At 38.3% G+C, this 72,089-nt stretch overlaps 4 protein-coding genes and 1 long non-coding RNA gene across 5 annotated transcripts; 3 read left to right on the plus strand and 2 right to left on the minus strand.

The window, feature by feature from the left end:
* The first annotated feature begins 24,428 nt into the window (after window positions 1–24,428).
* LOC133833071 (uncharacterized) lies at window positions 24,429–25,370 on the plus strand. The gene has a single exon (XM_062263329.1). It carries the CDS (start codon window positions 24,429–24,431, stop codon window positions 25,368–25,370), a length of 942 nt encoding a protein of 313 aa, XP_062119313.1.
* Window positions 25,371–28,133: 2,763 nt separating this feature from the next.
* LOC133833072 (2S seed storage albumin protein-like) lies at window positions 28,134–28,610 on the plus strand. Its single transcript, XM_062263330.1, has one exon. The coding sequence runs from the start codon at window positions 28,134–28,136 to the stop codon at window positions 28,608–28,610; it is 477 nt and encodes a 158-aa protein (XP_062119314.1).
* Window positions 28,611–29,379: 769 nt separating this feature from the next.
* Window positions 29,380–31,783, minus strand: LOC133831418 (polyubiquitin). Its single transcript, XM_062261698.1, has 2 exons — window positions 31,630–31,783; window positions 29,380–30,972 (listed from the first exon to the last, which is right to left on the minus strand). Exon 2 carries the CDS (start codon window positions 30,970–30,972, stop codon window positions 29,599–29,601), a length of 1,374 nt encoding a protein of 457 aa, XP_062117682.1. The 5' UTR covers window positions 31,630–31,783; the 3' UTR covers window positions 29,380–29,598.
* Window positions 31,784–53,585: 21,802 nt separating this feature from the next.
* On the plus strand, window positions 53,586–61,128 carry LOC133833073 (pyrophosphate--fructose 6-phosphate 1-phosphotransferase subunit beta-like). The gene is made up of 15 exons (XM_062263331.1): window positions 53,586–53,691; window positions 54,920–54,991; window positions 55,083–55,087; window positions 55,252–55,305; window positions 55,397–55,503; window positions 55,764–55,871; window positions 56,539–56,600; window positions 56,724–56,812; window positions 57,320–57,451; window positions 57,569–57,739; window positions 57,829–57,944; window positions 58,490–58,601; window positions 58,773–58,857; window positions 59,039–59,083; window positions 60,812–61,128. The coding sequence occupies exons 1-15, from the start codon at window positions 53,586–53,588 to the stop codon at window positions 61,126–61,128; spliced, it is 1,581 nt and encodes a 526-aa protein (XP_062119315.1).
* A 1,872-nt stretch (window positions 61,129–63,000) lies between these two features.
* On the minus strand, window positions 63,001–64,021 carry LOC133829473 (uncharacterized). Its single transcript, XR_009891799.1, has 3 exons — window positions 63,954–64,021; window positions 63,743–63,809; window positions 63,001–63,631 (listed from the first exon to the last, which is right to left on the minus strand). It is a non-coding gene; the product is annotated as an uncharacterized LOC133829473 (long non-coding RNA).
* Between the last annotated feature and the right edge of the window lie 8,068 nt (window positions 64,022–72,089).

Here is a 72,089-nt window from a genome sequence, read left to right on the forward strand (position 1 = left end):
TTGCTGTTCCTATATAATACCTTAACCAAAGGTATAGTTTTATTCCTCAGGACCTTATCTTTTCATTCTAATATCTGGATTGGTTATTTCTCGTAGGAGAAACCTGCCTCAAGATCCAGATCCTCGTAACTCAAAAAATGAGTCACATCTGCTACATACCTCTAAAGAGCTAAAACATGAAATACGTTATGCACAACCGACAATGACGGTAGTAAGGCCAACCTGTAGGCCACCTAACCAATCCTCTCCAGAATCTCAAATGGACCTACAAACCTAGGGCTCAGCTTGCTCTTCTTCCCAAATCTTCTCAGCCCTTTCCATGGAAAGACTCTAAGGAAAACATAGTCTCTCACCTAGAACTCCACGTTCCTACGTTTAGGATCTGCATAACTTTTATGTCAGCTTTGAGAAGCAAGCATCTGAGCTCTAATATTCTCAATGGCCTCATTGGTCCTCTGAACTGCCTCAGGACCCAAGTATCTTCTTTCTCTTGTCTCATCCCAATGAATGGGAGATCTGCATTTCCTACCATACAGCATCTCATAAGGAGCCACCCCAATGGTCTACTGATAGCTTTTGTTGTAGGAAAACTCTATCAAAGGTAGATATTTACTCCAGGATCCACCAAATTCCAACACACATGCTCGGAGCATGTTTTCTAATATCTGAATCGTCCTCTTAGATAGTTCATCTGTATGAAGATGATAAGTAGAATTGAACTCCAACTGTATTCTCATGACCCTCTGTAAACTTCCTCGGAACATGGAAGTGAAAGTGGGGTCCCGATCTGACACAAACGACCTAGGTGCTCCATGGAGGTGCACAATCTCTCTCACATAGAGATCTGCGTATTGGTCAACTGTATAGGTAGTTCTCACTAGTAAGAAGTGAGCTGACTTGGCATAGCAATCCACAATAACCCATACTGAATCATGTTGAGCCATAGTCCTGGGTAACCCCACCACAAAATCCATCGTGATGTCTTCCCATTTCCACTCTGGGATGTCTAGAGGCTGTAGTAGCCCTGCTGGCCTCTGATGCTTTGCCTTGACCTATTGATATGTTAAGCATTTAGCCACATACTCTACCACATCCTTCTTCATCTCAGGCCACCAATACAGTGATCTCACATCCTGATACATCTTTGTAGCACCTGGATGCAAAGAGTAAAAAGTAGTATGAGATTCATCCAGAATCTTTTGCCTCAAAGCAGTGTCTAACGGAACACATATCTGACCCTTGTATCTCAATAAGCCCATCTCTGACACTGTATAATCTCTGGACACCCCAGCTAAAACATCTTCTCTGACCTTGATCACTTGTGGATCACCCAACTGACCTTCCTTGAATCTCTCCAACGGCGTAGAATGTAGCGTAATGTTGGCCAACTGGCCCACCAGCAACTCTATGCTAGCTCTGGTCATATCCTCTGCCAATTCTATGGATATCAACCTCGCATTGAAAATCTGTCCCGGACCCTTTCGGCTTAAAGCATCTGCTACCACATTGACCTTTCCTGGATGATACAGAATCTCACAATCATAATCTTTTACTAACTCCAGCCAACGCCTTTGTCTCATGTTTAAGTCTTTATGTGTGAAGAAGTACTTCAGGCTCTTATGGTCAGTATAAATCCCACACTTCTCCCCAAAAAGGTAATGTCTCCATACCTTTAATGCAAAGACCACAACTCCCAACTCTAAATCATGAGTAGGGTATCTACGTTCATACTCTCTCAGTTGATGTGACGCATATGCAATCACCTTCCTTGACTGCATCATAACACAACCCAAACCTTGATGTGAGGCATCACAGTAAATCACAAATTTCTCTTGATCTATTGGAAGACTCATAACTGGAGCTGTAATTAACCTCTACTTCAGTTCCAGGAAACTATTCTCACACTTTTCTGACCACACAAACTTCTGATTCTTGCGTGTCAGTTAAGTCAATGAAGTGGCAATCTTGGAGAACCCTTCCACGAAACTTCTATAATAACCTTCCAATCCAAGGAAACTTCTAACCTCTAAAGCATTCTTTGTCCTTAGCCAATCTTTGACCACCTCAATCTTGGATGGGTCCACCTTAATCCACTCCTTACTGACAATGTGCCCAAGGAAAGTTACCTAAGATAACCAGAACTCACACTTCTTGAATTTTTCACACAATCTGTGTTCCCTAAGTCTCTGTAGAACCAACCTCAGATGTTGTTCATGTTTTAACTCTGATTGAGAATAAACCAGAATATCATCAATGAAGATGATCACAAACTGGTCTAAATAATCCTTGAACACCTTGTTCATCAAATCCATAAAAGCATTCAGGGCATTTGACAATCCAAAGGACATAACGAAGAACTCATAATGCCCATATCTAGTGCAAAAAGAAGTCTTCGGTATATCTCCCTCCTTTACCGTCAGCTGATGATAACCAGAACGAAGGTCTATCTTTGAGAATACTCTTTTACCTTGCAACTAATCAAACAGATCATCTATTCTTGGCAGAGGATACTTTTTCTTGATTGTTAACTTATTTAGTTCTCTGTAATCAATACACATCCTTAGAGAACCATCTTTCTTCTTCACAAACAGAACTGGTGCACCCCACGGTGAGAAACTAGGTCTGATAAAACCTAAGTCTAACAGCTCTTGTAGCTGTACATTCAGTTCTTTTAATTTTGCTGGGACCATTCTGTAAGGTGCTCTAGACACTGGCTCTGTCCTTGGTGCCAGTCCAATCACAAATTCAATCTCTCTGTGTACCCTAATAAATCTTCTGGAAACACATCTAGAAACGTACACACTAATTTGGTCTCTTCTGGTCCCACTGGCATGGCCTGAGTGGTGTCAACCACACTGGCTAAGAATCCTATGCAACCTCTTTGCAATAGATCTCTAGCTCTCTAAACAGATATCATAGATATACAAGGTCCATGCACAGTGCCAACAAATACAAAAGGATCTTCACCTTCAGGCTCAAAGATTACCATCTTCCTTCTGCAATCTATGGTTGCCCCATACTTCACTAACCAATCCATACCCAGAATCATGTCACAGTCAATCATAACCAACTCTATCAAATCAACCGATAACTCTCTGCCCTCTACTGTCACTAACAAAGATCTGACCCATCTTCTGGATACTACTAGCTCTCCAGTGGGTAATAAGGTTCCAAACCCCACGGCATAATAATCACATGGTCTACACAATCTATCAATAATTCTACTAGCAACAAAAGAATATGTAGCACCATAATCATTCAAAACTGTATAAGGGGTTCTAGCACTAAAAAGCTTACCTATAACTACTGAAGGTGAAGCCTCAGCTTCTACCTGAGTCAAGGCGAACACTCGAGTTGGGGCCGAGCTGTCTGCCTTCCTTGGCTCTTCCTTTCTTGCATTTAGGTATTCTTTCTTGAAATGTCCCACTACTCCACATAAGAAGCAGGTGTTTGCCCTACACTCTCCCATATGGCGCCTCTTGCACCTAGGGCACTCTGGATAAGTCCTCCAGGCCTCACTACCACCCTGGTAGCCCATTGAAATACTACATGGTCGCCTATCAGGGCATGGGGATGGGAAGGTGTCAGGAGTCTTCCTCTTCTGATCACTGGAGCCTTTGCCCCTATCTGAACCTATAAATGGAGGTCCCACCCTCCTGGTGTCTCTTCTGGCTGCATTATCACACCAAATCTTTTTTTCTGCGCTCTCAGCTCTGAGCACCTTCTCAACCACCTGTGCATAAGTAGTAACTCCAGCCACAGTGGTAATTCAAACATCACAGGCTATTCTAGGCTGTAGCCGCTAGAGAAACCTTGTCCTTCTGGTCCCATCAGTGGGCACTAGCTCTATTGCAAATTTGGTCAGCCTGTCAAACTTTAAAGCTTACTCAGTTACTAACAAACTCCCCTGAAGTAATTTGCTGAACTCTTCAGCTTTTGCAACTCTAATGGCATCATTGTAGTACTTTTCATTGAACAGAACCTGAAACTCTTCCCAACTCAGGGCATTTACATTTCTGGTATGGGATATCACTTCCCACCAAATTCGGGCATCCTCCCGAAACATGTATGTGGCACAAGCCACCCTCTCATTAACAGACACCCTCATAAAGTCAAGGATGGTGTTAACCATGCTCATCAACTTCTTAGCTTTAGCTGGATATGCACTACCCTCAAAGACTAGTGGGTGTTGTTTCCTGAACCTTTCATAAAGAAGTTCCCATTTACTTTCAGCCTCTGGCAACTGCTCAATTGTTTGCACCGCTACAGGTGGTGCCTCTGGTAAAATGTTCCCTACAAGAACCTGTTGTTGTCTCAGGAGGTGGATTTCTTCTTCCTGCCTCATAACTCTGGCTTGCAAATCAGCAAACAACTGCTGCCAGTTATTAGGAGCTGGCTGAGGGATCTAACTCTGGTCATTTTCCTGACCCTGTCTGTCATTCTGGCCTTGATCATTCTGGCCAGCTGAGGAGTCTACCTATCTTGGAATCATATTAACAACTTATACCTTGCTGCAATAATCAATACGGCAGTTAGGTAGTGATAACTAAACCTCTTGCCGCCTCACGGTCCAAGACCAAGCAGATATTCATCCATATTCCACAATCATATCAATAAACATGTCAATTCATGATCATAATATTTAGAATTTAGCACTTATCAATTAACCATTAACAATTAATGATGCTAATAAGCACATTCTTGCAATATCAGTGTTAATAAGCACGTTCTTGCTTATCATGAAGCAATAAAGGGCCAGCCTTATTAATGTTTCATATGCATGTAGGTAAAACATTTATATTAGCAGTTAAACACATAACCACATAAATAGCTACCAAACCATGAGTCGAGCTTGTCTTTAGTGGCAAGTGTACATGCCCAGCCAGTCTACAGGAACCCTAAACCTTGGCACGCTCTGATACCAAGTTGTAACGCCCTGGTTACTCCAAGACCGTTACTGTGGACTTTAAGTAGTGCTTAACTCGCTAAATGTGTCATTAGGTTATAAACGTGCTTCTATGTGTTATTAATAGGCCAGGGTAAAAATCTTGGTCAAAAGGAATGGATATATTTTAATTTAAAACGTTAAAATGTACATGGGCCCATAAAATTATTTACAAAGTTATTTTCAATCCAAAATGGTCATTACAGCATAAAAGTTAAAATCCATCGACCTAAGCGGCAAAAATAGGGTTAAACCCTAGTTCCCCTAAGAAACACCTTGGTCGTGGTGGTCAAACGGTCGCATATGTACACATCGTCACCTAAGCTCTCCACTCAAGGCTGGGTGAGCTTTTCTTTCCCTTTACCTGCACCACATAGCACTTGTGAGCCAAGGCTCAGCAAGAGAAACTTATTACTGTATGTGTATAATATCAATAAATGATCATGTAACCATTATGGGGCTTCCAGCCCTATTCATATAGGTGATTAGTGAGTCACACCCTGGATAGGTGACTAATGAGTCACACTCTGGATAGGTGACTAATGAGTCACACTCTGGGGCTCTACACCCTAAGCCATGTGACATTTTAGTCACCTGAGCCTTTTTGGCCCTGGCTCTAAGTAACTAGCCTTTAGACTAGACCAGCGTTTTAGTTTTCTTCGACCTATAGGTCGGTCAAGCATTTAATGCTCATGTTTATTAGATCTAATCATTTCGGTCTATGTTAACACATTATTGTTGATCTTGACTCTTAGGCTAATACCATACGACCAGCTCAGTATTACTGCTGATCATGACTGATAAGTCAAGACTCACAACCATTACTAACACCAATGTCGTTTCTGACTAATAAGTCAATGTCATTCACAAATAAGCAAAGTTGCTAGGCATTTATAATGCAATCATTGTCCATATATAGAGCACTCAACATGCCTCATCAATAACCATACATGTCACATATTGGGTGCACTTTTCTTACCTCTAGTTTGAGCGTGAAATAATAAAAGAACGACCCTTGAGAATGATCGGTCCTTAAGTCCCTTAGCGGTCACCTAGTCATAACCAATTATGAAATCCCATCACCCCACTCTCGGGACCTCGAATCGTACTAAAACGGTTAGTAGATTCGATCCCGAGCTTAGATAAATGAAAACCCGAGCCTAAAACTCAACGAAAACCCTTCCTGGCACAAACAGGGCAGGCGGGTCACGACCTGCCCCCAAGGGTCGCGGTGCGCCCCTAAGACAGAGAGCTCCTGTCTGGGGTGCTAGGGGCGGGTCTCGACTTGACCCTGTGGGTCGTGACGCGCCTGCTTGATAGCAACCAAGGGAGGCTCTGGAATGGATTCAAGTTGCAACTTGCATGAACTTGGTCACGACTTGACCCCACGAACCTAGCTCCCCTGCCTATTTCTCAATTCAAAACCAGCCAAAACCTCACCAAACCAATCAAAAAATCAAGATCAAATATCAACACAGCATATCTACTAGTTTAACAACAAAACCTACGCCTTAAACCACTCAAAACATCAACACAAACCCAATTCCATGATCAAAACCTCAAGCCTTAAACTAACCTTAAAAACAGAGTAAAAACCAGGAATTTAAACTAAAATCCTTACCTCAAACTTGAATGGAACCCTTTCCAAAGGCAGAACACAACCCAAAACTCTTCAGCCTTAATTCCCAAGCTTAAATCCTCAAGTTTAGCTTCAAAAATCTCAACTTGAGAGAGAGAAAGAGATGATCGGGAGATTGAGAGAGAAGGACTATGTTTTACTAACCTTCTACAACCCACTAAATTTTAAACATATCTAATGTTCAAAAGACCAAAATACCCCTAGGGTCATCAAAACCTTCGCAACTGCCCAAGGGCAAAACTGTCATTTCCTGTCTATCCCGTTAAATATAATTAACGTCCTCCAATTCTCGTTACTCCCAATATTATCAAATCATAATTAAATCGTATCCCATTACCCGTTTATTCCCAGTAATGTACTAAGCATCAAATTACCCCAGGCTCACCCTAAGCCCGGTAATTAACCCCGCTATGACCAAACCGCTAACTTGCAACCAAGGATCGTCTCATGCTGAATAGCTCGAACATGTCCACATAACAATGTGGCCTCACCCATAAATTACAAACATGCACATAAACATACAATTATGCTCTTAATAGATCAAAATTATGAAAATGCCATTCTATTAAGAAGTGGACCCACATGCATGCAATTATCATCATATAATAATATAATTCACATAATCATGCATATAATCACATAATTTCATATTAAATCATTTATGGCCCTCCTGGCCCCCTAATCCAAGCATTAAGCCACATTAGGGAATTTTGGACATTACAGAAGAGTAGCTCCAATAGAAATAAGATCTTGGTCAATTCTAGCCAATTGGACTTCAACTTTGAAAGCATCAGTCAAGCGATTGTCTTTGAGAGACATATTAAAGTTAGGGAATAGTGTAGTTATTATTGTTCCTGCATTTAATGTAGTCTCTATGGTTGCAATGCTTGCATGTTTGTAATGCCCTGATTTCTCTGATGTGTTTAAAGGCATGAATAGTAGGCCGGGAGGGCCATACTTGCTTAATTATGTTATTAATTGATAAAATGCATGTATATGTTGATTATATGATAATATGATGTGAAATGCATGCATGTGAGTCCATATTTCTAATTACAGGGGTGTGATGGTAATTTGGCCCATTGAGGGTAAATTGTTTATTTGTACGCATGTTGGTGATATATTTTGAGATCACATTATGATGTGGGTATGTTCGAGCCATTCGGCATGAGACGATCATAGGATGTTAAATATCGGTTTGGTCATAACAGGCTTAAGCTCGGGGCTCGGGGTGAGTCTTGGGGTGTTTTAATGATTAGAGTGTTACCAGGCATTAAAGGGTAACGGGGCGTGAATTATTGGTGTTTGAGAATATTGAGATTAGCGGGAATTGGGAAGCATTAATTATGATTAACAGGATAAGTGGAAAGTACCAATTTTATCCTTGAAATGATTTTAGAAGCCTTAAATGGCCTAGGGGCATTTAGGTCATTTGGTTTGGATATATGTGAAGTTTTAGATGGCTGTAGAAACAGAACAAAAGCAGAGCAAGAACTTCCTTTCCCGTATATCCACTTCCTCCTTTTCTTCTTTGAAGATTTTGAGCTCAAAGTGAGGGTTCAAGCTAGGAAATCAAGGGGTTGAGATTGTAGACTTGGTTCAACCATTGAAGAGGGTTTGATTTCAAATTTGAGGTGAGTTTCAGCCATAACTTTCTGGTTTATCTTTGTTTTAGTTTTGAGTTTTCAGCTTGTAATCATTTGGTGGATAGTTGGAATTAAAGGGAGTTAGGTTGATGTTTTACTTTGGTTTTGATGAGGGTGAGTCATAGGTGAAGTTTGGGGGTTAAATTGGGTGTTAGGTTGGTGTTTTGGATTGGTTTGAAGGGCTGGTTCTAAGGGAAAACGCAGGGGAAGTCGAACTGGTACGTGCTGATTTCTGGGCTGTTTTGCATATTGAGCCGCGGCATGGCATAGGTGAGCCGCAGCCCATGGTGCTTGTCAGGATGGGGCAGCCTCTGTTTGGGGGCGCACCGCGGCGCAGCTGGGGAGGGCCGCAGCCCAACAGGGCAATTTTGGCCAGAAAAATGTTTTTAGCTTGGGGATTCAAGCCTTAGGCCTCGGGGTCAAACCTACTACCCGGTTGAGTAGTGTTTGATGTCTCGAAGGTTAGGTTTTGGTTTGGGAACCTTTTATTATTCATTTTATTAATGGAATCCCATAATTGGTTATGACCAGGTGGCCGCTAAAAGACCAAAAGGTTGATCGTTCTCAGGGGTCGTTCTTTAATTTGTTCTAGCTCGAACCAGAGGTAAGAAAACTGCACCCCACACGTGACATGCATGGTTATTCATGAGGCATGTGGTTGAATGAATATGGACATGAATTGATTGTGGAATACTTAGCATATGTTGCTCACTTGTGCATGGTACTGACTTGTTAGTCAGATTTGGCAAAGGTGCTAGTATCAACTGTGAAGCTGTGACTTATTAGTCAGGTTCGGCAGTGGTACTAGGCACTGGTCACATTGCGCTGACTCATTAGTCAGAACGGCCTTAGCGTGTTAATGCAAGCCAACAAAGATTAGATCTAATCAACGTTCTGCATTGAATGACTCAAAGAGCATTAATGCCGGACCGACCACAAGGTCGATGATTGATATAAGCGCTTGGAGGCTAGTGGCTTACCTAGCAGCCACTCTCCCACTTGAAACAGTGACATGCTTGTCAGTCGCTCAGTATGGTTTACCAGAACCTGTTGAAGGCTAATGGCCTACTTAGCAGCCACTCTTCCATTTGAATTAGTGACCTGCCTGTCAGTCACTCAGTATGGTTTATCAGAACCTCAAGTGATATTCACTCATTTGTTTGAAAGCTTTAAGCTCAGTGTGTTTATAATGATAATCATTTGGTGATGTTTACATATAATGCTATGTTTTCTTGTTGGGCCTTGGCTCATGGGTGCTATGTGGTGCAGGTAAAGGAAAAGAAAAGCTCACCTAGCCTTGAGTGGAGAGCTTAGGTGGTGATGTGTACATATGCGGCCGCTTGACCACCACAGCCAAGGAGTTCTCAGAGGAACTAGTGGGTTTACCCTATTTTTGCCGCTTAGGTCGGCGGGTTTATAATTTTGGAACAGTAATGACCTTTTTGAGTTGTAAATAACTTGTAAATGTTCTTGTGGGCCCATGAACAGTTTTATGTATCAAATAAAACATATCCTTTCCTTTTTACTGGTTTTCACCTTAACCTGTTAATAACACTTAGAACATGTTTTTAACCAAAGGACTCAGGCAATGAGTCAAATTTCCGGTTCACCATTCAGCGTAATTGTTCTGGGGTAACCAGGGCGTTACAATGTTGGTATTTCCTCATTCGCGTGTCTAGGATACCCATTCGACAATCAATTGGAAGGCATTTTCTGTCATGAAAGGAAATAGCTAAAAGTATGGCACCAAAATGAATATGGGTGAATCCTTGCGCAATCCACTGGGGAATAAATTCATGAGGGTTTTGTAAAGTAACGAAATGGACCTCAAGAATAGGTTTCAATTGACACTCACTAAATTTAGAAGCTTGGATATATTCTTTTAGGGCTTTGTAGGAGGGTTTGATAAGGGCTTTAATGCACCGGGTAAAAGGAGTAATAGATTTTGGAAAAATCTGGTATGGGCTAATCAAAGGAAGGTTGTTATTGGTAATCTTGTTTTCTTGTAAAACAAATGATAGTTCATAATGGAAGTCAAGTTTGTTGGCTGTGGACTTGCATAAAAATTGAGAATGAGTAATTGACAAGGGTGATATAATAGGAGCACTAGAGCTTGTAGAACTAGAAGATGATGTTTCGTTTGTCAAGATCAAAAGTAGAGACTCATCGGTAGGATAGGATGAAATATGGCTCTGATACTATATATTCCAATTATTTAAAGCACAAGCATATAAAAACCTAAAACTCTTCAAATACTAAATGTAACGCCCTAACTCCTGGGACCGTTACAATGTGCTTTATAAACAGTGCTAAACTCGCTAGTCGAGCCATTTGGCCAAAATCGTGTAACTAAGTATGATTAGCGGTTTAGGGATTAAAATTTTTGGTTAAGATGTAACGTTTCATTAGAACGTTTATTATATAAATTGGGATCCCAAAAATATAATTTAAAGGTCTATTACAAGAAAATATTTACAACTAGCCGATCTAAGCGGCAAAACAGGGTTTAACCCTAGTTCCTCTTCAAACCTCGGCAGTGGTGGTCGAGCAGCTGCATATGTACATATCATCACCTAAGCTCTCCAACTCAAGGATGGTCCAGCTTTCTTTTGCCTTTACCTGCATCACAAAGCACCCGTGAGCTGAAGGCCGACAAGAAAACTCAATATGCTCATGAACAGTAATAAGATGTCATCAAATCATAAGGCACACGCCTAGCAGATATAGCCCTAATCAAGTAGGCAAATGAGTCCACGTAATGTTGAGTATAACACATCAGCCAATGATCATAATAGTCATCCAGGGCTTTTAGCCCAACATAGAAATGCAATGTTGAGTATAACACATCAACCAATGATCATAATAATCATCAAGGGCTTTTAGCCCAAACAAATAGGTGACAGTCGCAAAAGTCACTGAGTTGGGTATAGCCCCTTTTTAGCCTTGTGACGATAGGGTCACCGGGGCTTAACAGACAAGTGAACTTTTTATTAGTTCAAACAGGATAGGTGCATGGTGACTATTCACCAACATAACCTTCCTCATGACAATAGAGTCATAACCTTGGAACATCGTTCCCTAGCCATGTGACAAACGGTCACCTGGGCCTTAGGCCCTGGCTCTAGTAACTAGTCTTAGACTAGGCAAGCACTTATAAGTTCATCGACCTTAGGGTCGGTCCAGCATTAATGCCTTAGAGCCATTCAACGCTGATATAGAATAGATATAATCTTCATTTGGCCTTGCGTTCATGACGCTATGCCATTTCTGACTCTTAGGTCAGTATCCCTGACTAGTCAGTGCCATATACAAGTAAGCAATGCCACCAAACATATATCACATATCCAATATCCGAATACAAGGCATTCAGCATGCTTACTTAACAAAGACTAGCACAATTAGGATCATGCATAAACACAGAGGCTCAAGCTCTGAACAATATCATACTCAGTATACAAAGCATGTCCTAATCACATGTTTCTCGTGCATTACATTTAAACATCCAACATGCATCAAGAATAACCATGCATGTCACATATACACAGGGTGCAGTTTTCTTACCTTTGGTCCAAGCACAGGTTACCAGTAAACAAGCCACAAGCACAATCCTTACTCCAAGCCTCTAGTGATAACCTAGTCACAACCACAAATGGTGATCCAATGAGTTCAAGTTCTAAAACCAATCCCAAAACCAAGACCTAGCCTCCGAGACATCAAACGCCACCAATCCGGGTAGTAGGAATGATCCCGAGGCCTAAGGTTTGAGTTCCCATGACTAAAAACCCACTTTGGTCACTTTTCCTCTTTCGAGCTGCAGCCCCACTCAAGTCAGGCCCAAAAACTCTTCTCTGACAGCAATTAGAGCCTTAGCTCTACCCAATAGAGCCGCAGCTCAAATAGCCCATCAGCACCAAACCACCAGCTTCTTCAAGCTTGAGCCGCAGCGCCCAAGAACAGAGTTGCGGCTCAACCTCGAACCCAGCCAAAGAAACTCCATTTCTTCATCTAAAAACCTTTCAAAAACATAACCAAACATCTCTAAACTCAAAAATCAAAGTTCCCATACATCCCCATGATCCAAAACAAACAAAACCCAAGTCTCAAATCACCCAAAAACACATCAAAACACAAAATCCAATTCAAGCTTAAAAACTTAGAAATTAAAACTTGAATTACCTCCGATTGAGTTGTTTCCCAACTAAATCCTCCGGCTAAAAAACTTCTAATCTTCCCTAGGATCGCTATGCCTCGATCCTTGCTTGAATCCGAGTCCTAGAACTCAAGTTTCCTTCGAAAATACGACTGGGGAACGAAAGTGGAACTTTGATGGAGAGAGAACGTACAGAACGTTTTTTTTATTTCTTTAAAAGGTTACTTTAAGCTTAAGTAGCCTCAAACAAATCCTAACGCTTGGGGTCCCGAAAACACTCCCGGAGACAAAATAGTCAAAACCTCTAGAATTTCCCCCTGATCTTACTAACTCCTAATTTATCACCAAATATTAATCCCCATTACCCAATAACCCGGTAATGCTCTAAATACCCAATTGACTCACTCCAAGTCAAGAATAAATCCTGTTGTGACTTTCCCACTAGCTTACCTCCTAGGATCGTCTTGTGCTGAGTAACCCTAGCATAACCAAAAAATAATAAAGCACCACACACATATATCACATATATGCCAAATATGCCCAAAATGGCCAAAATATGAAAAACACCCAATTACTAAGAAATGGATTCACATGCATATTTAATACACTTAAACATGCATATTATCATTTAATAACATAATAAAGCAATTATGGCCCTCCCGGCCTCCTAACCAAGGTCTTAAACGTTATTAAGAAATTTGGGGCATTACACTAAAAACATGAATCGGGTGCACTATAGCAGCACCTATATTATATGTAGGTCATCGTACCAAAGAGTTTTCTATTTGAAAATATTCTACTATTTTCTGCTCTGCTGTAGCGATGTTTTATGGGGTTGTTAAACTCTCTTGAATGAAGTTTATTCAACTTAATTAGTAGTAACATGTAATGCCCCAACTCCTAGGACCGTTACGGTGTGCCTTGTAAATAGTGCTAAACTCGCTAATCGAGCCATTTGGCCAAAATCGTGATCTAAGTATGATTAGCGGTTTAGGGATTAAACATTTTGGTTAAGATATAACGTTTCACTAGAACGTTTAACATATACATTGGGATCCCGAAAATACAATTCAGAGTTCATTACAGAAAATATTTACAACAGGCCGTTCTAAGCGGCAAAACAGGGTTCAACCCTAGTTCCACTTAAAACCTCGACCGTGGTGATCGAGCAGCTGCATATGTACACGTCATCACCTAAGCCTTCCAATTCAAGGATGGTCTAGCTTCCTCTTTCCTTTACCTGCACCACATAGCACCCGTGAGCCAAAGCCCAGCAAGAAAACATAACACTTTTCATAAACATTATCAAATGATTATCATAATAATCACACTGAATATAAAGCTTTCAAACCAATGGGTGCACATCACATGATTCTAGCGGGAGAGTGGCTGTTACATAAGCCACTAGCCTCCAAGCTCTCTTTTCTAGCGGGAGAGTGGCTGATAGGTAAGCCACTAGCCTTCAAGCTCTGTTTTCTAGCAAGAGAGTGGCTTATAGGTAAGCCACTAGCCTTCAAGCTCTGTTTTCTAGCAGGGGAGTGGCTGATAGGTAAGCCACTAGCCTTCAAGCTTTGTTTTCTAGCAAGAGAGTGGCTGATAGGTAAGCCACTAGCCTTCAAGCTCTGTTTGTTCATCGACCCTCAGGGTCGGTCAGGCATTAATGCTCCTTGAGTCATTCAATGCTAGTAATTGATTAGATCTAATCTCTGTTGGCTTGCGTGATTCACGCTAAGGCCGTTCTGACAAGTAAGTCAGCACTTCCTGACCTGTGTCCAGTAACACTGCCGAGCCTGACAAATAAGTCACAGCCTCACAGCTGATACTAACACTTTTGTCGATTCTGTATTCAGTCCATACACAAGTAAGCAATGCTATCAATATGTATCATATGCCATTTATCCAAGAATAGGGCATTCAGCATGCTTACTAAACAGTTTCTAGCACAGTCATGATCATGCACAAACTCAGAGACTCAAGCTCTAACCAATCTCATATTCACCGTTCATGGCATGCCCTATCACATGTTTCTCATGCATTACATGCATAACACTTAATTATCCAGCATGCCTCAACAACGGTCATATGCAAATGGGCAAGATTTTCCAAGTATTTATTATGCTAACAATGTTTACATTTAAACGTCCAACATGCATCAATCATAGTCATGCATGTCATACTCAATAGCCAATCAACATGCATCATAATAGCCATGCATGTCATGCTCAATAATCAACCAACATGCATCCATAATAGCCATGCATGTCACATATACACAGGGTGCAGTTTTCTTACCTCAGATTCGAGCTAGTACCAATATAAGAACGATCCTTGAGAACGATCAACCTTTAAGCCCTTAGCGGTCACCTAATCATAACCAAGTATGAAACACCATCAATAACATGATAATCAAAGGTTTCACACCAACATCTAGCCCCCAAGAGATCAATCCAAACTAATCCAAGTAGTAGGGACACTCCCGAGGCCCATAGCTAAGTTCCCAGGGTCAAAACAAGCAAACGAGGCGAAAACAGGGCAAGGGCTGCGGCCCTAGCACCTTGGGCCGTGGCCCCCAGGGTTCTCTGAGGCAAGGGCCGCGGTGCCCTCCATCAAGGGCCGCGGCGCCCAGCAAGGCTCACTTCCAGACACCTGCTTCTTCGAACTAGGGCCGCGGCGCACAAGAACAGGGCCGCGGCCCCCAACCCTGGGCCATTACCAAACGAGTTTTAAACATTCCAAATCTTTCAAAAACATACCCAAACATTCCCCAATCATCAAATCAAAGTTCCTAAGCTTCCCAATACTCCAAAACCCTCAAAACCCAAGGTTCAAACCAACCAAAAACTCAACAATTCACAAAGTCCAATTCTAAGCTTTAAAACTTTAAAAACTTAAAACTTCAAACTTAGATTACCTTCGATTGGGTTGTTTCTTGTCAAATCCTTCGGTCAAGAAGCTTTTAATCTTTCCTAGGATCGCTATGCCTCGACCCTCGCTTGATTCTGACTGCTAGAACTCAAGATTTCCTCAAAAAGGCTCAAACGGTAAAACGGTCTGTTTTGAGAGAGAACGAGAAATTTCTAACGTACGTTCTTATCTGACAAGCTACTTCAAGCTTAAGTAACCTTAAATAAAACCTAGTGCTCGGGGTCCCGAAAACACCCCTGGGGACACTATAGTCGAAACTTCCAGAATTTCACCCTGATCTCAAATATTCCCAATCTATCACCAAATAAATATTTCTATTACCCCAAAATTGACCCCGTTATGACAAAACCGCTAATCCATTATATATGACCATCTCATGCCGCATAACTCGAATATATCTCCATAATAATGAAATCTCATTCACATATTACAATATGCACCCAATTTACAAATATGCCCTCAGCAGGCCAAATTACCAAAATGCCCTTATCATTTTAAATACTCCCATACGCATGCATTTATCATCATATAATAATATAATTCACATTAACATGCATATATTCATTTTATAACATATTAAATCAATTATGGCCCTCCCGGCCTCCTAATCAAGGTCCTAAACCTTATTAGGAAATTTGGGGCATTACATAACATATGATTCCATAAGTATTTCTTGCTTCTTTTATTTAAAACTATTTTACTTATCATATGTCATTTGTCCTATTTTTAATCTCCTTAATTTTTCTTCTGTATCTTGACAATATAGTTATATTCTTAGTGATTAATTAGCGAGCCAAAAAAATTGGAGAGAATTTGAAAAAAAAAATGAAGATCTATGTTAGCCCTAAACAAAAGATATGTAACTAAGTTTACAAGATGTTTTAATCAAATGTTGTTTTATGCTTCACATGAAAGAACGATAACTGTAAAATCTTTTATTGGCATTTTTGATAATAAAGACAAAATTAATTAAAAGGGTATTTTCGAAATTAGTAGTTTCCTCTTTTGTAATATTTTGTGGTGAATTTCGAAAATGGGTAGTTTCTTGGTTTGTTGAATATGTCTTTCTATATTCAGATTTTTATTTATGTGTTGATAAAATAAATATATATATTTTCCTATAAAAGATTATCTTTTTCTTGAATTGGAAATTATTAGTATTTATTTTATTTATTTGATTTGGTTGCCCAGAAATCGTGTGCAGCTTGCAATCATAAAGGATATATTGTTTCCTTATTTATTTAAGGAAACTGGGTTGAAAAACTGTCCAGATTCAATGAATCTGTTTGAACGGATTGCCAGTCTGTTTGAACAGATTCTGACTTTCCTGTTTTGGAAGATTTTCCATTTATGGGTTGTTTGATTTCTGACTTGTTTTCCACGACCTTAAGGGATTCTAAACAATATATAATCATCCTTAGGTCGTTGGTTTTTTATCATCTATCTTGGGTATTATTTTCCAAATATTTTTCGAGTTTTAGAGAGACTTTTTATTATGTGAAGAACTTGAGTCCAGCAAGTTCTTAGTGGTTTATTACAGTGTACTTCTGTATTGTTTTCCTTTGTGTTAATTGTGCAGGTTGAACACACTTGGACATTGGTCATCAAGCTTCGGGAGAAGTCTTGTTCGTGAGTCACTTTTCGGGAGGAAAAGTGCAAGTGTTATGATTTGAAGGGAGTTCAAGATCTTAGCACTTCAGAAATTTGATTAGAAGTTTAGATTACAACAGTTGCGACAAATTCAAGAGGGAGTCTTTATTTGTATAAGTCAATTTGGTTTTGTAATCATTTAGATATTCTTCTAATAAATTTCACTCTCTGGGCGTGACTTCGTGGACTAGTAGCAATCTGCAAAGATTGCTGATACCACGTAAAAATTCGTGTGTTCTTTACCTTATGTTCGTTTTTATCTTCTGGTCACAAACTGTTTAAACATATCTGGTTTCTGTTCAAACAGTCTTGGTATCTGTTTAAACATTTCTGTAACAATTTAACAATTAATTATTTAATTTAAATAATTAAGTTGGTAATCATAAAAAACGGAATTTCAATTGGTATCAGAGCGGTTCACTAAACTCTTAGTGAGATCTTGTGGTTATTTTCCGTTTGATTTGTTTTGTGTGAAATGTCTTTCTTTGCAGAAGGTAGTTTGGTGTCTCGACCTCCATTGCTAAATGACTCAAACTATCCATACTGGAAAGTTAGGATGAGAGCTTTCATAAAAGCTCAAGATAAGAAAGCATGGAGATCAATTTTGTCTGGATGGTCACCTCCTACTGAAAAAGGTGAAGATGGAAGCACAATTGTAAAATCTGAACTTGTTTGGGACACAGAAGAAGAAAAATTATCCAGCTATAATAATAAAGCTCTTCACGCCATATTTAATGGTGTTGGAGAAAGTTTTATAAAACTTGTTTCCACATGTGTCTCGGCTAAAGATGCTTGGACAATTCTTCAAACTCAGTTTGAAGGAACTGTAGATGTTAAAAGGTCTAGATTTATCATGTTACAAACCAGGTTCGATGACCTTAGAATGTCTGATTCTGAAACACTATCTGAATTTTATGAGAGATTATCTGATATTTCTAATGAGTATTTTGCACTTGGTGAAAAACTTGATGATTCTGTTCTTGTTAGAAAAATCGTTCGAGTTCTTCCTGACAGGTTCAATGTTAAGCTCACTGCTATGGAAGAGGAAAAAAATTTCAGTACTATGAAGGTAGAAGAACTGATGGGGTCACTTCGTACCTTCGAGTTAAATCAAAAGATTCGTCAAAAAGACAAGCCAAGCTCTTCCAAAGAAAAGGAGAAAACCATAGCTTTCAAGAGCACTGAAAAGGAAGTCTCAGATGATGAAGATGGTGATAATGAAATGGCAATGCTTGCAAAGAATTTTCGAAAATATATGAATAAAATAGGAAACAAAAAATTCAATGGCAAGATGTCAAAAGGTAACCCTTCTTCTCTTAAACCTTTTCAAACTAATAAAAAGGGTATTCAGTGCAGGGAATGTGAGGGATTTGGTCACATCCAGTCTGAATGTGCAAATACTTTGAAAAAGAACAAAAAAGGTATGATTGCTACTTGGTGTGATAATGACTCTGAAAGTAGTGAAGATGAGGAAGGTAATGTCACTCTCACTTCTATTTTACCTGGTTCTAAATCTGAAAATGAAAAAATTGTTTGCTTGAATAATGTTTCAAAAGATGAAGAAAATTCTGATAGTGATGAATCTGAATTGAATGATGAGTCTTTGAGTGAATCTTACAAAAAAAATGTATGGTTCATGGATGAAAGTGTGTTCTGAAAATCGGTCATTGGTAAGCAAAAATAAAGATTTATCCCTTGAAATTAAACAACTTACTGATTTGAATGAAAATTTGGAAAAAGAAATAATTTCAAAAAATGTTGAAATTAATAAGTTGTCTAAAGATTTGGATACTCTTGAGAAAAATGTTAGAATGCTTAACCCCGGTTCAACTATTTTTGAGAATATACAGAATTCAGGTCAAAGAAGTCATGTGGAACTGGGTGCTTCAAGTTCTCAAAAATCAAAGAAAACTGTCTTTATCTCGGCTGGGATGTTATCATCTGATGTTCCTGTTACATCCTCAGTGAAGTCTGTTGTATCCGGTACTCGGTTTGTTCCAACAGAAAGGACACAGTCAGCAGGTAAATCCAATGGTAAATTCGAAAAATTCATTCCAATCTGCCATTTTTGTGGTAGGAAGGGTCATATTCGTCCTAAATGTTTTACTCTTATGAATTTTGCTAAAAATGAATATTTTGAAAAATTCAATTATTTTGATGATTTCAAAAGAGTAAAAAAGGAAAATGTTCAATCAAAGAAAATATGGATCAAAAAAAATAATTGTTTTGCTGGTTTTACTAGTGAATATGATAGATCTGCTTCTTCATATTTTTGGTATTTTGACAGTGGTTGTTCAAGACATATGACAGGTGACAAGCCTATTCTTACAGACATAAAACCTATGCATTGTGGGTCTGTTACTTTTGGCAATGGAATTGAAGGTAATGTTCTTGGTATGGGTACTCTTAACTTTGAAGGGTTGCCTAGAATCAAAAGAGTGTTACTTGTGGAAGGTCTTAAAGCTAATCTTCTAAGCATAAGTCAAATTTGTGATCAAGGTTATACTGTTAACTTTGATAAAGAGAATTGTTTTGTGTTAAACAAGAATGGTGAGAATGTTCTTGAAGGTTATAGATCTAATGACAATTGCTACACTCTTCTGCCATCTATTATGTGTCAATCTGTTGTGAGTAATAACACTGATATGTGGCATGCTAAACTTGGTCACATAAATTTCAAAACCTTGAAAAAATTGTCACATGCAGGGAGTGTTCGTGGTTTACCTAAGCTAGGTAAAGAATCTGATGGTAAGTGTAAGAGTTGTCAACTTGGTAAGCAATTGAAAATTACACATAAAAGTGTTTCTGACGTAAACACTTCGAAAGTTTTAGAATTGCTTCACATGGATCTTATGGGTCCAATTCAAATTGAGAGTTTAAATGGAAAAAGGTATATTTTTGTTTGTGTGGATGATTTTTCTAGATATACTTGGGTGGATTTCTTGAAAGAAAAATCTGACACTTTTGATGCCTTTAAAACTCTTTGCTTGAAATTAAAAGTTGAAAAAGATTGCAACATTGGAAAAATTGTTCGTATAAGAAGTGATCATGGTAAAGAATTTGAGAATTCTGTCTATGATGATTTTTGTAAGTCTGCAGGTATCTCTCATGAGTTTTCAGCTCCCAAAACTCCTCAACAAAATGGAGTTGTAGAGAGGAAAAACCGCACTCTTCAAGAAATGGCTAGAGTGATGCTAAACAGCAAAAAATTGACTAAACGGTTATGGGCAGAAGCAATTAACACTACTTGCTATATCATAAATCGTGTTTTTCTTCGTCCAGGTACATCTAAAACATCTTATGAAATTTGGAAAGGTAAGAAACCAAGTGTGGCTTACTTTCATGTTTTTGGATGTGTTTGTTACATTTTGAGAGACAGAGAAAATCTTGGTAAATTTGATGCTAAAAGTGATGAAGGTGTTTTTATTGGATACTCCACTAACAGTAGGGCCTATCGTGTGTATAACATGAGAACCCAAACTGTAATGGAGTCAGCTAACGTTGTTATTGATGATTCCAGGGATTTTTCTGAGTTTTCTACTGAGGAAGAAATTGAAAGGTTTATTGATGAACCTACTGAAAAACACGAAGAAGCTTGTGTCAGTGATACTACTGTTGAAACGTCTAGTCCATCTGTTCCAACAAATCTCAAATCCGATGAAACATATTCTAGACAGACAGAAAAGAAATTTCCAGATATTATTTTGGATGAAGTCCAAAAGGAGCCATCAACCAGAGTTAAGTTAAATCATCCAACAGATTTAATTCTTGGAAATCCAAAAGACAGTATGGTAACACGAAGAAGGTTTAGTAATGTTGTTCAATTTGTTTGTTTCTTATCTTTAATTGAGCCTAAAAATGTGAAAGAAGCTTTAACTGATGAAAATTGGATTAAAGCTATGCAGGAGGAATTGGAACAATTTTTTAGAAACAAAGTGTGGATCCTTGTGCCAAGACCGTTGCATACCAATATTATTGGCACAAAATGGATTTTCAAAAATAAATCTGATGAATTTGGTACAATCGTGCGAAATAAAGCAAGATTAGTGGCACAAAGGTACACATAAGTGGAAGGAATAGACTTTGATGAAACATTTGCACCTGTTGCAAGACTTGAGTCAATTAGATTATTATTGTCTATTGCTTGTTTGATTGGTTTCAGGTTGTTCCAAATGGATGTCAAATTCGCATTTCTCAATGGGATCTTGAATGAAGAGGTATATGTTGAACAACCCAAAGGATTTGAAGATCCTCATGCACCTGATCATGTTTACAAATTGGAGAAAGCTCTTTATGGTTTGAAGCAAGCCCCTCGGGCTTGGTATGAGAGACTTACTCAATTTCTTGTTTCTCATGGATACAAAAGGGGTGGAGTAGATAAAACTTTATTTATCAAAAATATTAAATCTAACATAATTATTGCTCAGATTTATGTTGATGATATTGTGTTTGGTTCTACTTCTGACAATGAGGTGCAGGTATTTGTGAAACAAATGAAAGAGGAATTTGAAATGAGCATGGTGGGAAAATTGACTTATTTCTTAGGGTTACAAGTCAAGCAGTTAGATGAAGGCACATTTGTTTCTCAAAGCAAATATGCTAAGAACCTGGTCAAAAAGTTTGGACTTGAAAGTTCAAAGATTGCCAAAACACCAATGGGAACAACTGTAAAGCTATCCAAAGATGAAAATGGTGTCAAAGTGGATCCTACACTGTATAGGAGCATGATTGGTAGTCTTCTTTATCTCACTGCTAGTCGACCTGATTTGAGTTATAGTGTTGGTGTGTGTGCCAGGTACCAAGGAAATCCCATGGAGTCTCATGTTGCAGCTGTCAAAAGAATCATTCGATATGTTCATGGGACTGCTGATTATGGTATTTGGTATTCAAAAGAAACTAACCCTAATCTAGTGTGTTTTAGTGATGCTGATTGGGCAGGTAACACTAATGACAGAAAAAGCACTAGTGGAGGATGTTTCTTCTTGGGAAATAATCTTGTTTCTTGGCACAGCAAGAAACAGAATTCTATTTCTCTCTCAACAGCTGAGGCTGAATACATTGCAGCAGGAAGTTGTTGTGCTCAACTTTTGTGGATGAAGCAAATGATGATGGATTATGGGTTTGATCTTGACATTTTAACTGTTTTTTGTAATGATACAAGTGCAATCAATATTTCAAAAAATCCTGTGCAACATTCTCGTACTAAACATATTGATATTCGTCATCATTTCATAAGAGAATTAGTTGAAAATAAAATTCTTGTCTTGGAATATATTGAAACACATAAACAAATTGCAGATATTTTCACTAAAGCTCTTGATTCGGTTCGCTTTGATTTCCTCCAAAAATCTTTGGGGGTTTGTTCTCTTTAAATTCTCTCGTTATGTTGTCCGCTTGATCTAATGTATGTTATTTTTGGTTAAGAAAATTGTCAATCAATTTGAAAATTGTGTTATATGTCAAGCTGGATAATCTGTCTTGTGTTTATGAATCTTTGGTTGTATATTCTTGAGAGAAAATTAATCAATTCCTCCTAGGCATATTCGAGTAAATTAATCAATGTTTAATGTTTGAGCTTCCTTTTGTGTAGCATTGTTTCAAGCTCCTGTGCAAGAATAGAGCTACCTGCATCAGTGTGTGAAAGCCGTCTTTTGAGTAAGTTGGAACTTTGTAATTCAGAGATATAAAGAGGATACGCTACCATAGAAAAGGGCTACCACTGGTGTAGTGTGACAGCGTCTTCATGGGTTACAATTATTTTAATTGCGAAAAAGACTTATTTGTCATTGGGCAATGTTCCCTTGCATACACTGTCACATACTTATGCTTGAAACAATGTAATAAAAATTGTACACAGTTTATAAAAAAAAATAAAAAAAATAAAAATGTGTGTAAGACTCATACATGTTGATTGATTCACTTAAGAATATGTGCTTGTGACTGAATTGTGCTTTATTTCTCTCGAATATTCTTTCTAATTTTTCATTTTCACAAGTGTTCTTATCTTTGGTTTACACTAACACTTATTTTCATTTGCTTGATTTTATTCTTATCAGGTTGACTCTCTTTAATCAAAGCATTTTTTTTGGGTTGATTTTTTTATTTTTGTGCATATATATATAAAATTAAAAAAAAATGATAATCAAGGAAATTCATGGTGGACCGAATCATTGTGGTGATTATGAGAAATTATGCATTTAATTGTGTGATTTAATATATTCTTTATCTCCAAGGAATTTATTTTTGTCTTCTTTCACATTTTTGGAATATCATGATTTGTATCTTTATTGTCTTGTACTTTATTTAGGATATTTTTTTTTTAAAAAAAAAGAAGAGAAAAAGTCAATAAGGAGATCGTGTGGGGTATTTTTTTTGGTTACCTTTTTTGGTTTGGGAGTTTATGAATAAACTGAAATTTAAAAAAAAAAAAAAAGGGTAAGTTGTATGAAGATCGTGTGTCTTCAAGTTTGTTTCCTTTTCTTGTTTAAATTAAAACATTTTTTTAATAAAAAAGGGAAACCTCTTTTTGGCGTGGGTATTCATTTTGGGTAAGTAATATATTTAAAAAGGCATGCCATTACCCTATTTCCTCTCACCCACGATTTCATTCAGTTATTTCTTCTCCTTCTCATTTTTTTTCTCTCATTCTCTTGTAAGTGCTTTCTGTTTTTCAGAGAAAAAATGGTGAGAACTTGTGGTGCCTCCTCCAAGAAGATCCCTGTTTCTCAATCCCGAAAGGTGCCATCTCCTTCGCCTCCTCCGTCTGTATCAACGGCGCCTCTTTCTGTTCCAACAGCTCCCACATCTGTTGGAAAGTCCTGCAAATCCAAGGCTCGCAAGAAGGTGTTTTCACTCTCTCATGAACATCCTATGGTGTTTCCAGATATCTCTGCTGACATTGTTGCACCACCATCTGAAGTGGTGGTGCCCTCTTGAGCCAAGGACCATTCTCCTCTTCCGTTTGATTCGTCTTTGGAAGCTAGGGCAAAATCGAAATCTGTTTCCTCCTCTTCCAAAGCTGCTGCTGCTAGGTTGCTCAAATTGCCCTTGAAGCCAAGTCAGTCCAAGAAAAATTATGTGACTCCCAAAAGGAAATTGGGGTTGGACGCATCTCTTTCTCCCTTGTCTGCTGCCAAGAAAAAATTGAAGGCTCATCCCCCTTCACTGTCCTCCTCCGAATCTGATCCTGAGGAAGATAAGTCAGAATCTGAAGCAACTCATGATACCACATTGTCTGATGAAACGGTTCCTGACATTGCAGAATCAGAGGCTGAGTCTGATGAGCCATAAAAAGAAGACACTATCCCCTCTGAACAAGAAGCCGAATCTGACTCAAACCACATTGCATCTCCCTTGCCATCCAAAGCTAAAGGGAAGAAACCTATTTCTGGTTCTACACCTTCATCAAAACATTCAGGTGTAAATTTCAAACCTTATTCTTCCATTTTTTGCTATAATGATAATGCACGTGATATGGTTCTATATGCTCAACGGAAATTTATCATTGAAAGAAATTATGTCTTGAGTGATCATCGTCCTTTTGGTGTGCTAACAATGCTTCAAGATCGACAATGGACAGGTTCCTTGGTTAAATTTTCTGGTTTTGTGGATAGAATAGTCAAGGAATTCTATGCCAATCTTACTAATGAAATTATTGAACCTTCATCTCCTCTGTATAATAAAGTGTTTGTTAGGGGCCATTGGTTCTCTTTTTCTCCTCAAGACATTGCTCTTGCTTTGCATCTTCCCCTTGATGTCGAGGATGATGTTGATGGTGCTTCTCTTGACAAGGACATGGTTATCACTGAGTTGGTTGGTCAAAAAATGGTATGGCCATCTCATACAGTCATCTCAGTCTCAAACCTCACCTACACTTATGCTGTTCTTCATAAGTTTGCCACAACAAATTGGAAGCCCACTTCTCACACCGCCACTATTTCTTTTGATATGGCTTCATTTTTGTACAAAGTGGGGACCGGTCTTGGTATAAATTTGGCTTCGGTTATTCATGATCAAATCATTGGGTTTCACAAAGGTAACAGGAAAAACTTGAATCTTCCTTTTCCTCATGTTATTTATAAAGTGTTGAGTATGCAGAAAAAGGATCTCCAACGTGATCAAGAAGACTTGGTGGCACCCACTACTGCTGCTTCCTACAAGGCCTCTGCCCCTCCTACTGAAGCCACTGCTGCTCCGTCCTCCAAGAAAGTCAAGCCCCAATCTCTGAAGATCGCCTCGGATGACATCCCTCATGCCTCCTCCTCTGTTGCCACAGATTCAGGACTTGTTGCAACCGAAATAGCTGCTGTTCGAGCCTCTGTTGATTCTTTGACTGCTCGAGTGATGTCAATTGAAGGACTGCAACGTTCTGTGTTGGAGGCTGTTCAATCTCTGTCCAAAGCTCCAATTGTTTAGTTTTATTTTCGTTTTTGTCCATTAAACATTGCTACTTGTTTTAGTTTTATGGTTCTTTGGCTACTTTGAAAGACACAAAGGGGGAGAGTAGATTTCCAAAACATGTTTGATTGTTTGTTTGTTTAACTCTGGACCTTCTTATTTTGAGGGGGAGTTAAGTCTAGTTTATTTACATGTTTGTTATAAGTTCATGCATGTTTGCAGGGGGAGTTCCTTCTCTTTTCTTATCACTAACATTTGTGTTGCAGGTTTTTGAATTAATTTTTTCTATCAAATTGCCAAAGGGGGAGATTGTAAAATCTTTTATTGGCATTTTTGATAATAAAGACAAAATTAATTAAAAGGGTATTTTCGAAATTAGTAGTTTCCTCTTTTGTAATATTTTGTGGTGAATTTCGAAAATGGGTAGTTTCTTGGTTTGTTGAATATGTCTTTCTATATTAAGATTTTTATTTATGTGTTGATAAAATAAATATATATATTTTCCTATAAAAGATTATATTTTTCTTGAATTGGAAATTATTAGTATTTATTTTATTTATTTGATTTGGTTGCCCAGAAATCGTGTACAGCTTGCAATCATAAAGGATATATTGTTTCCTTATTTATTTAAGGAAACTGGGTTGAAAAACTGTCCAGGTTCAATGAATCTGTTTGAATTGATTGCCAGTCTGTTTGAACAGATTCTGACTTTCCTGTTTTGGAAGATTTTTCATTTATGGGCTGTTTGATTTCTGACTTGTTTTCCACGACCTTAAAGGATTCTAAACAGTATATAATCATCCTTAGGTCGTTGGTTTTTTATCATCTCTCTTGGGTATTATTTTCCAAATATTTTTCAAGTTTTAGAGAGACTTTTTATTATGTGAAGAACTTGAGTCCAGCAAGTTCTTAGTGGTTTATTACAGTGTACTTCTGTATTGTTTTCCTTTGTGTTAATTGTGCAGGTTGAACACACTTGGACATTGGTCATCAAGCTTCGGGAGAAGTCTTGTTCGTGAGTCACTTTTCGGGAGGAAAAGTGCAAGTGTTATGATTTGAAGAGAGTTCAAGATCTTAGCACTTCAGAAATTTGATTAGAAGTTTAGATTACAACAGTTGCGACAAATTCAAGAGGAAGTCTTTATTTGTATAAGTCAATTTGGTTTTGTAATCATTTAGATATTCTTCTAATAAATTTCATTCTCTGGGCGTGGTCTCGTGGACTAGTAGCAATCTGCAAAGATTGCTGATACCACGTAAAAATTCGTGTGTTCTTTACTTTATGTTCGTTTTTATCTTCTGGTCACAAACTGTTTAAACATATCTGGTTTCTGTTCAAACAGTCTTGGTATCTGTTTAAACATTTCTGTAACAGTTTAACAATTAATTATTTAATTTAAATAATTAAGTTGGTAATCATAAAAAACGGAATTTCAATAACCAAGTAAAAGCATAATTTTAAAAAGAAATTGCAGAAGCAACAGAGTTACAAATCCTTCGGCCAAGGTTTTAGGGCCTTAGACCAAAATTTAAAGTTTAACTTTATAAATTAAACAATTGTATAATTTTAAAACTTGCTGATTGTATTGGAAATGAAGAAGATTTTTAATTTAAAAGAAGAGGTTAATATTTGAAAAGAAGTCTTTTTTTATTAGCCTCACTTGCCTTAAGGTGAAGAACAATTCATACAAAATATTTTCTGTTACTTTGCTAAATTTAAATAATATTGTTATCTGTCGCACTAATTCATAATTGTCCAATTGGTTGTAACTAGGAATATAGCAAGCTTGTGATATCAATAAAAAAATATATACATAATTATAAGGAATTATACTATTTTGGACCGTGTGTTTTGTCTCATTATATGTTTGAACTCTGTGTTTTGTAAAATTGTTACAAAAGACCCCTAAACCTGAGTTTGATTAAAAAAATTGAATTAAAATCACAAATAATTCACCGAACTAACAACTTATAACAAAAGCACAATTATTATGTCTGACAACTATATTGTTATATTCTATTTTTTTTGTTCATCAAAATTGAGCTTAAAGATCTATTTGAATCATATTTTATAAAATACAGTGTCTAAAAAATAATTTGTTAAATTACGGGATCCAAACAAATAATAAGATAAAACACAAATCAAAAATAGTATAAACCCTAATTATAATATGCTAGCAAAGTATTGAAGATTAATATATGGTTCATTTATTAGTTGTAGAAGAGAATAAATCATACAAAAACTAGCTAGCTAAATCTTATTAAAAACTTTCTAATAAGGTTATGTTCCACCTAGCAGCAATTAGTTAATCTAAAAAGGACTCGTCGCTTCAAAATTGTTATACTTTTCACTAAGCTCTTATTTGACTAAATGAAACATTAACCATATATCTTCTTTTACTGATAAACAAAGTAAAAAGCTCATATTTACTTGGAAAAGTATAAACAAAAATCAGTGGAAGTTGAATAAAATAAATAAACATAATTGGAAGCATTTGCATGCCAAGAACCACTTGGCAAATTTAAACTGAGCTAACCACATAGCACGTATTGCCTCCTCACATAGACAAGTAGAAAATTTCTGGCTTTCATCACAGAAGCACTACAATGCCAACTACATCATTATCAAAATTACTCTTACGTGGTTTAGCCCAGCTTAGACAACAATCAAATTCTCTTCTCCACGTACCAAACATGCAAAGGCCTGAATAAGCTTAAATAACATCTCTGCCACTTCAAATCACAACACAAACTAGTTATATCGTTCTATTCTACCTAACAATGACAAGGCTCACAATCCTAGCAGCAGCGGGTCTTCTTGTGGCAGTTCTCTTTGTCTTCAACACCTCGGTCAGGGCTCACCGGACAACCATAACAACCGTGGAGATCGAATCCGAGAACCCAGAACCCTACCAGCGCTGCGAGGAGCAGATCCGGCGCCAGAACTTGAGGCAGTGCCAGCAGTACATAAGGGAGGGTCGAGGTCAGTACGGAGTGCTCGAGTTCAATAGCGAAGCCGAGAATTACATCAGCTCATCTCAGACGCAGCAACTCCAGCAGTGCTGCAATCAACTGAAACGGATGGACCAGCAGTGCCAGTGTGAGGCCATGACTCACATAATGAGGCAGCAGAGGCGACAGCAGGGGCAGCAGCTCAGCGGTGAGCGGTTGCAGCAGATGGTTCAGAGAGCCCAAAACTTGCCTAGAGTATGCGGGTCTGGACCCCAGCAGTGCGATGTGCGAGTAGACTTGTTCTAGTTGTGCATTTGTGGTTGTTTCAGGTTTTCAGAGTCGATAGAAAATTAAGACCTTTAAATGAATAAAAGATGGGGCCGGTTTCGTTTTAGAGATAGTTTAGCATTGTATGGTAACGAGAGTTACCTCAAGGGACGCTAAATGGTTGTCCAATAAAGTCGCAAGAGTAAGTAGATCATAAAAGTTTATCATAATTGCGAAGATAGATTACGAACTGCTAAAAGAGAAATAGATACCAAAGGAAAGCCCTTACTTTTACAGTTGATAATAACCAAAACCAGGAGAATAAGAAAAATCAACGACTCTTACGTGCCAAAGGACAGAGATCTAAGTTGGGGTCTGTCTTTTGACGCTGTCACAGGGTTAACCAAAACAGGACACATCTCCGGTATAGGAAGTATAATACCTTCAACTCGCCTAACTCGCTCTCCAAACATATTATATCACCAACCCAAATTTTTTGAACTGTAACTATAGTTGGAGATACTCGACCACCTAGTTTCTTTCCCTCCCACAACAAGTTAGACACAACATTACATCGCAATACGTATGCGTAATCTTCAGACGCATACAACAATTCAAAAGTGAATTAACAAAAAAAAACAAACTACATCGGAATTATCGCCAAATCACTTTCACAACCAAACGGACTTGAAAATACAGAACACAGACATTATGGATGCTATTAATAAAAATGATCCAGCAATTCAATGACGGTGCACAAGTGAAGCTAACATAACAGCACATACAGAGAGAAGCATACACGTAAACGGAAAATAAAGGCACAATGATCATTTACATAATAGAATGTTCATAATGGCATATTCGCCACTTCACATTGTACGAAACCATAAAAAACAATTACTAAAAGCACACAGTTTTTCCAATTTATTTAAAGGCCACTAATGGCAACCAGACTAAACGAGCCAACATGAAACAAAGATGACGGAAAAACGAGCAAATTGGACCACAAATCACCATAACCAATTACTTAAAATCCACCTCGGAGACGAAGGACAAGGTGCAGGGTAGACTCCTTCTGGATATTGTAGTCCGCCAGGGTCCTCCCATCCTCCAGTTGCTTACCAGCGAAAATAAGCCTCTGCTGGTCTGGAGGAATGCCCTCCTTGTCCTGAATCTTGGCCTTCACATTATCAATTGTGTCTGAGCTCTCAACCTCCAAGGTAATAGTCTTCCCAGTCAAGGTCTTGACAAAAATTTGCATGCCCCCACGCAGACGCAGTACCAAGTGTAGAGTGGACTCCTTCTGGATGTTGTAGTCAGCAAGGGTCCTCCCGTCCTCAAGCTGCTTGCCAGCAAAGATCAACCGCTGCTGGTCTGGGGGGATACCCTCCTTATCTTGGATCTTCGCCTTAACATTGTCGATGGTATCCGAGCTTTCAACTTCAAGGGTGATGGTTTTCCCAGTCAAGGTCTTCACAAAGATTTGCATCCCACCACGGAGACGCAACACCAAGTGAAGGGTCGACTCCTTCTGGATGTTATAGTCGGCCAAGGTTCGTCCATCCTCGAGCTGCTTGCCAGCAAAAATGAGCCTTTGCTGGTCAGGCGGGATACCCTCCTTGTCCTGGATCTTAGCTTTCACATTGTCAATTGTATCGGAACTTTCGACTTCCAAAGTAATGGTTTTCCCGGTAAGGGTCTTCACAAAAATTTGCATGCCACCACGGAGACGGAGAACCAAGTGAAGGGTGGATTCTTTCTGAATGTTATAATCGGCAAGGGTCCGGCCATCCTCGAGTTGCTTACCAGCGAAGATCAACCTCTGCTGGTCTGGGGGAATACCCTCCTTGTCCTGAATCTTGGCCTTGACATTGTCAATGGTATCTGAGCTTTCCACCTCAAGGGTGATGGTTTTCCCGGTGAGTGTCTTAACAAAAATTTGCATACCGCCACGGAGACGGAGCACCAAGTGAAGGGTGGATTCTTTCTGGATGTTGTAATCGGCAAGAGTACGGCCGTCCTCAAGCTGCTTGCCAGCGAAAATCAATCTCTGCTGGTCTGGTGGGATACCTTCCTTGTCTTGGATCTTGGCCTTGACGTTGTCAATTGTGTCGGAGCTTTCGACCTCCAAGGTGATGGTTTTCCCAGTAAGGGTTTTGACAAAGATTTGCATGCCACCACGGAGACGGAGCACCAAATGAAGAGTGGACTCTTTCTGAATGTTGTAATCAGCAAGGGTGCGACCATCTTCAAGCTGCTTGCCAGCAAAGATCAGCCTTTGCTGGTCTGGAGGGATACCCTCCTTGTCCTGGATCTTGGCCTTGACATTATCGATGGTGTCGGAGCTTTCCACCTCAAGGGTGATAGTTTTTCCGGTTAGAGTTTTCACAAAGATCTGCATCTGTGCGGGCAGAAAACAAGATTTTAATGAAACCAATTGCAGATGAAACCGAACAACAAATATTATTGGTTTATTAAATAAATAGTAAGGGAATCCAAATACAATTAAAAAAAATAATAAAAATTATCGAGATAAAACACAAAAGAATGCAAATTTAGAGGACTCGACGAACAAGATCCTTGATTCTCATTTAAAATAAAATAGAAAAAAATTCATATCAGAATCTAAAATCAATATCCAGCAACAAACAACACATAGTTTAAATTGAGTTTAATTTACTGTGTGAAATCCTATCAAAATCGAAAAAATTCATAATCGAAACACCAACATCCAGATCTCTCTCTCTCTCTCTCTCTCTCTCTCTCTCTCTCTATAAATATATATATTATATAAATTTGTAATATAATATAAACTACTCTGGAATATATTGACTTTAGTTAAACATAAAAAAATTCTTTAGCAGTGACAAACAAAAAGGTTTATACAAAACAATGATCGAAATCAAATTAGGGTTATTTATCAGTAAAACAATCAATCAAATATTCCCCCGAAAAATAAAAATTCAGGAAAGAACGTGATAACCTAATCAAGAACAGAAACCCCAAATTCTAGAAAAATAGTAATCAATAAAAGGATGGAAAAAAAAAATTTACATACCTTGAGAGAAAGAAAAGAAAGACTTCGAAATTGATGAGAGAAATTTCTGTATAGGTTGATGAAGAAGCGTTCTCATGGGGACTCATTATATAGAACAGGTTGCCGACTTAATCGTGAACCTTACCGCATATCGAACAAGAATATGACACGTGTTGATTTCTTGGCCCACACCCAATGATATTTCGTTTGGGCTAATCGATGGGCTTTCCCATCGTTTGGGCGCGCATGTGTAATCACGGGCTGTCTGTCTTTAAGAAAATAGAAGAAATTACGATTAGTATTTATGTTACCAGCATCACCGAGAGTGAGGAATAGCGAAAGTGAAATATGGTAAGCTTCGTGGATGTGGTGGGGTTGGTAGACGTTAAATTAGAAGTACTACTCGCAGTTAGATTGACGGCGTTATCCTTTAGCACGCTTAAGCTTGGGGACCTGCCCTAATGGTGTTTGGAATTCCCGTCTAAATGGGGAACGGGACGGGAAAATGGATAATTTTTAATTCCCGAATATTAAATAGGATGGAGACGGGATAGCACTTCCCATCCTGACAGGACCCAATTTAAATTTGTATATATTTTTATAATATTTTATATGTATTTTATATCTTTCTTTATGTGTTTTTATAGTAGTAACTTTTTTAATATTATAAATTTTATTTATGATAGTGTTTGTACGCCCTGAATATCCGCACACACTTTGGCGAGCTAGAAAAGGGTCTGAATCGATCTACCACGTGTCAACCGTCCACCCGGAGCTGTTTGTTACGAACCCCTAAACAACTAGCCCGAGCTGATGGATCATTTAGCTGCTCCGTGCGTGGAGCCGTTGTGTCAACATAATAGAAGCCACGAGCTAGCGCCACATTAAGCTCATGGTGCATCAGAGGTCTGATACCCCCGAATCCTTATAAAGTCAACAACGCAATATAAACGTGCATATAACAGACATCACGTGCTGTTCTATTTCTGAATTCTCGGATATGTCGTATAAACGTGCGTGTTCAGACATCCCACGCCTGATTTGGGCCATGCGGCCCATTATCCATCTTTACCTATTGATTAGACCACACTTCACTGTAAGGTTTGGGAATTAATCATCGGTGTCACATAAATGACATGATGGATGATTAGATCACGGGATGACCCCAATACCTACCCAAAGATCAATCTCTTATAAATACCGAAACCCTGGGTTGTGCAAGGGGTTGGCTTCTTCTTGTAAAGCAAACACTTTGTAAGAAATAGTAAGGAGAGATCAATAATATCGGCTGGTGGACTAGGGGGATTTTAACCTCCGAACCACCTAAAAAAGGCGTGACCATCTTTTCTTCGCAATTAGTTTCCATATTCTCAATTAATATCATTGTCATATTACAGTTTATCAATCAATATTAATCCATCCTATTTATTCGTATAATTATCTGTTGGCAAAAAACCGCATCAACAGTTTGGTGCTTTCATTGAGAGGGTTTAGATTAGTGCTATTGCAAAAACTTGATCATGGTGGTTACTCGTTCGATGCATGGTAACGAGGTGGATCAACATTGTGCCCAGGAGGCTCACCATGCCGCCATATCCAACGAACCAAGCCCAAAGGTCCAGCAGCGATCGGGAAAGCAGCCGATGGGCCATGACGACACCGGAAGTTCGGCGCCCCCACCGCCAAATCCGAACCCGGGTTACCTGACGACGATAGAAATGGAAAACATATAGTTGAGGAGTCATATGTCCAAAGCGAATAAGCAAATCGAGGAGGTCTTGGCCCGACTACCCCCTCTTGCAACTGACGTTAACGTTGGAAAGAGGCAAAGCAAGACGCACAAGTCCCGCAGGGATAGTTGGCTCAGACCCAGTCGGTCGGTTAGAACCTCAACCCCGAGTTCTGCGCCCATGTCGCACCATAACAAGGAAACTATGTTTGAGGAGTTTCCTAGGGCCAATCAGTAAGTCAACCGATCAGTCAGAACTTCAACTCCAAGTTCAACTCCACCATCGAACGCACCCAGAAGGTGTTGGAAAAAACTTATGCATGATCTTTATTTATTTTCATGTATATCTAATATTAAACAAATTAATACAAGATAGCCTAAACACATGTTTCTAAAATTGAATTCAAAGAGAAACAAAGAATAGAATACTTACAGTATACGCAGCGGAATTAAGAGTCATTCCTTCAGTTTCTCTAACTCTTGTATCCTCTCTGTCGCAGAGTATTATCAAGAAACTGAACCGATCTTCTATTTTCTTCACGATCTTCCAATGTATCCTTAGAACCACCTAGACTAGTGTGGGAAATTCTCAACACATGAGATAGATATAGAGAGAAGAAGAGAAAATAACAAAGTGGCTTAGAAAATGACTTGTGTTTAGAGAGAATATAAAACTATCAGAAAATCTGACTTGTGACTTATCTGTCATCTCTGTTGTATCTAAAATCTTCTCTCTAAGCACTCCTTTTATAGACTCAATTAGGCCATTTAATTTAATTAAAAAATCAATAAAATAACAGCCATTTTGAAGCCCTAGGTCGAAATTATCATGGGCTATAGGTCCGTGAAATTTCCCATTTGATTATAAGCCCATTGGACTTAAAATCAAGGCCTATATTATCTTCTATTGATTTAATTAATTAAATAATTATTTAAATCCTTTATCAAATTAATTATTTATAATTTGAACCTTGATTTAAATTTATTTATTAATTTAGATACCAATTTATTTTAATTAATAAATCTGCCATAATTTCTCCTTTCTTCTCAAAATTACACAACTCTATGAAACTATCCAAAATTGACCTGGTCAACTTTGATAATTCTAATTGATAATTAAATCAATTAATTGAGACTATCTAGATTATTTTATCCAAGGTACAATGGGGACCATGGGCCTATGAAATCAAGCTCCAGTAAGTTATCATAAATTTAACAAATAAATTTACTAACTTATTAATTCCTCGTGACTCCACTATAGACTTGGAATTGCACTCTTGAATTCATAGAACGCTCTATAACAAATATAGATACGCTATTAATTATCCATTGTTACAACCATAATTGTCACTCAATCCTCTATAGACGGTCTACAATGAGATATGACTAAAATACTGTTTTACCCCTCATTGTATTTTATCCTTAAAACACTTAGTTCCTTGTAAATGATATTTCAGTAAACTAATTTAATTCCTGAAATGAGATCTCTATCATTTATCACCATGAACCAAACTAAAAGGAAACCATCGTTTCACTTCTTCATCAGAAGCTATAGATGTTCATATCTATGATTAACACTCCCACTCAATTATACTACCGAGTTCCCAAGATGTAAGTATGGGCTAGTCAGTAGGGTAAGCTGGTAACGAACAAGTCAAAGAACTCAAATAATACAATCAGTTAGAATACTAACCACTCAGAATTGAGATTGAATTGACCTATGGTCAACTATATGATATGACTAGAATAGATAATAACAGTATGTTTACTTATCTTATCAACTGTCAATATCGGTCCTGTCCGATGTAACAAATACATCCGATCTTATCTACTTTGCTAATGTTCTGGAAAGAACATAACACTGTAATGTGTAAGTAGATCATATCGTAGATTGGCAAGTCAGTGTAAATCCGGTGCACTGACTAATCTTAGGACTAACTTATTTTTGAACATATAATCATATTTATATTCCACTGTGATTACGTCACTATAAATAAGATTAGCTATATGCTCGGGATTTAATAGAATTTTATATTAAACAAATAATCATGAAAATAAAACATGTGAGCAAAGTGATTGACCAAGTCAAAAAATGATTTCTATTCTTTTATTGATAATAAAATGAGATTACAAAGAATTTGGGTTTTAATTAGGGCATAAAACCCCAACAAACTCCCACTTGCACTAATTGAAACTAATGCCTTAATTCTACTAATCCCATCTCCTTGATATGCTTATTAAATGTAGCATCTAGTAGTGTCTTTGTAAACGGATCTGCAAGATTGTCTTCAGTTGCGATCTTCATAACCTTCACATCTCCCCTGGCCACATATTCTCGAATAATGTGATACTTCCTGTCTATATGCTTACTCCTCTTGTGACTTCGAGGTTCTTTTGAGTTGGCTATCGCTCCTATATTGTCACAAAACAACACAAGCGGTTTATCCATTTTTGGAATAACACCAAGATCCGAATAGAACTTCTTTAGCCAGACTATTTCCTTAGCTGCTTCTGACGCGGCTATGTACTCAGCCTCCATGGTGGAATCTGAGATTGCAGACTGCTTTACGCTTCTCCAAATCACAGCTCCACCCCCAAGAGTAAACACCATTCCAGAAGTAGACTTCCTGTCATCGACATCAGTCTGAAAATCTGAATCGGTGTAGCCTACAGGGTTCAGAACACCACCCTTGTAGACTAACATATAATCCCTAGTCCGTCTCAAATACTTCAGGATATGCTTAACTGCTATCCAATGTTCCGGTCCTGGGTTTGACTGATACATGCGCACTACTCCCACTGCATAGCAGATATCTAGTCTAGTACACAACATGGCATACATCAGACTTCCAACTACAGATGCGTAAGGAACTTTTCTCATTGCATCTTCCTCTTCAGGAGTCTGGGGAGACTGCTTCTTTGAAAGATGAATTCCATGGCGGGACGGTAGATGCCCTTTCTTGGAATTTGTCATTGAGAAACGTTCAAGCACTTTATCTATGTAAGCTGCTTGAGATAGAGCTAAGAGTCTGTTCTTTCTATCCCTGATGATCTGGATACCTAGAACATAACTTGCTTCACCCAAATCCTTCATCTGGAATTGAGTGCTCAGCCAATTCTTCACATCTGATAATTTCTTAACATTGTTTCCAATGAGTAAGATATCATCTACATAAAGAACCAGGAATACCACTATTTGATTTGCCTTCAGTTGGTAAACACAGGGCTCATCAATATTTTGTTCAAAGCCATAGGTTTTGATTATTTCATCAAACCTAAGATTCCAGGAACGAGAAGCTTACTTAAGTCCATAGATGGACCTATTTAACTTACAAACTTTTCCTTCTTGTCCAGATACTTTAAATCCTTCCGGCTGATCCATATAAATGACCTCATCAAGGTTTCCATTAAGAAAAGCTGTTTTGACGTCCATTTGCCAAATCTCATAGTCGAGAGCGGCTGCTATGGATAGGAGGATGCGAATGGATTTGAGCATGGCTACCAGACTAAAAGTTTCCTCATAGTCCACGCCTTCTCTTTGGGTATAACCCTTTGCCACTAATCTAGCTTTATAAGTCTCGATATTTCCATCAACACCTCGTTTCTTCTTGTAGATCCACTTGCACCCAATGGCCCTAAAGTCACTAGGTGCTTCCACAAGATCCCAGATGGAATTTGAGTACATAGATTCCATTTCCTGTTTCATGGCTTCGAGCCATAGTTCCTTTTCTGGGCTAGGCATTGCCTGTTTGAAAGACAATGGATCATCATCACTAGTGTCACCAACAACCATATTGGTTTCACCATCCAAACCATAGCGAACTGGGTTTCTAGAAACCCTCCCACTACGACGAGGCTCCGTGACTGTTTGCTCAGGAACAGTGGTACTTTCTTCATTTAAAAGGACTTGCGTCGGTTGTACATGAAGAGTGGGAATTTCATCATCAACACGCATTGATGACGATGGAACATTGGTTGGAGTCAATTCTTTAACCATCTCCTTTAAAACTACTTTGCTGCGAGGTTTAAAGTTCTGGACATAGTCATTTTCCAGAAAAGTAGCATTTGTAGAAGTAAACACTTTCTTTTCTGAATGACTGTAGAAAAGTCCACCCCGAGTACCTTTAGGATAGCCAACAAACATGCAAACTTCAGTTCGCGGTTCTAGCTTTCCCTCCTTTTTCCTCAGGACGTGAGCGGGACACCCCCAGATTCTATAATGGCGTAAACTAGGTTCACGACCATTCCAGCGTTCTAAAGGTGTTTTGGGGATTGATTTTGACGGCACGACATTGAGAATGTCATTTGCGGTTTCAATTGCATGTCCCCAGAACGAAGTTGGTAGAGTTGAGTAACTAAGCATGCATCTAACCATTTCCAATAAAGTTCTATTTCGGCGTTCCGCTACACCATTTTGTTGCGGAGTACCTGGGGCAGTAAGTTGTGATAAAATCCCAAGTTCAGTTAAATGATCTTGGAACTGCATATCCAAATATTCTCCACCCCTATCAGATCGCAAGATCTTTAACCTTTTACCTAATTGGTTCTGAGCCATTGCTAGGAATTCCTGAAACTTTGAAAATGTTTCTGATTTCCTATGCATTAGGTAAAGACATGCGTATCTAGAGTAATCATCAATGAAAGTGACGAAATACTCAAAACCATCCCTGGCTTGTATATTCAAAGGTCCACAAACATCTGAATGCACAAGACCAAGTGGTTCTTTGGCCCTATCACCCTTTGCAGAGAATGGACGCTTGGTCAGTTTGCCTTCTAGACAAGATTCACAGACAGGTAATTCACCTAAGGTGAGTTCCCTCAAAGGTCCGTCCTTTGTAAGTCTTTGAATCCTATCATAGCCAATGTGACCTAGTCTCAAGTGCCATAAATATGTCATATTATTGTTATCGGTCTTTTGATGTTTATTGGTCCTAGGTTTAGCTACTTTGAATAAATCATTGTTAAGAGCGAGGGGTTCATTAGGTCGCAGAATATAAAGCCCGTTTTCCAAACATGCAATACACAATTGTGATCCATTGAAAGAAATAGATATATTAAAACTTGTGAAAGTCATAACAAATCTTTCTAATTGCAACATGGAAACTGAAATTAAATTTCTACTAAAATCCGGAATAAAAAAATACATCTTTTAAAATTAAAAATTTATTTCCGAACTTCAGATGAGCTCTTCCTCTAGCTTGGACCGCAATGAACGCTCCGTTCCCAACTCTAAGCTTTAAGCTCCCTTCGTTCACTTCCTCCCACGATTCAAGAAGCTGTAAAGAGTTACAAACATGGTTAGTAGATCCAGAATGAATAATCCAAACAGAGTTATCATTCTCTAAAACACATGTTTCTAAGATAAATGAACTATAATCATTACCTTTGTTTTTATTTGCTAGAAACTTGGGGCAATCTTGTTTCCAATGCCTCTTTTCTTTGCAGTGAAAACATTTACCTTTACCTTTCTTGTTTTTCTTGTTTTTTCCCTTAGGCGTCTGTGCACTCGCCTTTGCAGCTTTTGTAGGCTTGGGGTTATTGTTTTGCCCACCTTTCCTCTTGTTTCCAGCTTTTGAAGATGAAGCTTGGTTAGCTTCAGCCTTAGCTGGAGCAGCAGCAATAGTAGTAGTTGTCTTCTTTTCTCCTCCCTTACTAGGTCCACCCATAATAGACTCAAAAGTTTGAAGCTCATTCATGAGCTGTGTCAGACCATAGTTGAGTTTATTCAACACATAGTTGGTGGTGAATGGAAGGAAAGTTGGAGAAAGACTGTTGAGGATTAAGCCAACTTGAGTTTCCTCATCTATTATGGCTCCGTGCAGTTCAGCTTCCTGAAAGTAGTTTGTCATCTTGATCAGGTGATCACGAACATGTTGAGAAGGTGCCATTCGAGCATTGGCATATTTCTTGGTGGCCTCAAAACGAGTCTGCGCTGACTTGGCACCAAACATGTCTTGGAGCTGATCCATGATTTCGTAGGCTGTCTCGACATTCTCCATCTTTGTCTTGAGAGTGTCGACCATACTAGTCAACATGTAGTACCGCGCCTTGTTGTTAGCCGCCTGCCAACGCTCATACTTGTCCCTCACAGACTTGGTAGCTCCTTCAGCTGGAACTTCCGGGGATTCCTCAGTCATGACGAACTTGGAGTTGTCACCTATCAACACAATGTTGATGTTTTGCTTCCATTTAAGGAAGTTTTCTCCAGTGAGTTTCTCCATCGAAAGTTGAGAAAGGATGGGAGTAGACACAGCCATAACTCAAAACTACAAAGTACCAATAAAATAGAAATCAATCACATTTGCTCAAGAAAACTTCTATTCACACAAATTTCAAGAAATAGCACAACATATACCAAAAATATGTAAGATATGAGAAAAAAATACCAAAAACAATCATATCCCTATTTCTTTAGGTTTTTAACTAATCTATGATATCCTTGTCCCGGTTGGCGAGAGTAAAAAATACCACTAGTTAAATAGAGTTGTAAACTCATTTAATAATGGACACCATTATTAACAACCTACTATTCGATCAAAATAAGAAAACAAAATCTCTTATTTTATGAGCTAGACCCACGGTTTCAATAATCATAGATTTAGTCCTAGTAGTCACCGTTGGGGTGAGTCTAGTAGAATTTGACCTATAATTATCTATCTTTCGAAATCTAACCTTGTCAAAATAACTAATGAACACCTTCCGTAGGAGGACGAATCAAAGCGCCTCGAGGCCCCATTAAGCTATTGACTATGTTAAACCAACGGTGGAGATCGAATAAAATTATTAAAATAAGCTCATTATAAAATTAAATTAGTATTTTTATTATTTATTTTCAGAAAATTAATGACTATGGTTTTCCAAAAAAAAATTAAACAGATTAAAATTTTTAAAACCAAAGTCCTATAATTTCTTATTAATTCTAAAGTGTCACATTGAAACAAATTCAATTAATTTAGAATTAATTTGTTGCTAATCAATATTTAGGTTTAACTAATATAATGAACCTATACAATTAAATCCAACTCAGGTAAATGGGCCTTAACAATTGGGCTTGTATGGAGGAGGGCTGGGTCCAGTATGTCGTTCCCACTACAAAGGCCCCCTATCTTCCATACAAGGTCCAAAAGACAGAAATTTAAACCTTCGTTTTATTAATTGTTATTAATTGATTAGGCCCACTATAGTCATGCAAAGAAAATGGGCATTCACAAGTGGAATCACCCACAAGAGAGGAATTTAAACTTTACATTTTCTAATGGGCCCAAATAAAACCTATCATTTTTATGAATATTTTATTTGGCAAAATACCATATATCTAACAAACATATGGGCCACTATATGCATCTAAGCCCAATTGCAAAAATACCACATATAGTGCAAACAGACATGTTATAATTGGATGGGCCTAATCATGTTACTATATGGGCAATTCTATGAATTTATGCAAAAATATCACAATTTATTTCATTTGCAAAAATACCACAATTAATTATCTAGAATTTATCAAAAAAAATTCAAATTAATTAAATTTTTACAAAAAATAAGTCAATTTAAATGAAATTTATCAACAATTAACAATAGTTAATTTAAATTTCATTTATCAACAATCAACTTGGTTTTAGGTTAATTTGAAAAAAAAATATTAATTTAATTTAAATAGGATTTATCAACAATTAACCAAAGTTAATTTAAATCCCATTTATAAAAAAAAATATTTTATTAATTGGCTGAAAAAAAAATGATATTTTTCAAAATTTAACCAATTTTAAATTTTAAAATCAATATCTAAACTATTTTCCAAAAATATCTTGTGTTGTTACAACTATTATCTAATATTTTAACATTTAAAAATAATAAAATACAAATAGTTATAACAACCCTAAAATATCTCAAATAGTTAAACAAATTCAAATATCCATAAAAATATCTAACTAACAATATTCAAATTTCAAATAATTTAAATATTAAAAACTATAGAATAAAAAGATATTTATATTTTCAAATAAAGATTCAATTAGAATATGAAAAATTTAAATGAAAATATCTTAAATATCTCATATCATAATTCTAATATTTTAATATATTAAAAGATTTAAAATTAAGTTGTTAGTTTATTTTTAAATTTGAATTTGAATCTTTGAAAATATCTAATTATTTAAATCTCAACTAACAAAAATATCTTTTTTTAAAAAAAACAATTTTAAATGATAAAACAAAAAAAGATATTTTTAGTTTTGATAATAAATAATGTATTTCTACAAATTTTAATTTTATTTATTTTTCAAAAAAAAAATTTAAAAAAAAAATGGATGAATAGTACCCGTGGTACTGTTCACGGGTACTGTTCATCGCTGCTGGTGCGCATGGGCGCGCGCGGGCGTGCGCGGGGTGCGCGCGCGCGCATGGGAGCCAGGCCAAATTTTTCCAAAATTTTTTTTGAGCAATTTTTCAAACCAAAACCATTTTCTAATTCATTTTTAACATGTTTTACACAAAATAAAGCATATATAAAAATTAATAGCATAGAAAACACAACAAAATAACCTAAAAATTGCTAAAATTCACATAAAATCAATATGCTCATAAAAACATGAAAACCATACAATTATTCAAACATATCATATAATCCAATTTTAAACATATTCATGCATGAAAATAAAGATTACCAAAGTCTCTGATGCCAGTTGTTGGATTAGCTTATACAGGATCTTTATTTATTTTCATGTATATCTAATATTAAACAAATTAATACGAGATAGCCTAAAACATGTTTCTAAAATTGAATTCAAATATAAACAAATAATATAATACTTACAGTATACGCAGCGGAATTAAGAGTCATTCCTTTAGTTTCTCTAACTCTTGTATCCTTTCTGTCGCAGAGTATTATCAAGAAACTGAACTGATCTTCTATTTTCTTCACAATCTTCCAATATATCCTTAGAACCACCTAGACTAGTTTGGGAAATTCTCAACACATGAGATAGATATAGAGAGAAGAAGAGAAAATAACAAAGTGGCTTAGAAAAGGACTTGTGTTTAGAGAGAATCTAAAACTATTAGAAAATCTGACTTGTGACTTATCAAACTCATTTTAAATCTCCTCTCTAAGCACTCCTTTTATAGACTCAATTAGCTCATTTAATTTAATTAAAAAATCATCAAAATAACAGACATTTTGAAGCCATAGGTCGAAATTATCATGGGCTATAGGCCCGTGAAATTTCCCATTTGATTATAAGCCCATTAGACTTAAAATCAAGGCCTGTATTATTTTCTATTGATTTAATTAATTAAATAATTATTTAAATCCTTTGTCAAATTAATTATTTATAATTTGAACCTTGATTTAAATTTATTTATTAATTTAGATACCAATTTATCTTAATTAATAAATCTGCCATAATTTCTCTTTTCTTCTCAAAATTACACAACTCTATGAAACTATCCAAAATTGACCTGGTCAACTTTGATAATTCTAATTGATAATTAAATCAATTAATTGAGACTATCTAGATGATTTTATCCAAGGTACAATGGGGACCATGGGCCTATGAAATCAAGCTCCAATAAGTTATCATAAATCTAACAAATAAATTTACTAACTTATTAATTCCTCGTGACTCCACTATAGACTTGGAATTGCACTCTTGAATTCATAGAACGCTCTATAACAAATATAGATATGCTATTAATTATCCATTGTTACAACCATAATTTTCACTCAATCCTCTATAGACGGTCTACAATGAGATAGGACTAAAATACCGTTTTACCCCTCATTGTATTTTATCCTTAAAACACTTAGTTCCTTGTAAATGATATTTCAGTAAACTAATTTAATTACTGAAATGAGATCTCTATCATTTATCACCTTGAACCAAACTAAAAGGAAACCATTGTTTCACTTCTTCATCTGAAGCTATAGATGTTCATATCTATGATTAACACTCCCACTCAATTATACTACCGAGCTCCCAAGATGTAAGTATGGGCTAGTCCGTAGGGTAAGCTGGTAACGAACAAGTCAAAGAACTCAAATAATACAATCAGTAAGAATACTAACCACTCAGAATTGAGATTGAATTGACCTATGGTCAACTATATGATATGACTAGAATAGATAATAACGGTATGTTTACTTATCTTATCAACTGTCAATAACGGTCCTGTCCGATGTAACAAATACATCCGATCTTATCTACTTTGCTAATGTTCTGGAAAGAACATAACACTGTAATGTGTAAGTAGATCATATCGTAGATTGGCAAGTCAGTGTAAATTCGGTGCACTGACTAATCTTAGGACTAACTTATTTTGAACATATAATCATATTTATATTCCACGGTGATTACGTCACTATAAATAAGATTAGCTATATGCTCGGGATTTAATAGAAGTTTATATTAAACAAATAATCATGAAAATAAAACATGTGAGCAAAGTGATTGACCAAGTCAAAAAATGATTTCTATTCTTTTATTGATAATAAAATGAGATTACAAAGAATTTGGGTTTTAATTAGGGCATAAATCCCCAACAGAGGTGATAACTCTATGATTTAGAGTTATTTTTATGATCTTTGAACTTGTTTTTAGGTTGAAAAGAGTAATGAAAGTGTGTTAATTGTAAATTTGTTCAACTTTTACCTTCATGTTTTAAGTAGTGAGTCCATTTAAGAGTTTGTGAGTTGTGGTTAGTAATTATAAATATTTATGTAAATTTGTGTGTTTTTGTCATTCACGAAAGGAACCTTCAAAGCGCCAAGGGAAATTAAAGGAATCAAAAGACAAAGGGGGCAGAAAGGGAGCATTGCTGCTCGGATGCTGTAGGCCAAGCTCGTAGCATTCTGGAAAAAGAAGGATGACGTGGACAGAAGCCAGTTGCACTTAAGTGATTACCTCAGCGCCTACGTGGCACCCATTTTAATGAATGAAGTCAGCTGGCTGAGTTGGCAAGAAGAAATGGACCAAAGATGGATTGGGCTTTCTAATTAGGGTAAGGGAAAGTACCCAAAGAGGAGTCACAGCCGTAATACACCAGAAAAAGAGGGAGGACACAGTATAGAAAAATCCTTCAGCAAGAAGAGTACAGTGAAAAACCAGAGAGATATACACAGAAAAAGACATTACCTACAAGAGGAGAATCACGACCAAGGAAGGAGGAGGACTCTAGAACCGGATTCTACTTTTCTCTTTCTTCTATATTTCCTTTTCTGTAGTGTATACTCTTGATTCTATAATTTGTGAACTGAATATTTGCTATGGATGAACAATTTTTGTTTTGGATTGTAATTTTCAGTTTAGACATGAACTAATCACCTTGAGATTTGGGTGGCTATGAACCTTATGTGATGAAGTATTAATGCAATGCATGAGTTTAGTAATTTGCCTTTGTTCATTCAAGTGAAATTAATGTTTAATGATTGTTGATTACTGGCCATAACTAACAATTAACTAGCTAGATCTGATTTTGGAAAGAATCTATCTAGTAGAATCAACTTGAATGATGCAAGAGAAATGCCATGTTTAGGTAGTTCTTAGTAGTGAAATAGGAATATTTTGCTACCTTGTATAACCTGAGATTTGGTGAATAAATGCATGTTTTACAACCTGATTTAATATAGGAATGTGTTGAATTAAGTTGTGGAATTATATCAGTGGGTTTTGGAAAAAGCTTACTGGCTATTAGTGAAATCTGTTAACTCTGTGCATAATTGCTGAACGATTGCTATAACAACTGGGCAGATTAACATAGGGGGAAATAGCCATCCAAATCTAATTGTTCACATAGATCTTCTCTGAACTAATTTTTTCTGAGTTCTTCATTTTATTTTAGATTAAATTACGTATACCCATTTAATTTCAGATTCATACTCCAATCATGTTCTTAATTTTGTTATCTTAATTTTAAATTGTTCTTTAGTTGATTTTTGCAATTATTTAGTTTAAAATCCCTGTGGAGACGATACTCATTTACCATTATATTACTTGTGCGGCTACGTATACTTGCGTATTTTAATTGCTATAATTTTCGCACCAAGAGGCAACCAATCAGTTTTACCGAAGAGGACGCTAGTCATGTCCAGTTCCCATATATCGATCCTCTAGTCATAACTGCCCATCTCGCCAATCGGAGAGTTAGGAGGATACTAGTTGATAATGGGAGTTCAGTGAACCTGCTGTTCTGGTCCACGCTAGAAAAAATGGGGTTGTTTGTAGCCAAGCTGAAGGCCACCTCTATGATGTTGTATGGGTTTTCCGGCGAAGGGTCGGCAACGATAGGAACGATCAAGCTAGTAATAACCTTGGGAGAGGGACCCTGAACTGTCTCCAAACTCCTCGAGTTCATGGTTATCGACTGTCCCACCGCGTACAATGCAATTTAGGCCCGACCTACGTTGATGACATTTGAAGCCATAACTTCTATCTGTTACCTCGCAGTCAAATTCCTTCCTCTACGGAGGTATGTACGGTCCGAGGTGATCAGCTCGCTGCCAGGGAATGCTATAGCATTTCCATGAAGGGAAAATCACAACCCGGGCAGCAGACGATGACCATTCAGGGCGGAAGCGAGGAATCTCAGGAAGCAAGATCTGATCCTGGGATAGAAAAACCTCAGAAAGCCGATGGCGTAGGTACCACCTTGAGTGATGATATCAACCCAAGAATAGGCGAAGACAGATCCGAGCTCCAGGCCATCGAAGAAGTGAACATCGATCCTAGAAACCCTTCGAGGGTGGTTAGGCTCGGGAAAAACCTTAGTAATGAGAGAAAAGGGGAGCTGCTAAAATTTCTACAAGAAAATCTAGACGTATTCTCCTGGTCTCATGAAGACATGATAGGAATCAGCCCAAGCGTCATCATGCATACCCTTAACTTGGACAAAAACATGCCTGCGAAGTCCTAGAAACAGAGGCACCTGGGCACGACCCAAGCTGCGGCCCTAGAAGAAGAAGTAGCTCGACTTTTAAAATACAGCTTTATTCGCGAGGCAAAATACCCGATATGGGTCGCCAATCCTGTTTTGGTCCCGAAGCCCAATGAGAAGTGGCGGACCTGCATCGACTTTTCTGATCTAAATAAAGCATGCCCCAAAATTGCTTCCCCTTGCCGAGAATTGACCAATTGGTGGATGCCACTGCGGGGCACGAGTTCATGTTTTTCATGGATGCATACTCGAGTTATAACCAGATCGCTATGAATCCTGCAGACCAGGAACATTCTAGCTTCATGACCCTGACCAACGTTTATTGTTACAAGGTCATGCCCTTCGGGCTGAAGAATGCGGGAGCTACATATCAGATATTGGTCAACAGAATGTTCGCTAATCAGATCGAGAAAAACATGGATGTGTATGTTTACGACATGATGGTCAAGTCAAAAACTGCCGATAACCATGTTCCCGATCTGAAGGAATGTTTTAAGATCTTGAGGAAGTATGGTATGAGGCTGAATCCCCAAAAATGTACCTTTGGGGTTGCGTCAGGAAAATTTATGGGTTTCATAGTCAACACCAGAGGAATAGAGGCGAACCCCGATAAAATCAAATCGCTACTCGAAATGCCATCACCTTGGTCGTGAAAAGACGTCCAAAGTCTGACAGGACGGGTGGCAGCCCTTAATCGGTTCATTTCCAAATCAACCGATAAGTGTTTGCCCTTCTATAACCTGCTCCGGGGAAATAAAAAGTTTGAGTGGACCGATGAGTGCGAGCGTGCCTTCCTCGACCTAAAAGCACATTTAGCCAAGTCGCCCGTGTTGTCTAAACCAACAGCAGGAGAGCCTCTTTTTCTTTACCTAGCTGTCACGGAAGATGCGGCTAGCGCCGTGCTGGTTTGGGAAGAGGACCGGTCTCAAAAGCCAGTCTATTACATTAGCAAAAGGCTCATCGGAGCCGAATCTCGGTATCCGTTGATGGAAAAAATGGCGTTCTGTCTTATCACGACTTTCAGAAAGCTTAGGCCGTATTTCCAGTCCCATTCAATCCACGTCATAATCGATCAACCTTTAAGGCATGTACTATAGAAACCTGAGGCATTTGGACGTTTTTTGAAGTGGGCTATCGAGCTCAGCCTATTCGAGATACTATACATACCACGAATTGCGATCAAAAGCCAAGCTCTAGCTGATTTCGTGGCAGAGTGCACTGGATTCGAAGAGGAACTGGTGGAAAAATCGGTGCAGGCCTTGTGGAAAGTCTTTGTGGACGGTTCGTCTAATGAGAACGGGTCCGGAGCTGGAATAATTTTGATATCCCCAGAGGGACATCGTTTCTACTCCGCGTTACGGTTCAGATTCGAAGCGTCCAACAACGAGGCCGAGTACGAAGCTTTATTGGCTGGGCTAAAGGTGGCCCAGGAGCTGAAGGGCAGGGCCATCCAGTGCTATAGAGATTCCCAGCTCGTGGTAAACCAGGTGTCAGAGGAATACCAGGCACGGGGAACCAAGATGGCGGCCTACCTAGCCAAGGTAAAGAAGGAGTTGTCCGCATTTGAGTACAGCCTAGTCGAACAGATCCCTCGGGAGCAGAACGCCAATGCTGATGCCTTAGCAAAGCTTGCCACCTCCAGGGAGGCCAAAACCTTGAGCCTGATACCGGTGGAATTCTTAGAAAGGCCAAGCATAGGGAAGACTGCGAGAGAGGTCGAGATGATCGACGCCAGGCCAACCTGGATGACTCCCATAGTCGAATACCTTACAACAGGAAAGTTACCTAAAGAGCAAAGCGACACGAGGAGGATAGTTTACCAAGCTCCGAGGTATACAATCTTAGACAGGACGTTGTACCGACGTGGTCTTTCTTTGCCTCTTCTGCGATGTGTTCTGCCAGATGAGGCCAAGACTATTCTGCAGGAGGTGCATGAAGACTTTTGTGGGGATCACGCTGGGGGGCAAAGCCTGGCCTTGAAAATATTGAGGCAAGGATATTATTGGCCCACTCTATCAAAGGACTTGATTTCTTACGTCCAAAGGTGTGACAAGTGCCAGTGGTTCGCCACGATCGCCTGAGCTCCACCAGTCGAACTGAAGATGATCTTGTCCCCGTGGCCATTTGCGGTCTGGGGGATTGACTTAGTTGGTGCCCTACCCACGGGAGAAGGAGGAATTCGCTATACGGTAGTAGTTATTGACTACTTCACGATGTGGGCAGAAGTGGAGCCTCTGGCGACAATAACATCAAAGAGAGTCCTCGATTTTGTGGTTAAGAATATTGTCTGCAGGTTCGAGCTGCCGAAGAAGATCGTGTCAAATAACGGAACCCAGTTTGATAGTGACCTCTTCACCAAATTTTGTGGAAGACACGACATAATTACAAGTTTTTCCTTCGTGGCCTACCCTCAAGCTAATGGGTAGGTCGAGGCTGTGAACAAGACGCTCAAGGCGAGCCTTAAGAAGAGGCTAGGTGAAGCTAAGGGAGTTTGGCCTGAATAGCTCCCACAGGTGTTGTGGGCATACCAGACCTCACACCAGACTTCAACGGGGCATACTCCTTTGTCCCTAACTTTCAGAAGTGAAGTCGTCCTTCCTGTTGAAACAAAGATAGCCTCGCACAGAGTCCGGGCGTTCAGCCAAGAACAGAACGATAAATTTCTTAGCGCGTCCCTCGACCTAATTGACGAAAAACGAGAAGCTTCACAGCTGCAGCTCGCACATTATCAACAAAAAATCACTCGTTATTTCAACTCAAGGGTCAAGAGACGCATCTTTAACTTAGGTGACCTGGTGCTCCGAAGACTCTTTTTAGCCAGTAAGGATCCCAAGGATGGAGCTTTGGGACCAAACTGGGAAGGACCCAACCAAATAATAGAGGTTGTGAAGGAAGGGACCTTTAAACTAGCTTGGCTTAATGGAGAAACAGTCCCACGAACATGGAACACTATACACCTAAAGAAATATTATCAATAGTCATACTTTTGTAAGGCTTAATTATAAAAGCCACCATGTTTTATTAAAAAATGAGAAGTATATTTCTTGTATCGTTGTATGTTTCCATGTGCGTATAGGCTTGAAAGAGCGTGTTCCAAGTAATCAGAAAGAAGATCTCTTTCTGATTAATTGGGGGGCATATACCCCGAGAAGAAGGTCCTTAAAACTTAGAAGTTGGTTAAATTGATTAACCAGTGTTTTTCTAAAAAGCACGAGGTATTGATAAAACTAACGCAAACTAAGTTTTTAAAATTAATATCCTAGACACAACTAGGTCCTAAAACTTAGAGGTTGGTTAAATTGATTAACCAGTGTTTTTTCTAAAAAGCACGAGGTGTCGATAAAACTAACACAAACTAAGTTTTTAAAAGTAAATACCCTGGACACAACCAAGTCCTAAAACTTAGAAGTTGGTTAAAATTGACTAGCAGTACTTTGCAATCTAAAAGAAAAACGGTCAATAAACTAACACAAACTAAGTTTTTTTTTTTACCAAACACATCATAAAAAATAAAATAGATTGAAATAAAACTCAAGGTAACTGAAATCAATAAATTGTTTCAAGGAGAAAAACCTCGTGATGAATAGTTACAAAAATAAATAAAAATGAAAATACAAAAAATTCTAAGCCCCCCCAGGCCGCTCCGAGGACGTCACCTCCTCAACATCCTGCTCGTTGGCAGCAGAGATCTCCCCGGTCTCAGTCGCCGCTGGCAGCTCCTTTCGCAGTCGAGCTTTGAACTTCTCGAGGTAGTGCCCCCATGCGTCAGAGGCCATGAAGGAGAAGTTGTCGTCCTGGTTGAAGGCCCAGCAGTGGTATAGCATACTCTCCATGGAGGATGCCAATGCTTTCTTCTCCTCCAGAATGGTCGCCTCGGCCTCCAGCAGTTTTGCCTTGGCTCCCTCGAGCTCGGCCTGAAAAGTTGTTGAGGCAGCTCTTGCCTCCTGCTTGCCTGGCTGAGCAGTGGTAAGGGCAGCCCTCACTTCCTACTCTCTCGCTGGGGCCACCACCAAATCAGCCCTGGCATTCTGCTCATTCTGCTAAGAGGTGGCGAGAGCAGCTTGGGTCGCGGTCAGCTCGCCCTTGACTTCCTCATTCCTGCACCTAGCCCGAGAGATGCTGTGGTGAAGAGCCAAGATCGCCTACAAAAAACAAAGGAACAGTTAGAAGCATACTTGTTATCCAAAGAATAGGCGTGGATGACGTGGCAAACATTTTTGACACGTGGCTGACACCTGGCAACATTCTGTTCGACTATCGACCAGGGGGGTACCCCTAGCGTAACATTTGGACTTTATATACGACCAGCTTGGTCGTATACTCCGTATATTTTGAGAAGATCTTATGCAATTATAACGATATCTGGGATTATCTCCCATAATTCCTGAATATCCGATTATTTAGGAAAGAATATCTGTAACTAATTTATGTAATCCTCCTTAAGCCTATAAATAAAGGAGAAATAGCTCAAGGAGGGGACTTTTGGCTGATTTAAGTTCATACTTTACAAGAGAAATAGGGCTATTATCTTATGATTGTATTATTCATCTCTCTAAGGTCTGTGAAACTCAGAGAACCCTAGTTCTTTGATCACTCCTTTGAGATTCAATATCAATAATAACTTAAGTGGACGTAGGTCATTACCAATTCTTGGGGCCGAACCACTATAATATCTTTGTGTCATTTACTGTTCTTTCCATTAGATCTGCCTCAATACCTTCTGTCACATCAAATATTTGACTCCGTGTCTGTTGACCAAAATGAGGGTCAACATTCTGGTGCTTTCATTGAGAGATTGAGACGAGATTGTTGAAGCATTAATGGCAAAAACAACAAAGAAGACTGGGCAGGCGGCTGGTGCTGCACCATCTCAACCTCCTCCTCCGAACATGGCTGAGAATGAGCCACACTTGGAATTTGATGAGGAGGAACTGGACTCCGAAACACTGAGAAATACCCTGGGGGTATTGCAAGATGAATTGGCCAATCTGAGGGCCAGTTAAGAAAGTGCTGCGAAGATTATGGTGCAATAGCAGCAAGAGATAGAGCGTCAGCGCCAAGAGCTGACTGAAAGACAGGCAGAGATGGACCGTCGTCAAAGGGAGGCCATGGCAGCCTTGCAATTGGCTAGGAATCAGGCTGCACCTGCTTCACAGCCTGATCAACCCTCGAATGGCCACCCCAAAAGGGTCCCAATCCTAGCTCTCCGATCCAGCCAACGAGCTCCCAAAGGCCCGAGCAGCCACCAATGCCTCAGGATGATGTCCCACCAAGGGATCCTGAGATGCAACCTCTATCCCAGGCTGGTCGAGGCAATCCCCCGTAGCCAAGGCATAATAGGGCCGGGTAGCAGCCCCGTAGTCTTAGATGCCATGGGGGTGAAGAGCCAAACCCACCGAGCAGGGGACAGCGTCCTTCTGGCAACAGAAGGAACTCAGAGATAAGCTCTGCGGTCAAGGCCCCCCCACGACATGATAATGCACGGGGACCTACTGACCAGCGCAAGCCTCCCTCTAATGCTCGGGAAGTTCCAGCCCGAGGAAGCAACCGAGGGAACAGTCGGTCCCACTATAGCCAATCGAGGTTCAGAGATGGCCATGGCTACAATGAGGCCGACTCAGGCAGAGGGAACGTTGGTCAAAGAAATGAAGAGAGAGGTGGAGGCAGAAGCCCACCACCTAGAGAAGACCAACAAGCGAGATGTAATGCTGAGGGGCAGCCCAGACAGAACAACGTCTTTAACCGGCTCGGAGCAAACGAGCAACGACGAGGAGACGAAGACTTAAGGGATGTACTCAACGATCGCCGGGAACAGCACGACGAGTACATTCCCCAAGCAACAGAGGCCCCGGCGATTCCTGAAGCTGTGCAAGCCCAGATAGATGGCTTGAACCAAGCAGTGCAACAGCTGGTCAGGGGAAGAATGTCTCATATCGAGTATGATAGGAGAAGAGGCACTCCTTTCGTTAAGAGGATAGTTGTGGCAGAAACTCCCAGTAAGTTTAAGATGCCCACACTTCCGAACTTTGACGGGTATGGTGACCCGGTATCTCATGTTAACAAGTTTGAGATACAGATGGACATTCAGAAAGTGTCCGAAGGCGCTCGGTGCAGCATCTTCCCTGCAACACTTTCTGATGCTGCACAGGAGTGGTTCTTTAAGTTCCCTCCTGCAAGTATTGTATCTTGGGAGATGTTCATAAAAGAATTTTACGGACAATTCTATGCGGGTCGTGTGCACCCAACTGAGGCTAACCAACTGGTCGAGATACGCCAGAAGGAGGGGGAGCCTTTGAAGGAGTATGTTCAGCGCTTCATGCGTGCCGCAGCAGGAGCCAAGACTGTGGGCGATGAAGGCAAAATGGTGGCCCTAACTGTAGGAGTTAGGCACCATACGCCCCTCTGGAATAGCCTCAGGAAGCATGGTGTTAAAACTACCCAAGAGTTTTTAGATCGAGCTGATCGATACATCAAGCTCGAAGACGCGATTGCCAACGAAGGCAAGTCACCAGCAAAGAACAAGGGGCCCAAAGAAGATCCCACCAAAGCCGCCAATGGGACAAAACCCAACGGCAACGGCAAGGGCAACGGGAACGGCAATGGCAATAATGGGGGAAAGAGGCCCCCTAATGAACCTTCTACCTCCGAGAACAAGCGCGCTAAGGGCAACCGTTGTGAACCAAGGTTCACTAACTACACTGCCCTCCTCAAGTCTCGAGTTGAGGTGTATCAGGCCACAAGTTCCAGAATGCCTTACAAAATACCCGCTCCCATTCGAAAAGATATGTCAAAAAGAGATACAACCAAGTTCTGTCGTTTTCACAACGACTACGGACACGATACTAACGAGTGCAACCAGCTGAAAGATGAAATCGAGTTCCTTATTAGACAAGGACACTTGAGGAGATACGTACGGACCTCGGGGACTTCCCAACGAGAGGTTCCAGGTGGCAACGAGCAGGCGCCTGCACGCCAACGCTCGCCACCTCTGCAGCCTGATCCCATAGCTGGAACTTTGCTCACCATCTGCGGTGGCCCGCACCTTGCAGGAAACAATAGAAAGGCAAGGGAACGATATGCTCGGACCCTACGCCACGACCAGGACATCGAGATGATGACTGTGGAGGACCGAGCATCAAAGAAGGCTCGGTCAGAGGACGGTGAAATAACCTTCTCTGATAGCGATGTCCAGCATGTCCGATTCCCACATTCCGATCCGCTGGTCGTGGATGTTCAAATTGCCAACATGATGGTAAAGAGAGTATTGGTCGATAAAGAAAGTTCAGTCAACATCCTGTATAAATCTTCGCTGGAACGCATGAAGTTGTCCATCAAGGACTTAGAACCCTGCAAGCAAACAATTTATGGTTTCTCTAGTGAGGGACTCGCTCCAATAGGGTTAATCAGACTTCCGGTAATAGCAGGTACAACACCCGCTACCAGGACATTACTCACTACTTTCATAGTAGTCGATTGTCCTTCGGCTTACAATGCTGTAATTGGAAGACCCATACTGGTTGACCTTTGGGCCATCACCTCAATATGGCACCTGGCCATAAAATTCCCAACAGATGCAGGGGTAGGACGCGTGTTGGGAAATTAGAGGGAAGCAAGGGAGTGCAATAATGCCTCAATTACTAAGGCCAAGAAAGGAATGTCGAGGAGCGCTCCCCCAGAAAGGTTGCAGATGGCCATTGATATACAAGCCCAATTAGGTGATGAAGTCACCAAATAGGGTGTTGCCCAAAGTGAGGATACAGACTTAGATCCCGCTTTGGGGATTTTGAAGAAGATGTAGGACCTGTCGAGGACCTTAAGGAGGTCCTGCTTGACGAAGAGTTTCCGACCAGAGTTGTAAAGGTCGGCAAAAATTTGGAAGCAACAACAAAGCACGCACCGGTGGAATTTTTAAAGAAGAACCAAGAAGTTTTCGCCTGGTCACATAAAGACATGGCTGGGATAGACCCTACAGTAATCGGCCATGTCCTGAACATCAACAAAAGCTTTCCACCCGTGCAACAGAAAAGAAGTCTGCTCGATAAAGACAGATCGAAAGCCTTAAAAGAAGAAGTTGAAAAACTAACTACAACAACATTTAGTATATATTACATTAAAGAATAGCATATATTTAGAAGTGCTATTATTGGTGTGGGATTAAAAACACGGAAGACATATTTTGGCGCCATATGAATAAAACTCAGGCGCCAAAATGAATTTTTTTTTAGTCTCATCTACCAAATTCCCTAAATCTAAGTTACCCGAAAGATTTCTCTCAGCCTCCATCTCTCACTCTCGTCTCGTCTCTCCGCCCTATCCGCCTCACGAAGTCTCACTCTCGTCTCGTCTCTCCGCCTCACGAAGTCTCTCTCTCGTCTCGTCTCTCCACCTCACGAAGTCTTCTCAACTTATCTCTGCCTCACGAAGTCAACTTTTCAGCCAACCATCTGCCTTGGTGGTGCCGAGCGATTCTGACTCTAACGATTCGCAGAAAAAGTTGAAAATTGGTGTCGTTTTGTCGGGAGGCCAGGCACCTGGAGGGTACAATGTCATTTATGGAATTTTTGGTGAGAATTTTTTGTTATCATAATTCGTTTTCTTGTAGTTAATAGTGTCCAGTATGGTTGAGTTCATTCATTCTGTGCTTCCTGGTAGATTACTTGCAGGAGCGTGCTAAAGGCAACATATTGTACGGTTTCAGGGGAGGTCCAGCTGGAATCATGAAGGGCAAGTATGTGGAACTTACACCATAATATATTTACTCGTACAGAAACCAGGTGAGAGTTTGGACTATGGTTTGGTTTTGTCATTTATGCAGTGGAGGTCCATGATCATGTGTAAAGATAGCTGCTTCTGAGTGTTCTAATTTGCTCAGAAGATATAGCGCATCCATTCTATTCTAGTGATTTATACAAAATTCATACATGCGGCTGCTGGCATTTTAACCAAGATATTGTATTTGATTGGAGAAAATTTTCTTTTATCAGGGTGGTTTTGATATGATATGTAGTGGAAGAGATAAGATTGAAACTCCAGAGCAGGTGACTTTTTTTTCTTTCTTCACAGTTTCATGTTAAGTTTTATTGACACATTAAGTTCATAATAAATTGTTTAAATGGATTTTCCTTTTAGTTTCAACAAGCTGCAGATACTGCCGTGAAGCTTGATTTGGATGGACTTCTTGTTATTGGTGGGGATGACTCGAACACAAATGCCTGCCTCCTTGCTGAGAATTTCAGGTATATAACTAATTTTTTTCTTTCTAGAAAAATCTTGCTTGGCAGATGGAACTGTTGCCTGTATTTGTCTTCATATGTCATTCATGTAATCCATGGATCCATCTATTTTTTAGGTGCTTGTATCAGTGTATGGGACCCATCCAAATAGATTTTAGGGATTCTTTATCTAACAGTTCGACAGGGTTACATGAGTCTTGCCTTTAACACCTTTTCGTTGGTTTGTTTAACACAGTTTGGTTTTTTTTCTTTTGTTCAACCAGGGGAAAGAATTTGAAAACTCAGGTGATTGGGTGTCCAAAAACCATTGATGGTGACTTGAAATGCAAAGAAGTCCCAATAAGTTTTGGGTTTGATACTGCTTGCAAGGTGACTGCAACTAAAAGAAATTTTTTATTACTTGAACCCTTAAATTTCTTTGTGGTCCTTTCCATATATCGTGTAGGAAATTTTGGAGCAGCAATCTTTATTTTTTAGCAGATACGAACTTGAACCTCACTAGCTTGAAAATTTTATCCATGTACCTGATGATAATTTTATTTGTTGAAGCATTTTTTTTCACTGCCACTGGGTTATATTTATATTCCTAGAATCATCTTATTTACTTGCTAATTCATTATGGTCATGAACTTATGAATTTACTTTAAGCATCAACCTTTACATGTTAAGAGAAGGAACTTCGCATAGAAAATTGTTTGCAGATCAGTTGGTTAATTGTTGTGTGGGCCATAAACTATAACTAGCAAGAAAGTTTGGTGATGCTGTGTTTGATGAAATAAAATATATTATTCAATGTACCTTGTCCTGCTTAAAAAACTAATTAGGTGTTAAAGTTATTATTCTAACAGGTTTATTTCCTGAGAAATTAAAAAAAAAAATACTTCATTGGATCATGTATATAATATTGACTTGATTAGCCTAAGTCTGGTTCTGCCTGATTTTCCTTGGCATGAATAGCGTGACACTTTCTATGATATGCAACTAACAGATACACTGAAGGAAACTAATAATAATGTGATGCACTTCATTTTATTCAAATTATGTAGAAATGATTGGAAATGTCATGATAGATGCCAGATCAACTGGAAAATATTATCACTGTAAGTATGCTGGTTGAAAGTCATGGAACATGTAGTGATTTAGCTTTTAGATTACATTTTAACCCATCTTATCTTTTGATTTGCACTCTACTGTGCTTAACGAAATTTAATTGTTAACTACAGTTGTGCGGCTTATGGGGCGTGCAGCTTCACACATAACACTTGAATGTGCTTTGCAAACTCATCCAAACATTACAATTATTGGAGAAGAGGTACCTTTGAATGACTTGTCTTGCCTTGTATAGCTGCTCGATTAAAATTTATACAAATGCAATTGCACATAGATGTTCTGGTATGTAGACAAGGTACAGTGTCTTGATATGGAACACAATTTGAAAAGTTAATTTTGTTTAGTCAGTTCTATTTTTAGAATCAGTATCATTATGTTAAAGGTGTGTCCACATTGGGTTCGAACTATTAGTATTGACAGTATGCATTACTAAGTTACTGTGACCTTAAAATCTATTTTTGCTGATTGGTCAATCTTGTAAAATGTCTCCATTTACTGAGACATGGTGTAAACCTGCTTTGCAGCTATCCGCCATTTGAAAGAAAAATTATGAGACCTTGGTATTTCCTATTCATGGAGATATTTAAGATTTCTGTACCGCATTGAAACTTTTTTTTGTTAAGCAAAAGTCGTTGTTTGTAGATGAACTTGAAGTACTGTAATAGAGCTCTTTAAAAATATAATCTCATCAGGTATTTATCCTGTGCAGGTTGCTGAAAAAAAGTTGACACTGAAAAATGTTACAAATTACATTGTTGATATAATCTCCAAACGTGCCGAACTTGGTTATAACTATGGTGTCATACTTATTCCTGAAGGTCTAATTGATTTCATTCCAGAGGTAAAATTCTTGATCATATTGCTTTGTAAATTTATTCTTCATTTTTTGTTTGTATATATTTTGACCCACATTACAGTCAATTGACACGTACTTTTTTGTAACTTTTGCAATTTGCAGGTGCAACAACTTATCGCCGAACTGAATGAAATTCTGGCCCATGAGGCTGTCGATGAAGATGGGCAATGGAAAAAGAAACTTGCTGATCAATCATTACAGCTTTTTGAATTTTTACCTTCAGCAATCCAAGAGCAGTTGATGCTTGAAAGAGATCCTCATGGAAATGTTCAGGTATGTGCTATACATTACATTCAACTATTTCATTTGTACTGTTCTGGATATATTATGCAGTATTGTTCATTTACAGTTATTTTCATTAGGTTGCCAAAATAGAGACAGAGAAGATGCTTATTCAAATGGTTGAAACTGAATTGGAGAAAAGGAATCAAGCAGGTGCATACAAAGGTGGATTCCAAGGACAGTCTCACTTTTTCGGGTATTTAATGTCTTTAGCCTAAATTAATTGAGAAAGTATATTAGATGTTCTTTTTATACACTTCAATTTAATGCATGTCCTTTTTTTAAGCTAAAGGGCTTCTGTATATATTAAATATAACCATAAAGATAATTCTATTAGTTATGGATAGATATACTAAGTACTAACTTCAGTTACATACTGAATATATTACTTTTTATAGTGGGTCTGTCTAAATTTACATATTGCTATAAATTTTGAAATTGGGACATGACTTATATGAAACTTAAAATCTGGCCATTTTTCTGAAAGCCCCAAATAGCTATCATTAATTTGAGTCGCAAATTCCAGTTATCAATGTCGCATGGCATTTTAATTTAGCTCATTGAGTTTGAGGATTTGCTTGCGAGATCTTGTTGACAACCTTGACTCATACCAATGGGCACAATTGTCTCGTAGCTTTACCACACATTATTAGAAATATAAATTTGTTAGAAAAGTAATGAAACTTTAAAATTGCTGGAATGTGGACGTTAAAATCACCCTTGCTATCTTTCAATGTGCAGGTGTGAAGAAAGATGTGGTCTGCCAACTAATTTTGATTCTACCTATTGTTATGCATTGGGTTATGGTGCAGGAGCTCTCCTTCACAGTGGGAAAACTGGATTGATATCATCGGTTTGTGTCTTATTTTCCCCTATCCCCTTCATTTTTACCCTTTTTCTAATAGTTTCTTTCTAGTATGTTCTTGTTTCTAGTTATTTTATATTTTGTTATCCTGAGAATAAATTTCTTGTAATTCAATAACTGGATTGTTTTCTCTTTATTGTTTCCTGCCTCATTATACAAGTGGGGAATTTGGCTGCTCCAGTTGAAGAATGGACCGGTAGTGGGACAGCTTTAACTGCACTAATGGATGTGGAGAGAATACATGGTACTACTGTAACCTTTATTTATGCATTCAGACAGTAATTATCATCCATCAAAGTTCTCTGCCATCTGTAAATAAAAGTTTGCAAGGATAATTTTGGACAAATATTTGAAAATTTTTGCTCACTGCCCTACTTGATGTTTCGTTTCTTATTTGAAATTTATGGAAATCTCATGTCTTTCAGGAAAGTTTAAGCCTGTGATCAAGAAGGCCATGGTGGAGCTTCAAGGTAATATCTTAGAAGCAGACTATTTACTTTGGTATATGGATTAGGCCATTTGCACAAGTTATGTCAATTACTGCTTCCTTAGTTGCGGTGCGAATGATAGGTCTGTCTATTAGGTTTGCTTAGCTCCTAAAATTTCTCAATAAAAATATTATAATTATAATAATAACAATAACAATATGTATATACCACCATTTATAAACTTAGAAAAACAATATCTAGACTCTACTAGTAAATATTATATCTAGACTTTATCAATATAGCTAATTAACGAGAATAATATTCTAAATACAGTCTCTATCCTAACTCAGTAAAAAGCATGAAATAAGGAGTTCATATAAGTATAACACCAAAGACACCACCTTAAGTGAGTATAAGTATTGAAAACTTTTTTTTGAAATCTAGACACAACTGTTATTAACAGTTGAGAACCATAAGAAACACAATCCCCACAGCAAGGTGTATACATTTGTTTAATGTTGATGTGTTGTCCTCTTGTATTTGTCGGAGTTGATTTTGGCTTAAAGCCATCAATAAAATAGTGTAATGTTTATAGTGACCTATTAAGTGAGATTAATTTTAATGAAATTTTGCTAGGAGATAGTTGTATATTTTCCATTTGTACTTTTCTCCTACTCTCTAATTCAACTATCTAATCTTACATTCTATAATGTATTCTAACCTCTCTCACACACTCACACATATACATATATAATACTTATAAGAGCTCTGCATGCTTGGATATTTATGACATTGCTTAAACTCCAAATGGTATCTGTTAGTACTGATAATCTATAAAATTGTTTACACCACCTATATGTATGTATACATCGTATATATATATATTACATATGGAATTCCTGAACCGTGTTGCACCCCCTTCATACGTAATATATGTAAGAAAAACAGTCATCTAGATTGTGAGTACTGCATTTTTAAACCCATTAATTATTGTGAGCAGAACTCCAGAAAATTTTAAAAAAGTACTTCTACTGTAGTGATGATCAGAAGTTTCAGACCACATTGTGAGTACTGCATTTTGTAATTAAAAACCCAAATTTTAGTAAAAATAATTTGATATTGCTGACGACTACATGAACAAATATTTATATGTATATTATATATATATATACATGTAGTTGGTCATGGTGACCTCTAACTCAAAAAGTTTCTATCAATATTAAAATAAATGCAACTAACTAGCCAACTAAAAATATAACTACCTGGTTTAGCAGCCTCTGTTTACCTGGTTTGGTGGAACAGAAACCAGTGCTTGTTTAATTTCTTTTCTGTTTCTGTTAACAAGGCTGTATCTCAGGTGCAAGAGTGTTTAAAGGCTAGAGTTTCTATTGTGTCTCAAGCTAAGCTGAAGAGTAAAGACTTAGTCTTTCTTAAAAACCTGAATCTCTTGTAATTTTCGGATTGCTGGGCTCTCTTTGAGCTGGTTTTGTAATTGGTTTTGTGTGTTAATAATATTCTTTGTTCATAAAAATATATATATATATAACTACCTAGTTCTAGTTATTAGCTAGCTCTACTATGAACTAGCCAGAAGTAAAAAAGTTCATTTGTGCTCTCATTCACTGGGGAAAGTTCCCCAAAATGAAAGTATTATAACTAGTTGCTGTGATCAATATATTATCCCTTGGTACTATATTATAGAATATACACACACATATATATATGCCTCTCTGTGTATGTATATTCTACTTATCTGCATTGTTTCATAAGGCCATGGCGAAATTAAATTCTCTCTCTTACTGGATCTCTCCCGTTCAAATTGGTACCATGTTAAGGAACAAATTGGTACCATGACTGAGAAAATTGGCAATTCTGACAAGGTTACATCAAAGGTTTCTGAAGCTTGTAGTAGTAGTAGTACAGAGTCAAAGGTTTCTAAAGCTAGTACTAGTAGTAATAGTAGTACAAAGTCAAAGGTTTCTATAACCAGTGGTATTAATACAGAGACAGTGGTTTCTGAGCCCAGCAGAGAGTCAAAGGTTCCAGTACAGGAAACAAAGAAAAAAGATGCTTGTTGCATTCAGTGATAGGTGTTGAGTATATGTGAAATCTGTAACTCTATTGGGTTTACAAATTTCATCTACAAAAACCAAAATATGTAAAATAATTATAACATTGAAATCTATAAGATGGTTTAGTTTTAATCAATGATCATTTGAGTATGTAAATAATATTTATGTCTTTGTTCATGTAATTTTTATTTTGATCTTATAAGCATGTTGTTCTTTCAATATGAGATAATTGTGACATGACTTTTTGATTTATTGGGTTTTCTACACAAGTTTCTAAATTTCTTTAACTCTTTCAGAAATTCAGAAAAGAAGACAAGCAACTTTAGGGAACTGAGGCATTTATAAAGGGATCTCATATTTTCATCTCAGTTAGGTTTGGTTCTTTTGGCTATTTTTTCACTTTCAAGGTATTCATTATGTAATTTTTTTTTAATGATGACTCCTAATTAAAGGTCGAATAATGTTGATAGTTTATTAATTGGTATGTAATTTTGCTTTCATTTTAGTGGCTTCATTGGATTTCAAATTGGAGGGAACTTTATTTGCAGCAGTTTGCAAGAGGTATGTTTTCTTTTATTTTTGTTAAAATACTTTGCAAATGTTAGAGGAGTTTGAATATCTTAGATATTCATCCATAGTGAAGTAGGTTATGAGATTATTATTATTGTGTGCTGCGATGATAACGGAAGGTTGAGAACTTGTGTGTATTAGTGAAGTAGGTTCTGAGAAATTTGTGTGCTGCGACGAGATAAGGAAGAAAACTTGTGTGTTGATTGAACATTTTGAATTGATAATGATTGATGGTTGGTTAATAAATATGGCTGGAATGTTTTCTGATTTTCTGTTAGTTATTTGATGTATATCTAATAAACTTCAAAAACCATAGAAATTTGAAAGTAGAATCGAAACCCATGTGGGGAAATATATTAGAATAATTATAGAAATAGCTTCTTGCAATTCAAAAACTTGGGTAATAAAATGTAAAACATTTTTTAGTGCAAGGCCAGTACATAAAATTTTTTAGTTTGAATATATACATCAAAAACCAAATACAAAAGAAAAAGTAACATCCCATTAACAAAAGTACTATTTATGAGAAAATTCTCTGGATATTTTCCTGTTTAAAATTTATATATTAAGTGCAAGTCTTGTAGAATACCAAAAAAAGTAGTTCTGGCATATGAAAAACAAATGCATACATTGAAAATAAAGCAAAGAACTAAAGAAGTTAACATGTTCCTTTTTATTTTTTTTTATGGAAAGTAAAGAAAAGAACTAAAGAAATTAACATGTTCCTTTTACTTAATTATTTTAAGTCATAACGGTACTTAATAACGCTATGGTAACTATATATAGTTTTAAAAAACCAATGTAGTCTAGTACAGACAGATTGATAATTCCATAAGAGTGGACCCTATTCGTTTGATAATATGTTTTCAAGTGGTCCAGAAGAACATAAGATAACAGTCTAGCTTCAATCATTTTGGTTGGATCATTTTCCATTTTTGACCCTTTGATTCTTCTTTCTCAATGATTGAATGCTATTCATACGTACCTACAAATTATGATTACTACAAAATAAAAAATAAATAAATATACAGCATTTGAACCTCAAAATTTGATTCAAAATATCTAGTGGATCCATCCAAAACAAATGTATATTCACAGTTCATGTCAACACTAACTATATATCTATAACTAACCATCACACAGTTTCAATTTATTGCAATTGTTATGGTTTAATTTTAGTTTTTTTTTAATTTTAAATAATTTAAATTTACTTTTAATTAATTATATTAAGACACATGTATATAATTAGTTAGAGCACAAGTGAGAGAAAGAGACAAGTTAGAGAGAGAATCCGAATAAGTCTGATTATTCTTGAAACAAGTCTTACAATGTTATTGTTAGGTCTTTACACAATCTTAACTCTGAAACTATCCTAATAATACAAAGATAAAACTCTTAATCCTAAAAACATGAAAGATTTAATGTAATATGCTTCATAAGATGTAATGTAATAACCAATATTCACGAGTTCATGAGTAGGTGACAAGCCAAAAACATCAAACAGTGCAAATAAATCTTCTAAAGTATGAGGATTTGAAGCTTTATTATCCATAAAACAGTAACTACTAGGTCCAATAGTGTTATGAAATTAAATTTTCTTATTCGTGAGATTCTCCTGGCCCTTGAAATAATTTGGCCCATGTAGAAATTACAAATTAGCTCCCATCAGTCACTCTCGAACAGAAAGAATTAATCAAATTTCATGTTATTTTATTGCTGAAACTCCTTTCCCACGCAACAATTGACTTTTTTTTATAAATTTTAAATTGAAAAAGGAAAATGCTACCCAAAAAGAAAACTAAAAAAAAAATAAGGAAAGAAAATGGAATAATCAGCTTATGCTTGTGACATTAAAACTCTTATAATTCTTTTAAAAAAAAATATCATACCTCAAATCTATGATATTGATCAACAGCTGTGTTTGCATTTCTGAAGTCTAAAATTCTCCCTGTAATACCATACAAGTAACAAACATCAACCACTATATCTTCATCTAATGTTTAGAAAAGAAATTATGCATTACTTAAAAGTTATCGAACAATTTTTTTGAAGTTCTCACCTGGTTGTTTTGTAAATGTATCCCATATACTAACTCCTTTATTTCCCTCATCAGAAGCTCCCTCAAACTACCATATTGAAATAGATATCAAATTCTTGAACTGACAATACTCTTTATATATATACATATATATATATATATGTATATCTCATACTCCAATTGCAATATGTTTCCTAAATGAAAATACAGAGAAAAAATAACAGAAGTGTACCTGGTAAGCTGAAGAAGCAGTTCCAAAAATGAACCCATCTAGAAAATTAGCTCTGCTGAGAGATTTTACACTTCCAAATATAAATATATATTTATATCAAATATATATATAAATATAAATATATATAATATTTCTTTGAGACGAGGATTGGAAATGCCAGAATTATTTCAAGTTTAGCAATAAGACTAAATAAACAGCTTAAATTCATTTCTGAACTCAAAATCAAGTAATTTTAAAAATCAAATCATATAGTATATTTTGGCTGATACAATTTTGTATTTACCATAACATAGACTTATCAAAATTTTGCTTTTTGTTGGTCAGGACAACTAAGTTGGTGATCATGTTGGATAAAAATTGGCTACGCTTCAATAGGTAATAAGAATTAGGGATTTAATTAGTGCTAGCTTAGTAAAATTAGTAACTTACTGTATTTGTTACTAATATATTATAAATATTAACTTGTCTTTGAATTGTCTTTGAATTGTAGAGCCTCGGATGAGTATGGAGAAATTATTGCAGAAGGTTATTTTATCTCAAGTGACCCAAAGGATGAGGTTCACCATGTTCCTCTTGGGCCTAGTGCTATGAAAGTGGGGATAGATCTTGTGAGAAAGAATGATGCATTTCTGTGGAGGCCTTTAACAATTATGTCTACTATAGAAGATGCTGTAGGTAGTATAATTGCATGGCCAGCTGATAAAGTTATAATTAGGTAATTAACTTTTTTTATGTACTCTTTTAGTTTACTATAACTTTAAGTTGAAGTATTACTTATTTAAATTTTGTTGTAGCTAAACAAATGGACTCACAACAAAGACAAGTGCACAAAGGATGATGAATTGAAGGATGGAGCAAGTTTCACGCATGGTTTATTTTTGTGTATCTTGTAATGTTTCTATTTTTCATTTTTGAAGTAAAAATTGTTCAAGATTATAAAACTTTATTATGTTATGCTTTCAAACTTAAGTTAGAACTAAGATCTCATGAAGTAGACACATTCATGGTTTGAAGTAGTTATTGTTTAATGTAATACTTATGGTTTATCAATCTATTGAGAATTACATTTTATGATTAATTTTGAATTTTTTTTTTATCAAAATACAATAATGAAAATCTTTTAATTAAAAAAAAAACATATAAGTATACTTATCAAAATAAAATTTAAAATTTTATTACTAAATGTTATGATTTAAAAACATATTATAAGCGTAAAAAATCGTTATGGTTTATATAATATAACAAACTAAAAATGTTATCAAAATAATCAAATGTAACAGTTGAAAAGTGTTATGAAAAAAGTACAAGATTAAACTTCAAATTTATAACCAAAAACTCTATCTAAATTTTATTATTTGAATATTATAGCACCTAAAAATGTGTTATTGAATAGTTTAAGATAACACCGAACATAACATTCAAAAACTGTTATAGAAAAGACTGGACTTTTAATAACAGGGGCTATGTTAGCATTTTCAGAAGTGCTATCAATAGTCCCGGTTAGCAGTTTTTAAGTGGTATGAATACTGTTTTTTCTGTAGTATTAAAGGAGAATGGGTTCATCAGGGTGGCGTTTTATCCATCGTGGGTCTCTAATCCAGTACTGGTTCCCAAGCCTAACGACAAATGGCGAACCTGTGTGGATTTCACAGACCTTAATAAAGCCTACCCAAAGGATTGCTTCCCACTCCCAAGGATCGACTAGCTGGTCGATGCAACTGCAGGACACAAGATCCTCTCTTTCATGGATGCATACTCAGGATACAATCAGATCAGTATGCATCCCCCTGACGAGGATCACACTAGCTTTCAAACCGATACAGGGTTATACTGTTATAAAGTAATGCCCTTCGGACTGAAAAACACTGGTGCAACTTACCAGCGACTAGTTAACCACATGTTTAAGGAATTAATCGGAGTAAACATGGAGGTATACGTGGATGACATGCTGGTAAAGTCGAAAAAGGCAGAAGGACATGTGAAGGATTTACAAGAGTGTTTCAATGTTTTGAATAAGTATCAGATGAAGCTAAATCCTCTCAAGTGCTCCTTCGGAGTAGGATCAGGGAAATTTTTGGGGTTCATTGTCAATTCGAGGGGACTCGAAGCCAATCCTGAAAAGATCAAAGCCCTGATCGATATGAAATCGCCGGTGAAAATCAAAGATGTGCAAAGTTTAACTGGGAGGATTGCCGCCTTCAGTAGATTTATTTCAAAATCCACGGATAAATGCGTCCCTTTCTTTAATCTACTTAGGGGCAACATGAAGTTCGAGTGGACTGGAGACTGCGAACAGGCTTTCCAAGCCTTAAAAGCCCACATGGCACAACCTCCTGTCTTATCAAAGCCCATAGATGGAGAAACTTTGTTCATTTACCTGGCGATCACCGAATATGCTGCTAATGCGGTGTTAGTAAGAGAAGAAGAAGGCGTACAAAAGGCAGTGTATTATGTAAGCAAGAGGTTAATCGGGGCCGAATTGAGATATCCTCCCATCGAAAGATTAGCCTATTGCTTAATTTTGGCCTCAAGGAAGCTACATCCCTACTTCCAAGCCCATCCCATCACAGTCTTAACTAATCAGCCCCTCCGGCAAGTTCTACAAAAGCCAGAGGCTGCTGGTCGTTTGTTGAAATGGGCAGTCGAACTCGGGCAGTTCGATATAACATACTCACCGCGAGCAGTAATAAAAGGATAAGTCTTGGCTAATTTCATTGCTGAATTTACTGAAATCCCAAACAGCGAACAGGGTGAGAAGCCTAGTGCGCCTGAGCCTCAAGTTAAAGCTCCTTCGTGGAAGCTATTCACGGATGGATCATCCAACGAATCTCACGCAGGAGCAGGAGTGATATTGATAACGCCAGAGGGGCATCGATTTCACTGCGCAATTAGGTTTGATTTCGCTACTTCAAATAATGAAGCCGAGTATGAAGCCCTACTCGCTGGGTTAAGGTTGGCCAAAGACATGAGCATAAAAGTGCTGGATGTATACAGCGATTCACAGCTAGTAATGACTCAAGTCTTAGGGGAGTATCAAGTACGAGGTCTGAAAATGGTGGCCTATCTGAATAAAACCAAAGATCTATTGGCACAATTTGAGAAATATACTCTCCAGCAAATACCTCGAGATCAGAATTCAAATGCAGATGCCTTGGCCAAACTCGCTAGTGCGAAGGATGCAGACACTTTAAATATAGTGCCAGTTGAGCGGCTACGCGGGCCAAGCATATGAGCAGATGAAACCAATATGGAGGTCTGGTTAGAAGATACATGGATGGCACCGTACTGGGAGTATCTCACGAGTGGTGTACTACCAGCAGATAGAAACAAAGTCAGGACTCTTCAGAGACAGGCTGCTAGGTACATACTGGTCGATGGTGTTCTATACCGAAGAGGATACTCTATGCCACTGCTCAGGTGTGTTACGCCAGAAAAGGCTAAAGAACTGATGAAGGAGGTACATGAAGGCTTCTGTGGAGATCACGCTGGGGGGCAGAGCTTATCAAAGAAGATTCTGAAGCAGGGTTATTTCTGGCCGACCATGAACGAAGACTCGATGGAGTTTGTGCGAAAGTGTGATAAGTGTAAGAAGTTTTCCAAGATCCCACGCGCAGCTCCTAATGAGTTAAACAGATGCAAAGTCCGTGGCCCTTCGCAGTATGGGGTATAGACTTAATCGGGTCCTTGCCAATAGGAAAAGGTGGAGTAAAATACGCAGTTGTGGTAGTCGACTACTTCATCAAGTGGGCCGAAGCTGAGCCACTCGCTACCATAATGACAAAGAAAGTTCTTGACTTTGTCATCAAGAACATTGTTTGTCTATATGGATTGCCCCGGAAGATTGTCTCAAACAACGACACCCAATTCGACAGCGGCCTATTCATAGAATTCTGCGAGAGGCATGGAATCCCCAAGAGCTTTTCTTCAGTTGCGCATCCACAAGAAAATGGGCAAGTCGAAGCGGTAAATAAGACCTTGAAGGATACCCTAAAGAAGAGGCTCAAAGAAGCTAAAGGAGCATGGCTAGAACAGCTGCCTAAAGTACTATGGTCGTATAGAACGTCTCACCAAACAGCAACAGGTCATACCCCATTTTCCTTAGCATATGGGTATGAAGCTATGTTTCCTATCGAGTTAGATCCGCCCTCGCATCGTAGACTCACATACGACCAAGATCAGAATAGCCAACTGTTGACGGAGTCCCTAGACCTGATCGAGGAGACACGAGAAAAAGCCCAACTCCGAGTAGCTGCGTACCAGCAAAAAGCCGCTCGATATTTCAACTCCAAAGTAAAAGAGAGAAAATTCAACATTAGAGACTTAGTGCTTCGAAGAGTTTTCTTAAACACTCGCGACCCAGCTGCTGGAGTACTCGGACCAAAGTACTATGCTAGGTTCGGTCATGTGAACATATATTATAATAAAGCAAAAATATTATAATGTCAAAGGATTCCTTTTACACCGCGAGCAGTACTTGCAACGACCCAAATTCACTAATAGGGCTTAAGGGCCTTGATTAGTGTGCCGGGAGGGCATAAATGGGATTAGAGTGTATATTATTGACTTGAATGCGTGAGTATGTGATTAACGATGATTATATGATAATTAGTGATATAATGTGATAATATGATATGTATATATATGTGCGGTAAATGTGAGAACCACATTATTATGTGGTAGATTTGCAGGGCACGACCCAGGACGATCCTAGGGTCAGATAGCGGGGAAAAGTCACAATGAGGCTTAAGATATGACTTTGGGCAAGTTAGGGGTATTTTAGGAATTCGGTAGTGAATTGGACTATCGGGTCATGAAAATAAATATATGGAGATATATTTGAGGTTAGGATGTCTAGGAGGGAATATTGGGGGATTTTACTGTTTTGGCCTTGGGGACGGTTCCGGCTCCCCGAACATTGGGAACTAACTTAGTGGATAAGACAAACATAAGGAAGCCTTTAGAAGGAAAATAAACCGACCCTTTCTCAGCTCTTTTCTCTACTCTCTCTCTCTCAAGGAAACATAAGATAGAAAGGAACACAGAAAACTTAAGGGAATCAAGCTAGAATTTCTGAGATTTGTGGTGGGGATTTGGAGGTTTAGCTAAGGAGTAAATCAAGAACTAAAACAGGGTTAAGGTAAGCATTTAATCTTCTTTTATGTGGTTAGAATTATGAGTTTTGGTTGGGTTTTGAGGCAAATATGGTTTCAATGTTTAGAGACAGAATTAAAGGGGAAAGCTTGGGAATTTGCTTGGCTTTGGCTTGGTGGAGTGGCTCAGCAGAGAAGGTAAGTTTTAACTCATGGTTTAGAGGTTCTAAATTGGATTTGAGTGGTTGGTTTGAGTGTTTATAGCTCTTGAGTCTTAGAAATTAAAAAGAGAAGATTAGTGTGTGTTGGGTTGAATTTTCTGTGGAATTATGTTGTTGAAGTCATGTTAAAGGTGTTGGGATTGTTGGGTGTTGAAGTAGGGAGCTTAAGGGTGGTTGTGGCTGAGGTTTTGGGCTTTGAAATGGTGTAAATTATGGGTTCGAAGGGAAGGGTCGCGGCTCTGTTCTAGAGCGCTGCGGCCCTAGCATGCAAAGGAGCCAAGGAGGCTCAGCCAAAGGGAAGCACCGCGGCGCCCAAAGCAAGGGCTGCGGCGCATGTCCTCCTTCAGGGGTGGTGTTGGTTCTGTTTTGGAGAAGGGTCGCGGCTAAGCTTCAAGGGCCGCAGCCCTTGGGTGCACACATGAACTTTTGAGGGTTTTAGGCATGGGAATGTAGTCTAGCTTGCTCGGGATTGATTTCACCACTGTGCTTGGTGGAATTCGGATTCCCGGGAGTTAGTTTTGTAACCGAGAACCTATATTCGAGTATTAATGGAACTCTATACTTTGGTTGTGACTAGGTGATAAAGGTTTAGGCTCGAGAACGGATCGTGCTTGAGGGGCATGGCTCATAATTGATAACTGCACAGACTAAAGGTAAGAAAACTACACCTGGTTGAGTATTTGAACGAGACTAAGGGCTCCCTAATATAAATGATTGAAAGGATGGTCTTATCCCATGTAAATTGTAACCAACGACCTAAGCAAGCCACAATTAACTTGTGCAAATGGCACGGCTCGGACACTGGTATCCGAGGACAGCTTAATATGCACTGAGCTCGGTTTAAGCGGGCCAGAGTCAGTGGGTTAAACAGAGGGAGTTCTTGAGAGTTCTTGGCATAAAATGGTGAGTAAAAGATTATAAGGGGGATGAGGGGGTTACTTATAGAAGCCAAAGTATAACAAAAAGTAGCAATCATGACTTTCCCTTTTTCGAAGCATGGGGGAGTGTAACAACCGTCGGGGTGGTTTCTTGAAAACTGAAAAGTCTTGATTAGATGTGATTAGGTCACGGTTTTCAAAAATGCACGAGGGCTCTGACAGATTTTGTGGGGCATATGAAAGGTTGTTTTCCTAAGTTTACTTATTGTTGGTCGCAATAAATAAACTTGGGGGGCAAATGTTATCCAAAGAATAGGCGTGGATGACGTGGCAGACATTTTTGACACGTGGCTGACACCTGGCAACATTCTGTTCGACTATCAACCAGGGGGGTAACCTTAGCGTAACATTTGGACTTTATATACAACCAGCTTGGTCGTATACTCCGTATATTTTGAGAAGATCTTATGCAATTATAACGATATCCGAGATTATCTCCCATAATTCCTGAGTATCCGATTATTTAGGAAAGAATATCTGTAACTAATTTATGTAATCCTCATTGAGCCTATAAATAAAGGAGAAATAGCTCTAGGAGGGGACTTTTGGCTGATTTAAAATCATACTTTACAAGAGAAATAGGGCTATTATCTTACGATTGTATTATTCATCTCTCCAAGGTTTGTGAAACTCAAAGAACCCTAGTTCTTTGATCACTCCTTTGAGATTCAATATCAATAATAGCTTAAGTGGACATAGGTCATTACCAATTCTTGGGGTTGAACCACTATAATATCTTTGTGTCATTTACTGTTCTTTCCATTAGATCTGCTTCAATACCTTCTGTCACATCAAATATTTGACTCCGTGTCAATTGACCAAAACGAGGGTCAACAATACCCGAAAAGTAAGATATATATAAAAAGAAGTCAGGAAGAGTGCTTACTGTGAGGTTCATCCCCTGGGAAGATTCCATAATGTTCTCAGGACTCATCTCCTCAATTTCCCTCAGATCGGTGGGTTTGGCCTTGTAATAGTGCTCCACCGAGTAGTTCGTCGTCTCGTAGACGGTCCCCCGAAAAGTTTCTGGGATCAGCGCCATAGCCTGGGTGTTGATGGGCATACGAATTGTGGCAGTAGGGGCCACTGGAGCTTGGGGACCAACCAGTGCTACCGGTTCCCGAGCAGGCGGAGGAGGAAGGTGAGGAAGGGTTATAGTCGGGGCTGCAGCGGGCGTAGGTCCTGGGCCTGAGCTTTTCCCCTTTTCCAGGGATTGAGAGATGGTTGCAGCCGGGGGTGGCGTTTTCTTGGAAGTAGGTCAAAGCCTCTTGACAAGGGGACCCTCGAGTGACTTCCCTCTTGGGAACATTGAGCGGATGTCCGATTCCCCTCTCTATGCCATCTCCTCGCCTAAAAAGAAGAATGAAAAACACGTTAAGGATGCATGAAAGAAAATTATTAACAATAGACATACGTGAAGTAGACAAATTCCTACCCTCCGAGCTAGAGGAAGAGTTTATTTCCATGACCTCTAGCCTCAGAGTTGCTATAGGGGAAGGAGAATCTAAAACAACCAGTTCTTGGATTAGGGGAGGTACCGAATCAGGCTCTACCTCAGGACTAGATTCCTCCACATATTGCCTAAGTCCAGGGGCGACTATACCCTCTAGAAGGGAGGGCCACGACCTAAGATTGGTCCCATACTCCTCAACAAAGGCGACCTAAAAGACAACGTGTTGTCTACTACTACGGTGCCCGTGGGACAGCCCGCGTCATCGCGCAGCACTAACTGAACTACGCATTAGAGAAGGGTTATATTGCGGTCTGGATCGTTTTGGTGGTGGTGCACGAGCTGGTTTGGGTTAAACCTAGCTAACCTAAGGTCTGCGACTGCCCTATCTAGGTATCAAAAGGGATAGGGGTTACCTTGGCCGGAGGGGCCGACTG

Source organism: Humulus lupulus, chromosome 4 (genome assembly GCF_963169125.1).
Source record: "Humulus lupulus chromosome 4, drHumLupu1.1, whole genome shotgun sequence".
Classification (NCBI taxonomy): Eukaryota; Viridiplantae; Streptophyta; class Magnoliopsida; order Rosales; family Cannabaceae; genus Humulus; species Humulus lupulus.

What these genes read in the sequence shown, in the direction of transcription:
- LOC133833071 (XM_062263329.1), top strand. Translation starts at nt 24,429, where the DNA reads ATGGTTCTATATGCTCAACGGAAATTTATCATTGAAAGAAATTATGTC.
- LOC133833072 (XM_062263330.1), top strand. Translation starts at nt 28,134, where the DNA reads ATGACAAGGCTCACAATCCTAGCAGCAGCGGGTCTTCTTGTGGCAGTT.
- LOC133831418 (XM_062261698.1), bottom strand. Translation starts at nt 30,972, where the DNA reads ATGCAGATCTTTGTGAAAACTCTAACCGGAAAAACTATCACCCTTGAG.
- LOC133833073 (XM_062263331.1), top strand. Translation starts at nt 53,586, where the DNA reads ATGAAGTTGTCCATCAAGGACTTAGAACCCTGCAAGCAAACAATTTAT. An exon ending in TAATTGATTTCATTCCAGAG is followed by an intron (nt 57,452 to 57,568) that starts GTAAAATTCTTG and finishes TGCAATTTGCAG; the next exon opens with GTGCAACAACTTATCGCCGA. An exon ending in GGATGTGGAGAGAATACATG is followed by an intron (nt 58,858 to 59,038) that starts GTACTACTGTAA and finishes CATGTCTTTCAG; the next exon opens with GAAAGTTTAAGCCTGTGATC.